The 71760-nt window shown below is 37.4% G+C and overlaps 4 protein-coding genes across 7 annotated transcripts; 3 read left to right on the top strand and 1 right to left on the bottom strand.

Moving 5' to 3' along the window:
* The first annotated feature begins 32036 nt into the window (after positions 1-32036).
* LOC137739440 (uncharacterized oxidoreductase At1g06690, chloroplastic) lies at positions 32037-36071 on the top strand. Its single transcript, XM_068479005.1, has 10 exons — positions 32037-32563; positions 33363-33454; positions 33543-33583; positions 33708-33872; positions 33966-33988; positions 34118-34189; positions 34303-34470; positions 35166-35248; positions 35326-35388; positions 35785-36071. The coding sequence occupies exons 1-10, from the start codon at positions 32362-32364 to the stop codon at positions 35968-35970; spliced, it is 1095 nt and encodes a 364-aa protein (XP_068335106.1). The 5' UTR covers positions 32037-32361; the 3' UTR covers positions 35971-36071.
* A 7171-nt stretch (positions 36072-43242) lies between these two features.
* On the top strand, positions 43243-47694 carry LOC137740097 (transcription factor PIF4-like). 4 transcript variants are annotated; one of them, XM_068479905.1, is made up of 9 exons: positions 43246-43670; positions 44214-44306; positions 44386-45289; positions 45378-45482; positions 45569-45634; positions 45726-45791; positions 45878-46195; positions 46321-46447; positions 47176-47694. In XM_068479905.1, the coding sequence occupies exons 2-9, from the start codon at positions 44236-44238 to the stop codon at positions 47178-47180; spliced, it is 1662 nt and encodes a 553-aa protein (XP_068336006.1). In that variant the 5' UTR covers positions 43246-43670; positions 44214-44235; the 3' UTR covers positions 47181-47694. The 4 variants fall into 4 exon arrangements, with proteins under 4 accessions (XP_068336004.1, XP_068336003.1, XP_068336006.1 ...); XM_068479903.1 differs by lacking the exon at positions 47176-47694 and having other exon boundaries at positions 43243-43625; positions 46321-47165; XM_068479902.1 differs by lacking the exon at positions 47176-47694 and having other exon boundaries at positions 43243-43670; positions 46321-47165.
* A 14096-nt stretch (positions 47695-61790) lies between these two features.
* On the top strand, positions 61791-65500 carry LOC137739950 (polyamine oxidase 2-like). Its single transcript, XM_068479705.1, has 10 exons — positions 61791-62279; positions 62414-62532; positions 62620-62708; positions 62819-62932; positions 63337-63424; positions 63577-63662; positions 63764-63866; positions 64003-64100; positions 64192-64621; positions 64723-65500. Exons 1-10 carry the CDS (start codon positions 62240-62242, stop codon positions 65026-65028), a joined length of 1473 nt encoding a protein of 490 aa, XP_068335806.1. The 5' UTR covers positions 61791-62239; the 3' UTR covers positions 65029-65500.
* Positions 65501-66100: 600 nt separating this feature from the next.
* Positions 66101-69781, bottom strand: LOC137741083 (protein NPG1-like). Its single transcript, XM_068480887.1, has 5 exons — positions 69576-69781; positions 69164-69416; positions 67852-69062; positions 67159-67306; positions 66101-66890 (listed from the first exon to the last, which is right to left on the bottom strand). Exons 1-5 carry the CDS (start codon positions 69726-69728, stop codon positions 66571-66573), a joined length of 2085 nt encoding a protein of 694 aa, XP_068336988.1. The 5' UTR covers positions 69729-69781; the 3' UTR covers positions 66101-66570.
* Positions 69782-71760: the final 1979 nt, after the last annotated feature.

Below are 71760 nucleotides of genomic sequence, written 5' to 3'. Positions count from 1 at the left end.
AAGAAGGGAATTTACATCACACCAAAACCTTGAAGCCTCGAAACTCTAAAGCTCTCAAGCAAATCCCGAAGGATCAAGAAAACACTCTTCGTTCTTCGTCAAATCCTCCTTCAAAGGTCAAGCCCCAACGGCCCTTGAAGAACTTCCACCGACTCAAGATCAAGCCCCGACGGCCCCTTGAAGAAAGTGTTCATCATCCGTTCATCCTAAGATCAAGCCCCAACGGCCCTTTGGATCAACAACCTCAAAAAATCCACACATCCAATCGTTCTTCAAGATTAAGCCCAAAAGCCCTTGAAGATCCGCTCATTCATCAACCTTCAAGATCAAGCCCAAAAGCCCTTGAAGAAATCCATACATCCAGTCTTCAAGATCAAGCCCAAAAGCCCTCGAAGATCCGTTCATCAACTGTTCATCCCTAGATCAAGCCCCGACGGCCCTTTGGATCAACAGCTCATCCACAAACCTTCACCCTACGAAGATAGAATCAGAGGATCAAATTACAAAGAGATTGTAACCCCAAAATCAATACAAACAGAAAATATATTTTGTACACGTATTCTTGTCTCTTGTTTCAGGAATTTTTCGTGTTTACAAATTTGGCACGCCCAGTGGGACAATCTCTACCTCTCATCTCTGTCTCCGTTCAAGATATTCAAGCACAGTCCATGGCTTCAAACAAAGAACAAGTCATGACTATCGGCACTACCTCCATTGAAAAACAGCTGGTTCAGATGAAGGAAACAATTGCAAGGCTGATAAAGACTGCAGAGGAGAAAAACTTGCAAACCGCCGGACTCATCAACCGTCTGGAGGCGCAACATAGTGTCATAGTGAAACCAAGCTCTCTTCCAACTAAGAGGACCGAAGAAGGCTTCAACCCAAATGCCTACGAACTCATGTCAAAGGCTAGGCATGACTTTGCTTCCTCTTCAAATCTTGGAAAGAAGGTTTCAAACACCGTCAACGACAAAGATCGCGACCTCACCAAAACTCAAAAGAAGTTGAAGGAGCATGATCATGGAGTTGACAACAACAAGGCTGGACTTGGCTTCACACCAAATGCACCCATGAAGATTTCAAGCAAAGTGAAGAAAGCTAGCGCTCAACACATCAGCGTGAGCATTGAACAAGACCAAGAAGAGCCTAAACCCTCCCCTCGGACGTCGGTCTTCAATAGGATGAGCCATTCAAGCTCCAGAACTTCAGTGCTTAATCGCATTGGTGGTCAAGACCGAACCTCTGTCTTCAAGAGGCTTAACGCGCCGACATCCCAAAGCTCTGTTTTTGAAAGGTTGTTAAAGCCTAAGAAACAAAGCAACACAGCTATCTCTCCTTTGCGACGATCAGCTTCAGAAATATTTGAAGATAATGGTAAGCCTTTTGGAAAGAGGAGGACAACCCCAAAGGGAGAAAAGCTCGATGGGTTAGGAGAAAAAGATGACGCTCGAAGCTTGATTCCTTCAAGGATGGAGCGCCAAGCAATCCTAGAGGTTGACACAAAAGGACCACTGAAGGTAAGGAGGCGCATCATCGTCCACACTGGCAAATCTTCATGCCAACAAACTCAAGAGAACGGCACTGAAGAGGAGATCCAAGATGTTTTCTACATCACGGTTCAAGAAGGTAAAGAAGACGAAAGCCCGAGGAAATACTCAGAGTCCCTACTCTCCGACCCTGATCCAAGCGGCAGTACAACCATGCAAGTCATGACCACTGGAGCAACTTCAATCGAGGAGCAGCTAGCTCAGATGAATGAAGCAATCGCAAAGCTCACACGGACTGTGGAAGAGAAGGACTTGCAGATTGCCGCACTTGTCAACCAACTAGATTCGCTGCCCGACGTGAAAGTCGACCCAAATATTGGCCTATTAAATAAAGAAGACGACGAAGAAGAGGAGCCACCAGTGGAGAAAGTTGAAGAGAAGCCGAAGCTAGACCAAGCAACGACATCCATAGGATCTCTCTCTATCCAGCAGCTACAGGAGATGATCGCAAGCACTGTCAGGACACAGTACGAAGGAAGCTCGCATGACTCCGCACTGTACTCAAAGCCTTACTCCAAGAAGATTGATGCTTTGAAGATGCCAAGGGGTTATCAGCCCCCAAAATTCATGCAGTTCGATGGAAAAGGCAACCCGAAGCAACATGTTGCCCATTTCGTTGAAACTTGCAACAATGCTGGGACAGAGGGAGACTACCTCGTCAAACAGTTCGTGCGTTCGCTGAAAAGTAACGCTTTTGACTGGTACACCGACCTCGAACCCGAGTCTATCAACAGTTGGGACCAGCTAGAAAGGGAATTCCTCAACCGTTTCTACAGCACTCGTCGTACTGTAAGCATGCTAGAGCTGACCAGTACGAAACAGTGGAGAGATGAACCTGTCATCAACTACATAAATAGATGGCGCTCTTTAAGTCTGAATTGTAAAGATCGGCTTTCTGAAACCTCTGCCATTGAGATGTGCGTTCAAGGCATGCAGTGGGGACTACACTACATCCTTCAAGGCATCAAACCACGAACATTTGAGGAGTTAGCCACCCGCGCCCATGATATGGAGTTAAGCATCACCCGTCATGGGAAGAAAGAACAGATCGCCGACTACAAGAATGACAAAGTTTTGGGGCCAAAGGTGGATAAGGCTGCATGGAAACCCACCAAGGAAGCAATGACGGTCAACACAACTCCAGTCAAAACCCATACACGAGGCAAGGCGATTCAAACCGAAGCTTTTCGTGATCAAGAGATACGTAGACGCACTTTGAAGGAGCTTGAGGAGAAGACTTATCCATTCCCCGACTCTGACGTGGTTGCCATGTTAGATGACTTGCTGGAAAAAAAGGTGATCAACCTACCTGAGTGTAAACGGCCGGAAGAGATGAACCGTACTGACAGTCCAAGGTACTGTAAATTCCACCGCTTCATTGGTCATCCGACGGAAAAGTGCTTTGTGCTAAAAGATCTCATCATGAAGTTGGCTCAGAAATGGATCATCGAGCTAGATCTTAATGATGTGGTGAAGTCAGACTATACCACCATCACTTCTGGCTCTTTGAACTCAAAATCTTCACCTCAACCGCTGGGGGCATGCTCCAAAACCATGTCAGTCAAGTCAAGTGAAGTTGAAGGATGGACTTATGTCACTCCAAAGAAAATGCACAAGAAACATAGGTCTCCTCCACAAGTTCACCAATCGGAAAGGGGGCAAAGCAGCTACCGTCAACCTTCAAAGCTACATGAAAATGTTGAGGATGATGAAATTATGACACAAAGATCGTCCGTTGCCATTACGATGCGCGATTTCTTCCCAGAAGACTTCTTCAATCACTCAGTCAAGACTCCTTGCCATAAAGATTGCAAGGAATGCCTCTCTAAGATCGTTTGACAAATTCCAAGGCGCTCCTCGTTCGCACGAGCCTAAAAGGCGACAATCAAAAGCTCCTGGTCTGCACGAGCATAAAAGGCGACACCAAAAGCTCCTTGCCTGCATGAGCTGAAATTGCAAACGGCACCAAAAGCTCCTGGCCCGCAAGAGCATAAACTGTGTACGGCAAAATCATCATAAAAAAAAAAAACCATCACTCATTTGAACTACGTTGTGACTTGATCTCTTCTTTGGAAGAGTACGTAGGCAACTTGAAACTTCAAAACTTCAAGTACAGTCACATCAAAATAAATAAATAAATGTTTCATTAAAGAAAGTCAATTTTATTACAAAAGAAAAGAAAAGAAAAAAAAAATACATATGTTACTATGTATTAGAAAAAATATATATATTCTCTATCCAAAAAAAAAAAAAAAAAAAAAAAATTATACATGTTAAAGTGGGTTTGCCTACACTTAAGACCCAGGCCAACTCAAAGAAACAGAAGTTGAAGTCCACAAAAAGGAGCAGTCCAAATCCAAGCCCAAGCCAGCGAGCCTAGCAACAAATTCGGGCCCAGCTCTCAAAGCCCATCCTCACTCGGCTCCAAGCCTTCGTCTCCGTCTCTCTTTCTCAGACCCAATCCAGGATTCAGGTTATCGGTTTTCCCAAACCGCGCCGCAGTCCTCCCTCCTCCTCCACGAGGACGCCTTTATCGCCGTACCCAAACACCCGCCTTTCTTCACCATGATGCAGCAACCATCAGGAGGATTGGTACCACAACAGATTTCGTCCGATCCGCAGCAGCAGTACCAGCAGCAGCCGCCGCAGCAGTGGATGATGATGCCGCCACATCTGAGGACGACCCTGACGCAACCCGACCCACTATGCCCGACCTGAGCATGTCGGTGGCCGGCGGTCTACGGAAGAAGGGGGCTTGGCGTGCGTCCATGGTTGCTTCTGGACTCGAATGGGCAAGCCCAGGTGGTAGAGGTCGGCAAGCACGCCATCATGCGGCGTACAGGTCTACCCGCTCGGGACCTTCGGATCCTGGACCCGCTTCTTTCATACCCGTCTACGGTTCTGGGTCGAGAGCGAGCTATCGTGATCAACTTGGAGCATATCAAGGCCATCATCACCGCCCAGGAGGTCCTGCTGCTCAATTCCCGAGACCCTTCTGTGCCTCTGTAACGTGGTGGAAGACATCGCTCTCTGGAACCCGTCGACGAAGAAGTACAGAATCTTGCCGTCTCTGCCCTCGGATCGAAAGCGCGATTCGAACATGTGCTTATGTGGCGCGAAGATATATGATCTTGGATACGACGCTATACAGGATGACTATAAATTGGTGAGGATTTCTCAGTTTATCGGATTGGATTACCTATCGTTTCAGTCCGAGGTGAGGGTTTATAGCCCGAGAAGCAACGAGTGGAAGCGACTCGAAGACATGCCTTATGTACTCTGTTACACACGAGAAATGGGAATTCCTGTTGGGAAGTTGGCATTGTACACGGCACTTGGAGAAGTTCGCCCCTCAGCGTGTTTGCCTGTAACAATTGATGTTGGGACAAACAATGAGAAGATGCTGGATAATGAGTTTTACATTGGACTCAGACAAAAGAGGACAAGGGGAAAGGAGTACGAGGATCTTTTAGAAGAGTTCATGAGTACTGTCAAGCAGAACCCTCGAAAAAGTTCTTGTACAATTCGAAGATTTTGCAAACCACAATGCTTTCGAGCTGCTGGCCAAATATAGACCATCTCATCTCGTCTTCAATGATGACATACAGGGGACGGCATCTGTAGTTCTTGCAGGAGTTGTGGCAGCACTAAAGTTAATCGGTGGTTCCCTGTCTGAGCATAGGTTTTTGTTCCTTGGCGCTGGATAAGCTGGTACCGGTATAGCAGAACTAATGGCTCTTGAGATCTCGAAAAGGACAAAAGTTCCTGTGGAAGAGGCCCGTAAGAAGATCTGGCTTGTTGATTCAAAGGGATTGATTGTTATCTCTCGTAAAGACTCTCCTTCAACGCACACTGCAGCCCTTCCTTCCTCTCATATTGCTGCAACAATCGCCGACGTCAGACAGAAACCCAAACGGAGGTAGAAGCCGTGCCATGTCTCCAGCCGTCGTCTCCAGTTGTCTTGCAGAAAGAGCCCATGCACTCTGTGACTTGAAGGAGATGGATTTGGTGATGCAGTGTCGCACAAAGCTAGAAGAGACCGAAGAAAGCCGAGAATTTGAGGAAAGCAGAGAGGACGACGGACATGGTTAAAGAGGAAAGAGAAATGGCTGGTAGTGCTTGACGTAGTTCTCCATGCCGTTTACATGCTCAGCATCTTCGACATCTACTTCAAGTCCTTCATTATCCACAGCATGGATCCCGTCACCTTTCGCTTCTCAAGTCACCTTCTCCTCTCGCCAACAACAGCTCATCACCACTACCGCCGCCGCATCGTCGGGTTTAGCTTCGGAGAGTCAGCAGAGAGAACTTTTGGAGACCATCATCTCCAATCTTCCATTGAAGAAGAGCTCCAGACCTTTGACCGCGACCCGATTCTTCTTCGGGCTTTTGCGAACCGCCCGCATACTCCCGTGAACTCCTCCGCCACGCCTATCAGCTGTTTGATTTTGCGGACAAGTACAGGGGTAAATATGACAGCAGCGCTCAATCTTTTTTTGGGGATTTGAAGAAAATGTTGGTTGGACCGACTGGTTTGCACCATCAAGATCAGAAATTGATATTCAAAGACAAGGAAAGGGCTTCGAAGTCCATCTCCGAAATCAGCATGGAAGTAGACAGGTTTGTTGGCCAGGTGTCGGCTCTTGAATCAATTATCAGTAAAGGTAAAAATGTTGCAGAGCAAGATGTGCTTGTTCTGATTGAGCAATTGATGAACCAGTTGCTTAAATTAGACGGGATCATGGGAGACGGAGAAGGCGATGTGCAATGGTTGTTGTTAATGGCTGTGCTCAGTGATGGTAATGATGGAGCTTTGGATTCCAGAGGTTCATCTTCCATGGTAGAACAAGAAGAATAGCTTCTTCCTCTGTCTCCTAGCCGCTACCAATAACCTCAAGCTCGTCACTCTAGCCGTCTTGATCAAAATCAACCAAAGAAAACAGTCCCCACAAACAGGTCCCCTCCATCAGATGCTTCTTTGGTGACCACAGCTAAAAAGGGAAATCCTTTAAGAAGAAGTGATAGAAACCCAGACACGGCTGTGCTCCATCTTCAAGCTCTGGCTGCTTCTGCACCTCCGTCATGGTTGCTGCCTTTGAATGTGATCAACAAAACCAAAGTTTGTCAACTCACACCCAAAGATCTCATCCGTCTGCTTGCCTCTGCTGCTGCCTTTGAAGGTGATTGACAAAAGCAAAGTTTGTCAACTCACACCCAAAGATCTCATCCGTCTGCTTGCCTCTGCTGCTGCCTTTGAATGTGATTGACAAAATCAAAGTTTGTCAACTCACACCCAAAGATCTCCTCCGTCTTCTCTCGGACTCGGCCTGGGTTTTCACCCACAAACTCAGCCTTGCAGATCACCATATAAAAGAAAAAAAAATGATGAAATCTGGGTGGACAGCACCATTCAAAAAAAAAAAAAAAAAAAAAAAAAACATATATATATATATAATAAAAACAATGATGGTGCTTCTGGAACCATGTGCAAAAAGAAAAAAAAAAAAAAATATATATATATATATATATATATATATAATAAAAAGAAAGAAAAAAACAATGATAGTGCTTCTGGCACCATCTGAAATATATATATATATAAACGAATGGTGGATCAGTGCCACCGAAAGCAAAGAAAAGTAAATAAATAAATAAATAAATAAATAAATAAATAATAAAATAAAATAAAAAGGAATGATGATGGACGGTGATGTATATGTTTTATCTGTATTTAGCACAATACACTGAATAAAATAAAACATGTCCATTAATCTCCAAGAAATTACAAGTGTGTACAAAAAAAAAAAAAAAAAAAAAGATGGAGCTTTCACAAAGGATGTTCACGTGAAGCCCCATTACTTGGCAAAACTCTAGAAGCGGAAGGCATCGGAGCAGAAGGCATCGGAGCGGGAGGCATTGAAGCTAGAGCATTCCAGGCCTCAATACTTGGCCAAACGCTGGAAGACCCAGGAAAAAGGTGCCTCTGGAGGAAAGACGAAAACCTTTGACGATCACTTTGAATCCGACCTTCAGATTCTTGCAGCTCATCAAGCTTCCTCTTCATGCCCGTCGAATAGTTGTTTGCAAGCACGTGCAAACTTCTATTCTCATACTTCAGCTGCTTGATCTCTTGCTTGAGACTTTCCACCTCTGCCATCAACGATTCAACCTGACGGGAGCGAGCAAGTAGGCGTTGGCCCATGTTGGACACAGAGCCTGCACACTGAACGCTGAGAGCGAGGGACTCTTGAACGGCCAACTCATCGGACCGTCCTGACAGCAGCCTACTATCTTTTGGAGTGAGGAGGTTCCTAGCTACTATTGTAGCTGTTGTGGCGTCCTGCATCACGGAGTCTTCACCTGTAAGAGGACCGTTAGAAGATAAAAAAGAAGGGCGCCATACATTACCTTGACCGGGTGCAACCGGATCGCTGCTGAGACTCAAATCTAAGCAAAGGTTCGATGAGTTAGTCATTTTTTCAAAGGTGTTCAGAGAGAATGGGTGGATGAAGATAATTCTCAAAAGGCCGGAGACGATTTTCAAGAATGGGCAATTTTCAGAGTGTGTATGTTGGAGTGATCAATACCTCTGTAAAAAGCCAAGCGACACGACCGCCGATTCAAAAAATCCGGATTTTCCTGCGTGAAGTTCGGCGACGCGTTCGCTGCTTTTCAGAAAATGCGTTCAACTTTGTCAAAAGATATCTGACAAAGTCGAGAACACGTGGAGGCCATCATCGCAACTACACGTCTTTAGCCGACAAGCGCAAAGTTCGGCGACGCTTTCTCTGCTTTTCAGAAAACGCGTGCAACTTTGTCAAAAGTGGCGCTCGTTCAGAAATCGAAGAGGCGTCGTTCAGAAATCGAAGAGGCGTCGTTCAGATATCGAAGAGACGTTTGTCGACAAGGGTAAAAGAACAGTACCACCACTTGCTATTAAGAAATCCCTATATACGTCGACCTTCATCTCTTATGGCAAGGCAGACCTGAAGAAAATGCCCAATTCTTCCTCACATCTGAGGGCGCACTCCCAGCAAAGCCTCTCGAAATACACAATTCTTCTTCTTCCTTTGAGAAAACCTATTCAACCTTTGAAGATACCAGATGCCTGGAGTACAGATGACCCAGGAGGAAACGATAGATTGAAGCATGTGCTGATTCATTCACCGCTTCTTCAAAAGCAAATGTATCTCATATCATCAAGGGCGAAAGCAAAGGTATCTCATATCATGTTTTTTCCCTATCTTTTCCTTTGCCCTTGTTCTCACCTGCCAAGACAAGGACAGAGAAAGCAATATGTCGGAACCTCCACTCAAATCAATTGCCACCAAGAAGTGAAGCACCATTTAAATGCAAATGTTGCATTCAACTCCTGCATCGGAGGACAAATACTACAAGAGAAGATGCTAAACCTGCATAAGGAAATACCACTTCTGCAAAGGGGAGCAAGTAAGGCAAGTGAAAATGATACATCGAAGCATGTGGAGACAAGCATAACAAATATATGTGCTGATTCATTTGTTGCTTCTTCGAAAGCAAAGGTATCTCATATCATGCTTTTTCCCTGTCTTTTCCTTTGTCTTTGTTATTACTCGCATGGCAAAGTGAAAGAGAGCAGTCAGCGGCACTTGGAGTCAGTCTTCCGATCTGGAATCGACTACCTGGAATCTATTCCTGATTGCTTACCTAGTATTGCTCTCGAGTAGTCATCTTCAACGGTTGATACACTGCCAGAGAAGGGACAAGGAAACTTCAATCTTTCCAACCCTCTTCAATACGAATTGGAAAGATTGAACAAAGAAACAGGTCAGCACCTCCACCTTGTACTTGCCTGCCATATCCTGAAACCGCTCGTAGACCTTCGGGGGGAGACCAAAAGAATCCTGCTGCCCAGTTCAAGAGTAGCACAAAGGAAAATCAACGAGCGGAGGAGACCAGAAGAATCCTCCAGCCCAGTTCAAGATCAAGCCTCAATGGCCCTTGAAGAAATCACAAGTCCGATTCAAAATCAAGTGTTCACCACCCTTGAATCAAATTCAACTCCAGATAAAAGGAGTAAGTTCAGACCTTCGGAGGAGACCAAAAAAATCTTCCAGCCCAGTTCAAGATTAAGCTTGTGGAAAATCAACGATTGGAGGAAACCAGAAAATCTTCCAGTCGAACTCAAGATCAAGCCTCGATGGCCCTTGAAGAAATTTCCAGCTCAATTCAAGATCAAGCCTCGACGGCCCTTGGGTTGACATCTACATTAAGAGACTTCAAAACGCATCTTCTACAAGTGACAAGCACATGTCAACGACGCGCTTTGAAGTGGGGGCATTTGTAGACATCGAAATTTCGATGAAATGAATGTTAACCAATAATTAAAATTTCAACGCTCACGTATCACATAAATTTTACATGTAGCGTGTGACTCAACGAAAAATAGAAATAAATTGGAAAGGTCATCAAATAGGACACGTGTCAATATCTGGCAGAAACGATTTATTTCATCTGATTATTTAAATCCAAAAAATCAAGTTTTGGAATTCTATAAATAGGAGGTCAAGGCATTCATTTCAAAGGGAGAAAAAAGGAAGAAAGAAAGGAAGGAGAGAAAGAAAGAAGGGAATTTACATCACACCAAAACCTTGAAGCCTCGAAACTCTAAAGCTCTCAAGCAAATCCCGAAGGATCAAGAAAACACTCTTCGTTCTTCGTCAAATCCTCCTTCAAAGGTCAAGCCCCAACGGCCCTTGAAGAACTTCCACCGACTCAAGATCAAGCCCCGACGGCCCCTTGAAGAAAGTGTTCATCATCCGTTCATCCTAAGATCAAGCCCCAACGGCCCTTTGGATCAACAACCTCAAAAAATCCACACATCCAATCGTTCTTCAAGATTAAGCCCAAAAGCCCTTGAAGATCCGCTCATTCATCAACCTTCAAGATCAAGCCCAAAAGCCCTTGAAGAAATCCATACATCCAGTCTTCAAGATCAAGCCCAAAAGCCCTCGGAGATCCGTTCATCAACTGTTCATCCCTAGATCAAGCCCCGACGGCCCTTTGGATCAACAGCTCATCCACAAACCTTCACCCTACGAAGATAGAATCAGAGGATCAAATTACAAAGAGATTGTAACCCCAAAATCAATACAAACAAAAAATATATTTTGTACACGTATTCTTGTCTCTTGTTTCAGGAATTTTTCGTGTTTACAGACACTGCACCAAATGTTTCATTAAGTTAGTCTAGATTAGTCTAGTCTAAGCCATTCCAGCTTAGTTCTTGAAGCTAGTCCAGTCCGAGATAGTCTGGTGCAACAAACGCACTCTTAGGGTAATGCTAGGAAGATAAAATTTGTAAATTAAATTTTGCAAACTAAGTACTATGGAAGTTGTATGATTAGATTTGGATTATAACTTAAGCAACGATAAATGTACTTATTTCTATTGGTGACACATCATTTAATTTGTAAATTTTGTCTATAAATTTAGTCTTTCTATCATTACCAAATCAACAAATATGCTTATGTAGAGAACCATGAACATGAATAGAAAATGTTAATATTGATTTTGGTTTATTTTTTATTTTTATTTATAAGTATTTATGTCTTCTCCTAATTCACTCAATTGACTCTTTTAATCTTCTTCTTTTCTTTTTTTTTCTTTTTTTTGGATATTTGATAATTCTAAAGATGAAATTTGTGATTAAGTTTTATTGGAATTTTTTATTTAATTTGATTTGTGATTTTTGTAAGTTAAGACTTTGTTATTGTTGTTATATGCAGGGGAGTTCAAAGTAAAGAGGAGTATGCACATATTAGGCTTATGTATCACAATCTGATTGTTTATATATTTTGTATGATTTTTAATTGGACTATCTACTAAATCTTTTGTATGTAAATAGTACTATATAAAATTTTATACGGTTTTCAATCCCGCAGCATCACGCGGGAGCATTGTTTGCTAGTATTATCTTATTTATTATATGCATTATATTACTAACTAAATAGCGAATTTTAAATAAAAATGAGATTAAATAGACTACTATTATGGTAGTGTGTGTGTGAAATTTTTTATTTTTGTTTTTTAAATTAAAGGAGGGAGAGGAAGAGAGTGAGAGGAAACATGATAGTGAGAAGAGAGGTAGAGAGGGAGAGAGGTTTTTTTTAAAAATTTTTAAATTTTTAAATTAGAGATGTTGAAATTACATATAGGTGATGTTTAAACAAAAAACAGCTGCCCTTAATTTTTTTGTTGTGATCGAAGAATAAATAGTATTTTCATCCTCTTTTAATTGACAAAGAGAGTTACATTAATATTTAGTTTAGATATAAATACTTAATTAAATAGCGGATTTTAAACAAAACAAGATTAAATAGACTACTATTATTAATATAATGCAATATATAAATATATAATGGTATAATCGGGAAAACCGTTATCCGATGAAAAATTCATTATCTGACGTGTTCGGTTACCCAAAAAATACATTTAGAGGTTCCATGGTTTTGAGTTTGATGAAAATAAACGAGTTCGCATATAGGGATATTATATTCGAACCCGATCTGCCCCCATTGTTATCTCTAACCGGATAATATCTTTATGGATAACAACTTGTTTTGTCAATTCCAAATTTCAATCCATCCATCCTGTCGACGATTTGTTGGTTGCTGGTTGTCGACCTCTAGTACAATGAAAGAAACACTACAGAGCCCAGAGGCATATCAGTAAGGAGAATCTTGAGTGAACACTTTGATATGTACGATAACTTAATGTTATAACACGTTATTGATTATTGATATATGTTGTTTATACTATTAGTATTATCGATTCTTTGATTACATACATGTTAATATTTTTATTAATAAAAGTGTAGGTGTAAGTAAATGATAATATGGCAACATTTTATTTGATGGTCAAATAAGACATATGGTCAGACTGTCTGAACCAAAATTTTCTTTTAAATGTAAACATATATCATTGAGGTCAAAAGAATTATGGGAAGATTTTTCACGTTGTATGGCCAACCTTAATGTCGATCAATAAGATTACCTATTGTGATATAGTGCACTTTTGAGGACCATTTGGTGAGCGTAAGAGCAATGTTGGGGGGGGGGGGGGGGGGGGGGGGGGGTTGATAACAATTGGTCAACTGGTCTTCCACTTTTGTTTCTTTCTTGAGCATGTGCAATTTGATCAACATTGATGTTAGATACCAAAGACAAACCAAAGCACATGATATCTTTTTAAAACTTCGACAGAATAACTATAACTGAGCTAGCTAGACAAGCACTACATAAAGTACGTGGCGTTCTCAGTGACTTGATCGTGATTCCAGTTACAAGGTGATTGATGACACAGTCTGCATAATGTTCATGGATCATGTATATTATGTACTTTTTTTATGTAGATTCTCATGATATGAAACAGATAAACTAACACAATATATCCTATAAAACAATATGTAAATTTTTTGTGAGAACAATTACATGGCGAGACGATTTTGATTTTGCTTATTAGATTTGTACATGTGACATTAGAATGACGATATAAAGAATAAATAATTTGGATCATGACCGAAGACATTGTGGAGTAGACCTAAATGAATGATTAGTGTCTTATTAACTTATTAACTGCTTAGCACTCGAACACTATCAATATATATGTGTGTGTATGTGTATATATAAATACATATATATGTGATGATCCTAGTCGTTACGTGAATATGCAGTTTTATATATGTAAATCAAGTTCCTAATAAATCATGCATGAACATGTTTAATATACAGTCATGATTGGCCTGCGGCCTGCTTGATTCGCAGAACATGCATGTGTGGTACATATGATTTCGTAGATTGTATTTAAATGCTATTGATTACGTATGGTTATCAATAAAAGGAACAAAGATATCAAATGTACAAATAGAAATAACTTGCAGATACTCCAGGTTGTCTGGACGTGCATGAGGAAAGAGCTCGAGGGAGTGTGCATGGATTGCTGATTCCATGCGTGGAATGTGCAGTGCAGCCACCTTCCATGAGTTGAGCTCACGTACGTGTGGTCCCTCACCTTCACTCTGCCTTTTAGGCAAAATGTGTGGAGCTAAAGCTTAATGTATATATATAAATGATATTGCAGACCTCCCTTCCTCTCCTTTTCAGTACTCATGGTGCATATTCTCTGACTTATCTATCTGCCTCCTCATAAATCTCAAGAGGTAACGTGTATATAATACATCACACATATCATCTTTTTTTTAAGTTTATGTTTCAAATGAATTGAAAGGAAAAAGTACTGGGATAAAAAGTTTCTGAAATAGGCTAATGTTCTAGTTCTTTTCTATTAGTGAACCGTCCTCGTGTGTATAAAGATTAGAGCATAATAATAGAACATGCGAGCGGATACACACACACACACATGACACACCTCATTGTTCACTCTGAATGTGATTAACAACTAATCTTTCATAATAAACATGTTATAATCTATACCATTCGTTTGTTAAATCACTTATTAAAAAAAACCAGTCAAATTAGAAATAATTTAGTTATCCATATTAGCAAACAAATAAACAATTTTGATAACAACTTAAGATCTTCGTAATGAACTATCTATTTTTTTTTTAATACATACTAAAACAAGAAAAACTTAGCAATTTCCTCTTCTTTTTTTTTCTTTCAGTTTTGATGCCATATTTAAATTGTTGATTGAGATTAAAAGGGATTGTTTGGTTCACATAGTTTGGAGATTATGAAGTGATATGTTTTCAAACTAAAAGTTTTAGGAAGATGGATTCAAACTTGAGACCTCTTTCAATATTGAGAAGAGAAGTTTTAAAACTCAAACTTAAATTTGGTAAATGCATGATAAAGTGGAGTGATGTTGGACAAAGACATTAATGACGCGTGTGTGTACACGTACACAAACGATACTATATTTCGAGCTAATAAGAATCTCTCACATACATGTTATCTCGTCTTATCACATTGTTGAGAGTACATTCCACATTGGATGCTCACATATTCCGCCATAGTAGATACTAGGGCTAGCTATTCACATGTTAGATCTAAGAGTCACACGTGCTCTCACATCACCCAATATAAAGCGAATACGTGGTACTCTCAGTCTCACATGCTAAGCCGTATTGGATGCTCACATTTTAACGTGTATCATGTCCATTTCTATTTTACTAGTCTATAAATAAGGAAGGGGCTTCAGTTTCACGAATTATATCCATCGTTTACTCTTTTTTATTCCAATGGTGATCGTTACCAGCAATAGGAAGCCTGGCTTTCCCAAGATAGGCATGGATGAGGACCAAGTCCCAACTCCCTCTTTCTATACAGAAAATGATGGGGACGACGATGATGACGACGACGACGGAGATGTGGCACCAGCAGCATAGTTACTAGTGTTGTGGATGGGGATCAGTGGCATAAGGTTTGATATACTTCATCAACTTGAGTCTTGAGCTGAAGAGAAAAATTTATAAATATAGTAAGAATATCTGTGGCTTGTATATTAAGCACCAGAGGTATCTGAGTTAGAAGTACTATTGGTTGTCCGTGGTGCTCTTCCCCTATATCATCCTAATCAAGGACAGCTTCTTCATTACTGATGTGATCATCATGTACGTACCGATGTAATATTGGCATATTGCACTTTTGTAATTTGTGATATCTACTTAATTATTATGAGTACCTAATAAGATCTCTCTCTCTCCTCCCCACACACCACCACCACCCCCCCCCCCCCCCCCCCCCGAAATAAGATCTCGATTTGCATTTCTTACATGGACTTGATTTTGCATGTAGTTAATAAAGATCTTGATGTATGTAAGCTCAATTCAACCCCATATCCATCACTTGAACTATACTTATAATGTAATAGATAGTGCTGATTTTCGATACATAGGATTTGATCAGAAACAAGCTTTTCTATTCTAATCCAAAAAATTTCGGAATAAAAATTGCTTTCCAATTTCGGAATATTTAGAGTATTAAGAGTTTTGAAAATCGGTATGATCTCAGAATTTTTGAAACATATTACAAAATTCCTACATTTTTCATGTTTTTCAAACTTAATTTTGTGGTCATGCAATCCAGTGTTTTCCCTTAATTTTTAGTACGTATTTTGTATATTTTTCATTACTAATTTGGCCTAATTGGATTATTAGTCCTTGTAGTAATAGGGTAGTTGAAAGATAGCCCATGTGGTAAAAAAAAAACTAGGATTTAAGCCCATGTGGTGAAGTTTGTTAGGATTTATGCCCAAAATTGAAAATTACGTCAACTTTTTATTAATTATTAGCACTTGAGCCACACATATTAGGCTAAAACAGAACTCTCCTTACACATATTAGGCTAAAACGAAACTCTCCGTTAATTGTTAACATGTGGGGCTGGCTCACGTGCTAATGTTTAACAGAAAGTTAACATAATTTATAATTTTGGACATAAATCCTAATAAACTTCACCATGGGGGCTTAAATCCTTTTCTTTTCTTTTCTTTTCTTTTTTTTTTTTTTTACCACAGGGGCTATCTTCTAATTATTATGTCACCACGAGAACTATTAATCCAATTAAGCCTATTAATTTTGTAGTATTTAAGTATGTTTATTTTATGAATATATATAACTAAGATAATGCTACGGAGATCAAACTTTTAAACCAAATTTGCAATTGAATAGGAACTAAGTACATTAATCAATACTTAAGTAATAATCCAATTATCAATAGCCATGTTATTTGATTTGCAAATTTGGTCTTCCTAGCATTACCATGGAACTATGTTTATGAGTGTATAAAACATAAATACATGTCTGTTTGTAATATACAGGTACAATAGTGCACACCTAAATTTATACTCGTCAAATTCTACTCTTTATTTTGTATATATATGTTTATGATTAAATATAAGAAATAAAAATTAAGGGGAATCCAAAATTAGTTACAAATGGACACGATAAAAATATAAAATTTGACTACAAGATACATACAACTAGTAAATAACTAAAATTAAAGGGAATCCAAAATTGGGGCTTAGTTTGAAATTTTCAGAATCACTAGCTAGATGCATTTTGATTCAATCTAATTTTTTTCGGAATGATTAGATTTAAGACTTTTTCGATTGAGAAATTACTCATGTCGAAGTCGGACTTTCCAAACCAAAATGGTCAACATTATAACAAAAGTTCAATGACTACTAAACCTTCTTATGAAAGAAAATTGAAACACAAAAATTTCAATCCATAAATTAGGTTTGTTAGGAACGTTTTCTATTAGTATATATGAAACTTCTCATAGGAGCAAGTGATCCTTTATTACAGTGATGAAAATGTGTTGAGCTCTTGCATGATGACGTGAATTCAAACCTCATCGGTTGCTAATCTAACAAAATCTATCGTTTAACAACAAAAAAAAAGGTCATTTTGGTTCCGATCCCTAATCAACCTAGTTGTTATAATGAAACCTTATTTGTTTAAATAGTTTGATCAAGGTCCCTAGCATCATTTAAGGGATTTAACTACTGCTTTTATGCATTCAATATCCCACAAATTATGAAATTTAAACAAATCCAAATAATATTGTTACAATAAAAATTACTTAAAAATTAATAATAGAGTAATTTGTTTGCACATAGTTCTAGCAAAAAAAAATTGTACCCACTTAGTTATTAATATAGTGCAAGAAATAACTATTGATATATTTTAAAACATAAAATAAACACATATAATTAGCATGGGTGCGTTCATAAAAAAATATTGGTACAAATTAAATTAAAAATATTGGTACATATTAAAATTCAAAACTAAGGGTACAAATTTAACAGAAAATATGGGTACATATTAAAATTCAAAATTATGGATAAAAATTAAAACTAAAAAGAATATTGGTATAAATTAAAAAAAAAATGATACAAATTATAAATAGAAATATATGAAAAAAAAAAACACTAAAAAGATTATATTTGAAAATGATTAATAAATTTTTATTTTTAAAGACATATAATGACTTGGAAATAATTTAATATTCAAATAATGACATAAAGAAAAGTCAAGGGACCTTGATGGAAAGGATCTGGTGATCCTTTTTCCTAGGGATCCTGGGGATCCTGGGGTTCCTGTGATTGTGACTGTTCATAGTATATCGTGCGGTCAGTTTTCTTTAGGTAGTTTTTATATTTAATTTTAAAATTTAAATTTAAAATGATTTCTGATTGCACGATATACAATGAACGATCACGATCACGGAATCCCCAGGAAAATGATCCGAAGAGGATCCTTGTCGGACCTTGATGACTAAAAATAAATAAGAAATAAGGTTTCACTTAATGAGAAGGAGAAATGAGGAATGGAAACTTAATTTATCCCAAAAAAAAAAAAAAAAAAATTCTCATAGTAGGATGTTTCTTCTTTCCAAGAGGATGAACATCGGGTCAAGAAAATCGTACTTACAATCAATTTTATACTACTTTAATCTCATTTATTGAAGGTATAAAGAAAAAAAATTATTTATTGGAAAGGTTGAGCCCTTGCATGACGGCGTGGGTTTAAACTTCGTCGATGGCTAATCTAACACCTAATCTAATAAGATTTATCGTTTGACAAAAAAAAAAAAAAGGTCTGATTTTTTTTTTTTGTTAATGAAAATATTGATTATTTAGGATATAAAATCACTCTTAGAGTGTAACATCCCGTCCCGAAACTAACGAGACGTACATTTAAAATGACAATTTTACCCCCTAGTTCGTTATTTTACGGGTAGTTTTGTGAAGTGTGGTGTTGTAGGACCACACACACACTCACACATCACCCTCACTTTCCCGGGATTCCCTCCCTCATTCCCTCACTCTGTCTCTTCTCTCTTCTCTCTTCTCTCTTCTCTCAGTCTCTCTCTCTCTCTCTCTTCCTCCCCGAGCCATTTTCTTCTTCTTCTTCCTCTACACACGGACACACATACAAACCTAATCAAATCTTCACCAAACAAGAAACCAAGACCACCATCGTGTTCGTGGAGCTGAGAGGAGTTCAAAGGTGCCATTTTCAGGTAAGGAAAACACCATTTTCACGTCGATATCACGAGGTCCGATTTGAACACTGTTCATGCAAACCTAAACTAGCTTGTTTTTGGAATTTCTAAGCTTGTAGTTGTGCTTGTGAGGTCCCAAGGAGCCTCGGAGTAGTTCGTTGGGTGAATTTGGACGTCGGGAAGGCTAGGTTCGAAGTTGGCCGAACTTTGAAGTCGTGGACAGGTATGATCTAGCAATTTTTAGGCCTTAAAACTAGTCTAACGTGATTCTACTAGTCCTAAGCTTCATTTTGGTATAAAGAACGTGAAAAATGGTTGAAAAACGAAGGAGAAAACAAAGTTAGAATTTTACCCAGTTTTCCGGCGCCGTCGCCGGCGCCGGCGTCTCGCCGGAGAAGAAAGGAGAATATTCCGTTAAGTCTAACGGAATATTCCTAACGGCAGTGACAGAATCCGGTTAGATTTGACGGAATATTCCGTCAGTTAACGGAATATTCCTGACGGCGTCAACTGACGCCGTCAGTGTGCAGTGCACGTGGGCCGCGCGTGGGGGCGCGTAGGTCCGTGCGTGTTCAGGCGCGTGGGGGCGCGTGCGTGGTCCAAAAATTTTTCTAAAAATATGGGCGTGATCCTGAGGTTGTGTAGGTCACGTTGGTATATTCATATGTCCAATTTGAGCAATGTATGAGAAGTTATTACGAGAAGTTGCTTAGGTGCTTTTAAATTAATGTTTTCGTAACTTTGTCGCGTATAGGTGATTCGTTTTCCGAGGACGAGCGTACGCACTCGAGGCAGGGGGGCTACGACCCTTCTAATTATCAGTGAGTGGGCTTTTGTTTTCCGTATATACCTATATACAGTTATATTCCCAGAAATTAAATAGAAAATGTTATTTGTTTTATGCCATGCATTATATGAATGTTGTTTACGCATCATTGCATGTATTATTGGTGATATACATACATATATACATGTGTATTTGGTGCGGTGGATGCACAGGTAAGTGCCAGGTAAGCGGTATTCAGGTGGTTATGCATTCCTGTTTATTATGCAATAGTAGTTTGAGATGCTTAGAGAGCTCATAATCTGCACCCCCGGTGTTAGTGCTCCCGTCCAGGGCCAGGGCACAGCCTTCACGTGTATGTTCACCAGCACCGCATGCTCGTCTTGGATCCAAGTTAGGTGCAAGCCTGTCGTAGAGATCACATTAGGTGGTTCCGACTTGTAGGTGACCCGCGATTTATCGCCAGCTTCACGTGATCGTAGCACTAGAGCATACATATATATTACACCCAGCTTGTCGTACAGACCACGTTAGGTGGTTCCGACTCGTGTGCAGATTCAGTGATTGAGTTGAGCGTGGAGCTCTAGGTGCAGCGGTACATGTCACGTTAGGTGACTCCCGGCTGCCAGTTTATATGTTGTTGATGTGATTTACGCTTGAGCATTTATATTTGATTATGAGATTCTGTCATGGCATATTCTCGAGCATAAATGGCATATCATGGAGCATGATTGACATACCTATAAATACGTATATATGTTCATTTTCTGGGAAGTATACAGGTTTTACGGCGAGGGGTTAGAATGTGTTTTGCTAAAGAGTTTTCAAAGAACTTTGTTTTTGCCCACTCACGCTTTTGTTTTTGCGCCCCTCCAGGTTCTAGTGGTCTAGAAGGTTCGGTGGTTTTCCCCAGAGGGCGTCCCGGCAATTTCTGACAGACACTCACCATTGTAGGGTCACCTTCGGGTGTACATATGTCGTATCTTTTCCTTTTGGACTGTTGTAGACTTGCTCTGAATTGTGTCTCACATACACTAGTACTTTGTATGTTATTAGGTTTTTAATTATTCGTACTTTTATGTTACCTTCTTAATTAGCTTCCGCACGCGCACATGGTTACGTCACCTTCGTGTGACGGCCAGCACGCCCTGATCTCGGTCGGGGTGTGTCATAGAGCTTCAATTTCAGATTTAATTGTTTGGCTTCGTACCCAATATTTGAGACTTAAACCCTAAAATCCAATCACTTAACCGATATAATAGCTCGTTTGGAAATGTTTTTCAAATGATTGAAAACGCTTTTGGTAAAAGTAGTTTTGGGTTCCAAAAGCACTTGAAGTGTATTTTAGAAGAAACACCAGTTATGTGCTTCTTACAAACACCAGGATTCACTTACATTTTTACTAAGAATTAGTTCCAAAAACACTTTCATTAAAAGTATTTTCAATCATTTTAAAAGGAATTCCAAACATACAATAAGACTAGCATCTTAATTTAAAGCTATAACATGTATGGATGTTGATTCTACACCCTAAAACATAACAACGTTAATAAATAGGACCAAATCTGCATAGACGAGTTATTTTCCTTTTCTTTTAAAACGTAGCTAAGTCACTTGATGTAAAACTATATTCTAATGTGACTAGATTGGATGGCGCAAACTGTGGATTTCCCGTTTGCTGTGCCGTAGCTTTTCCGTTGTAGAAATTGATTAGAAATGAGATTTTTTCAGCAAGTTCCGTGTTCTATGACATGGAGGTATAGGCCCTCAGAGCGTGGATGGACTGTTGATTCCACGTATGGAATGTGTAGTGCAGACACTTGCCATGAGCTTAGCCAACGTGTAAAAACCAACATCCCACTATGACAAATGAATGGAGGGAGCCCAACCATGTCATCACTCAAGATCAGAAAAAACTAAAGGGATAGCAGAACGCACCATAAGAAAATATCAGGTCTCTGTCAGAGAGATATGGTATTATTCCTTTGTTTCCTTATTATAAATATACAAGCAGAGATGTATACTTTATACTATACTACTGCAGTCTCCAGCATAAAATATAAAGGTCTACCTGCAGTACATGACTTATTTAGTTTCTTGGTCATTTTCTTGGGTAAGCAGTTCCATTGTTGGTCATTAAGCGATTTAATATTTATTTATAAACACAGACACACACATATATAAATATATATCATTTGCTATGGAGACTTGGAATTCTTCCAAGTTGGTTGTTGAGGAGGACCTGATGAAGACTCAGCTCTATGTTCACAAAAAATATAATTAGGATGATTACGACGACGACGACGACGACGATGATGATGCAGGCGCTGTTGCCCCGGCCGCATAGTTAAATGTATGCATTGAGACAGCTTGAGGCACTTCCTCAAGATTGTGAGCTTGGCAACTATGGGGTACAGGATGGTGTGGTACTTCTACTTTTCTCAACAGGTGGTTGAGCAATGCTGGGTTTTGGCAAATGGTCCGTGCCAGTTCTCAAAGATATATCGTTTTTGTTTGATTGGGAAGGTTTCATATATATAGTATTGCAACAAACATTCAATAGAAAAAAGTATATAGATTACGTCTGCTTGATCTTGCTTTTCCCTGTGACTTAATCTATGATCTGGAGTCGTTACAAAAAAAAAAAAAAAAAAAAAAAAAAAAAAAAAATTATCACCATTTTTCAGTTGTAATGTACAAAGGCAAATGAGCTTTAATATCTTTCGTCATTTAAATGGGGACGCCAGACGCGTATTAATGTATGGTATACTGTTGGAAAGCTCATGCGACACAAAATCTTATTAGCACAAAACCACAAGATACCGTACCAAAAGCATCAAAATAGGCATGAAAATCTATGCAAAAACCTAGTTTTCTCAACCTTGCTAGGGTTTTCAAAAGCATCAGAACAGGCATGAAAATCTATGCAAAAACCCAGTTTTCTCAACTTTGCTAGGGTTTTCAGTTTTGTCCCAGACTAGCTTGTTCAGTTCAGATATAGCATGAAAGATCATTACCTAATTTAAAGGATAAGTGCAGAGGCTTATATGCTTGGATATGTTAATTTTTATTTCTTCTAAACTTTGCGAGCGATGGATTCAAACTTGATTGTACAAAGAAAGTACAATAGTTTTTGCGGTCTAAAATTTCAGGAAGATTTTTGGGCGGTGTGGAGTATCTCTGATCTGTTTCCATTCTCTTCTGCATGGAATGGGCCTCGCATAATCACATCTTCCTAGTTTTTCTTTCCAATTTTCTCGTGGAGTTGGCTCAATAATTCTTTGGGCACCTTGAAAATCTTTTAGTGGTTTATGGGCTTGAATTGAGGAGCCTACAGGCTGAAGGGCCCAATTGGTATTCCAAATGGTGTGGGTAAATAAGAGATAATTCAGGACTAATGGATTTGGGCTATAAATAAAATTTGCATTTCGAAACATATTTTTAATACAATAAATTTATACTAAAAAAAAAGATAATAAATTAGTGTTGAACTTGCTATCCACGATATTTAAATCTAAAATCCGTTACTTATAAGTGGAGGAATACGACTAAATCATAATACTAAGTAGCAAGAATACACTACAAAACATTAGAGAAATTTAAAATACGTTTTTAACTAAGGCATTACTAAACGTTGGGATGCTCTATCTAATGTTGAATTGCTTTTCTAACCAAGGACATGTTACTAGTGGATTTAGGCTACATGCATCGGCCACACCTCCGTTTGCCAGAAATCGAGCACAAGAGCGATGGGCCGCCCTTCTAGTCCATCGGAAAACTAGCAAGTTTGCTCCCTATTGCTGGGCAGGTTGCATAGCCTTTTTCAAAAAAAAAAAATAATAATCAGGCCAAAACGACATCGTTTTGAACTTGGGAAAATTTGAAATGCAAAACATTAAGATCCTCTGTCTAATGTTGTATTTCATATGTAATCAAAGACTATTTGAGTTTGCATCTACAAGGGCTAAAAGGGTTATCTGTTTAAATATACTTTTTTTGCCCTTTAATTTTTGTTTAAAAGCGCTTTCACTAAAATTTGCTAGTAGAAGCATGTCAAATTAATTAAAAGCATGTGCTTCTTTCATAAAGCATGTCTAACATATAAACACCTAGACTTTTCTGTCAAACATAACCAGAAATGTTAATAATCTCAAGCGCTATTTTGTAACGACCCGTCTCCAAATATTACGGTTTTTATAATTTTTAAATGTGAAATTACGAAAAATGCCCTTCGAGGCAAATGCGTTGACTTTTGTTGACCGTCTTGTCGTGTCATGTAAGATTTGTTCCTTGGAGTATTCTTGTAGTACTCAGCGTTACGGACGAGTGGGCATAAGCAGAATTGAATTTGGAGCTAAAATGATGATTTTACAGAACTACGAAGTTGAGGGCAAAATGGTCATTTGACCATCATCTCGAAGGCTCCAGATTTGCTGGAGTGGTGAGATGGTGCCACATGTGTGGCTAGGATGTAGAAATGAGAGAAGAAAGTAGGGGGGACGGCCAATTAGAGAGCAGAGAAAGAAAATAGGTGAGGAGCAGTCAACAACTTTTCACGGCTAGCCACCACTTGTAAACATCCTCACAGAATCCCTCCTGTGATTCCCACCCCAAACCCGATGAGTTTTGGCCACATTTGTGGTGCATAGTACCCACGGGTTCGAAAACTCTTTGTCGGCGATCTACCATTTCTAAAGCTTATTTCTTCCACCACTACCACTAAAGGACTTCCTTAAACCCCAGGAATAAGCCCTAAACAAGATGGGGGTGTCGGAGTTCGATTTGAGGACGAATAAATGAATACCCATTTCTAAGGTTCCGGCGAATCGAGGGTGATTTGAGGTGTTTTCTGGCCGAATTGGAGTTCGGCCCAGGTATGAAAGTTGTTCCTCTCATTGAGCTCTACTTTCCTATAAAAGTTTGGTAATTTTTAAAGTAAGTCGAAAAATTGGGTTTCCGTTCGCCAGAAACAACCACATGCGGTGGCGTATAGCCTTCAGGGTCACCGCCCTGTGGTGGTTCGTGCAGTAGCGCGTGGGGGGAAACTCGAGATCCCTCCTTAGGTTTTTCCACATGCTCAATCCGAATTCATCGTCTGTTTTCCCAAATTCTAACGTTTTAGCAGAGTTTTACTAAATGGTTCCTAATTCTGGTTAGGTGCATCGGTGGAAAGTGACTCAATCCTCGCTAGCTCGAGTGGTTCCCAGACAACAAAATATCTGTGAGTGGACCCCTTCTCCACTTGGATGGTTTTATAAAATGTTAGGTTTGCATGCATTGCATATTTTATGAAATTAGTAGGTTTTCTATTATGTCTTGTGAATTCTATATTCATGATTTTGAAATAATTATGATATATCGAAATTACGTTTTACTAAAGGATATAAATTATTGGATTCTCGTATATGAATTTTTATGGCTTTCGAATATGATTTATTTTACGGATTTATGATTGTGCGATATCATGGATTGATGAGATGAGACTTTGAGCTTTTGAGTTTCAGATTTGAGATGAGATTTTGAGATATGTTTTCGGTACTTATCTAATGGGTTATCATACAACACATCCACACAACAAGGGTATGTAGACGTCTATGGCCATATGACACAATTGAGGATATCCATGTATATATTTCTTCTCCGGCGTAACCTGGAGTCGTACAACTTCACCTTCGGGTGATGGGGCCTAATATATTTCTTCACTAGCGTAATCTAGTGTCGTACAGCTTCACCTTCGGATGATGGACATGTACTGCCTTTGGGTGAATGAGGAGTTCATGATATTGATTATATACCCCCAGCTTCACTAGCCGGGGGCTAGTGTTGGTGTGTGATGTTATATGTTTTTTCTCTGGCGTAACCCATAGTTGTACAACTTCACCTTCAGATGATGGGGCTTACCAGGTTTCTTCACTAGCGTAACCCAGTGTCATACATCTTTACCTTTGGGTGATGGACAGGTATTGTCTTCAGGCAACTATGATACCCCTATAGAGTACAATATTGATGAATTTATGGATTTACCTTCAGGAGATGATAACACTGTTATTGAGCATGGTTTTACTCGTACTTGTTTTACGAAGGATGTCGTGGCATGCTAGAGTTTTCTGAAAACTTACTATATGTAGTATTGTATATGTTTTCAAAACATGGGGTTAGTATGTTCATAAACGAAATGGTTTTTATTATTATTATTAGTACTATTATTATAAACTTTGGTCCACTCACTCTTTTGGTTTTGCACCCCCTCAGGATTTAGATTTAAGGCACACGATCCCGGCGTCAGGGCACATTCGCTCAAGCATCTTTAAGTCTCCTTTGTGTAGTACACATTCCTCGGTTCGTACCTTTCTATAATGCTTTTTTCACTTTATTCTTGGTTAGTTGTATACTTTGAACAAGTTCCTGCACTAGTATTTCTCTTTCTAATTACATATTTGATATGTATGCATGTTTTTAATGGCTTCATCACCCTTGGGTGTCGGTCAGCATGTGCCTACCTTGATATTTGGAGGGTATCAAGGTTGGGGCAAGTGACAACCCGTCCCGCCAATTTAATTCGGGAATTACATTTAGTGATAGGCCAAAAGTGTCGTTGTTACCTTTTATGTTAATAACCATTCTAACAATTCTCAATTGACAATTTTCCACTAAAATTTAATCTTGTTTATTTTATGGCTGCATCTAACTTCTCGTTAGACTTCCTACGTACCCTACGAAGGGATCAAGACATTCGTAGTTCACAATTTCCTTTTTAATCCAACTTTTATACCTGGGCGGAAGTCCAATTCGGCTTGGAAACATCTCAATTCTCCCTTGAATCGCTGGAAACCTTTGAATTGGGTGTTCTTGATTTGACTCTAAAACAAACTTCGATGCCTCGTCCAATGATTGGGCCTTGCTCCTGGGGTTGAGGGGAGTCTATTGGTGGTGGGGATTGATGATAGTCGTTGTCAAAATCACCAGAAAATGAAGAAAACCTCCTGGACAACCATGGGTTTATGGCTTCAATTTGTAAAATTGGGTAAGAAATTGAGAAATCCAACACCTCAGGAATGTTGGGCTCACCAAGAGCTTCCTATAGACACCATAATCACCTCCAACAGACATCAGACGGAGGAGATGGAACCGGGTCAATGAACTAGGTCGGGTGGAGAAACCACGTTGGCCGATTCTCTCATTCTCCCTTCCCTTTTTTCCCTCATTTCCTTTTCTTCCCATTGGTCCTCCCTTCTCCCCTCTTTCCAGATTGGTCACCCTTCCCCCTTCTTGTCAGATCCTGGCCCGGACCCCCACCACATCCCGGGCCCAACTCCACCGGAGCACGATGTTGTCCGCTTTGGGCCCCTACCACACCCTCACGGTTTTGTTTCTAGGAACTCACAAGAAAACTTCCCAGTGGGTCACCCCTCATGGAATTGCTCTCACGCGAACTCGCTTAACTTCGAAGTTCCGATGGAACCCGAAGCCAGTGAGTTCCCAAAAGGCCTAGTGCTAGATATAGATAGAAATATACATATAAGGCTTACAAGATCCACTTCTCTGGGTGATGTGGGATGTTACACTTCTTCTCTCCCGCATCTCTCATTTTCCTCATCTCTCACGTTGCCATTTGGCAGCTTCCAGACTCCTCTTCCTCTTCTTTTAAAAAAAAATATATATTCTAAAACCTCTAATTTCTTCATTTCAATTCCGATTCACAAATGGTTTTTGCCTACGCTTTCGTATGATTGAGCTCTATTCAAATACGTCCAGAAATACGATAAAATACATGAAGATAAAATATGTCCTTGTAAAATTACGTTTAGTCAACTAGGGCATTTTCATCTTTTCCACTTATCGATAAATTTTTTGACATAAATTATAATAAATTCTAGAAACAAAATTCTAAAATTTCTCTAATCAATTTTTTATAACCATAAATCTATTTATTCTCGATTTACTCCACATAATCATATATTTTAAATTTCCAGGGTATTACATTCGACCCCCATTGAAATAAATCTTGTCCCTGAGATTTCAATTACATAATAAGGATAAGGTATTTCAAACCAATCTGCAGTACCGTTAACATTGAACGAAATCAAGATCTTATTCTATGATTTCATTCATATCCTTACATGAACCAAACTAACCATATTAATCACATAGCCATATTCATCATTGGTAAAACAATGACCCCTATTATAATAAATCTCGTTCTCGAGATTTCCAACCATCGAATAACAAAAAGGGATTTAGAACTAATCCCACCGTTCTATTTATAGTGAATAAAATCATACCCTCAGTCTACGATTTTATTCAAGCGCAAAATAAGTAATTCAACTTATCAATTATCAAAATTTTCACTCATACACTCAGATTTCCAACCACATTAATTGGTGGAAAAAGAAAGTATCAAATTTCTAGCCACACACATTGGTAAATTAATATTCCAAACATCAAGCCATAATCCTCATTGGCTAAGTAAATACCAGATTATCAAACCACATCTACCATTAGCTAGATAAATACAAGCATAAGAACCACAATCATGGGTAAAACTACTTACCATCATTGGCTACACATAACTGTTACCTCGATCCTTCCTCAAAATTTTTGGCCACAATCGCTGGCGATACCAGACATCAGAAAATTTTGCCATATTCATTTTTATTTTTTTTAGCAAAACAATTATCATATATTCCCATCGTAGCCATCATCAGCCAAATAAATATCAGAATTTCAAGCCATAATCATTAGTGGCTAAGTAATATTATAATTTCAAGTCAAACCAGCAGAATTGGCAACCCAAATGTCAGAAATTCCAGCAAAAATCATTGGAACTTCTAATCACAATCACTGTATAAAAAAAATGAGGGATTTAAAACCAACCCCACAATTTCCTTTTATATTAAACGAACTCAAACTCTCATTCTATTATTCATGTCCACCAATAATTCAATAAATGAAGAAATCTCCATCGTTTTTCCACCATTCCAATGAACAATTCATAACTTTGATTTATGATTTCTTTCCCGTTCGATAAATTTCATCTTGATTTTCGTAAATATTAAAATTTTCAGCCATAGATATCATTGGCAAAACAATGATTTCATCATCTTTTTCTTTTATCCCAATACGTGACTAGCAACTGGAAAAGATTGTAATATACTTGGTCGATACACATCACATTGATAACTTATTCTCACATCCCACACATGGAGCTTTTCTCCCGAAAACACTGGGTCTTTGTGCCCATTCAATTATTTCTCCACATTTCGCCTAAATCAACATTCACGGGGCCACTTTGCCCAATCAAACATCCACGTGCCATTTTGTCCAATCAAACATTCCTCCCATTTCACGGGGCATCACGCCCAAATCGATATCCACGAGTCTTTTCGTCCAAATCAACATTCCTCAATTTCATAGGTATAATACGACTTTTCCATCTACTTGTCACAATTCCACAATCATCTTACATTCAAATTTTTCATAATGCATAACACAAAATCAACCCAATTCAAGATTAATCTGAAACTTTAAATCAAACATTCATTCTTAAAGTTACACATAAAATATGACATTTTAAAATCTTCTACTCCTACTCAATTCAATTCACTTCATAGTGATTCACAATATAGGCATTACACATAAATTCACCATTAGTCAAAGAACTTATGAAATAATACAATATCAATGCAATTCACAATTCACATCCATGAGCACCAATAATATCTCACATTGTAAGGTAAGATCATTCGCTCTGATACCATTTGTGAGAACCCGCCCCGCCAATTCGGAAATTACATTTAGTGATAGGCCAAAAGTGTCATTGTTACCTTTTATGTTAATAAACATTCTAACAATTCTCAATTGACGATTTTCCACTAAAATTTAATCTCGTTTATTTTATGGCTACATCTAACTTCTCGTTAGACTGCCTACGTACCCTACGAAGCGATCAAGCCATTCGTAGTTCACAATTTCCTTTTTAATCCATTTCTGATAATATCCAAATGATAGAGATATCCAACATTAGTTTTAATAATCGAAACACATCAATTGCATACTAGATACATATTTAGAATATCAAAATTTGTATAAAAAGGCAGCATCGGTCCACTGGCCACACGCCACCATAGGTGGCGGTTTCCGGCGAACAGAAACTCAGTTTTTCGATGAACTCCAAAAATTACCAAATTTTATAGGCAAATAGAGTTCAATGAGAGGAACAACTTTCATACCTAGGCCAAAGTCCAATTCGTCCTGGAAACACCTCAATTTGCCCTCAAACCGCGGGAATCCCTTGAATTAAGTGTTCTTGATTTGACTCCAAAACGAACTCTGATGCCTCATCCAATGATTGGGCCTTGCTCCTGGGGTTGAGGGGAGTCTATTAGTGGTAGGGATCAATGATAATCGTTGTCGGAATCACCAGAAAATGAAGAGAATCGCCATGACAACCGTGGGTTTGTGGCTTCGATTTGTAAAATTGGGTAAGAAATTGAGAAATCCAACACCTCAGGGATGTTAAGCTCGCCGAGAGCTTCCCATAGACACCAGAATCACCTCCAACAAACATCGAACGAATGAGATAGGACCGGGTCAAGGAACCGGGTTGGGTAGAGAAACCAGGTTGGCTGGTTCTCACCTTCTCCCTTTCCTCATTTCCCTCATTTCCTTTTCTTCACATTGGTCCTCCCCTCTCCCCCCCTTTCCAGATTGGTCACCCTTCCCCCTTCTTCTCTCCCGCATCTCTCCTTTTCCTTCTCTCTCATGCTGTCATCTAGCAGCTTCCAGACTTATCTTCCTCTTCTTCTTCTTCTTCTTTTTTTTTTTAAATATTTTTTTTTCTAAAACCTCTAATTTCTTCGTTTCAATTCCGATTCACAAATGGTTTTCGCCTATGCTTTCATAGGATCAAGCTCTATCCAAATACGTCAAGAAATACGATAAAATACATGAGGATAAAATATGTCCTCGTCAAATTACGTTTAGTCAACTAGGGTATTTTCGTCTTTTCCACTTATCAATAAATTTTTCGACGTAAGTTATAATAAATTCCGGAAACAAAATTCTAAAATTTCTCTAATCAAATTTTTATAACCATAAATCTATTTATTCTCGATTTACTCCACATAATCATATATTTTAAATTTTCAGGGTATTACAGGGCGTATCAAGATATTTCTTATTTTCTTTAATGTTGTACATTATATTTTGTTTCTCGTTTTAAGAACTAACGACATTTTATGTATTTGATTAACCAAGTAAAATTCATGAATCGACTTATTTTTCTCACAAATAGATTGTACATTGTTCAATGTACTACATTATTCTATTTTATGAACATTTAGCCAAGCAAAAATTCTCTTTAAATAAACAAAAGTTATAGCAACACAATACATAATATATACAATAATGGCTTCCCATCTCAAAGATGTAAAGAATCAACAATGACGAATAAAAAACGTAAAGTATTGTGCGAGTACATTACAAATAACCAAGTAGCCCTAAAAAAACTATTGTAACAATGAGTTATTAATTTATATATTAAGTGAGACCTATATGAATTTTTTATAATGTATTATCTTAAAATTTTAGCCATTTATTAATTTAACACGTTATCTTTAAGTTGAAACCAGTCATATATATTACTTAACCGAGGTTATTTATCCAAGTTCTACCGTAGTTTGGAATCTCTCATCCAAAATCCAAACACACAAAGGGATGTTGCAGCATTGCAACTGAGTCTAACTGTTGATCGTGAACTAGGATTCTCTTCCCTCATCTTTTCCTCACCTTCCATCCCCTTCTCTCACATTTTTTATTTTGCCTTTCTCTTTCTATAAAAAATTAAAATAAGATGTTAACGTGACTTAACCATGATTGTTCAAATAAGAAGGAAGGGAAGGAGATGAAAAAAAAGAGGAGAGAATCCTACTCCGTTGATCATAACTTGCTTATGGATCAAACAGTACTGAATCTTGTAGTTCACACAGGTACCGTTTGGTACGTGGGACGGGACGGAACAGAGTGAGACAAGGCGTTCCATCCCACGTTTGGTGCGCCTAAAACGGGTGGAACGAGCTGTTCCACGGGATGAGTTTTGGGTGAATTTTCGTTCCACCTCACCCCCCTGGAACGACTCGTTCCACATCCGTGGAACACAAAATTATAACCTCTTCGTCTCCTTCTTCTTCCTCCTTGTTTCCATCCGAGGGCATCTTTGCTCCCACTCCGTTCCGTTCCGTCCTGTCACGTCCCATTTCGTTCCGTCCCGTCCCGTCTGCATATCAAACGATACCACAGAGAATCCTGACCCAAGTTGTCTTCTTTTGGCCAGGCGGTCGACAAAGTTGTCAAAAATTTAGGACCCGGCTTCTCTGCCCTCCCAGTTCCCATACACTCTCATCCCCTCCTATTTTGTACGTTCACGGTTAAGTCACGTCAACATTTTATATTTAATTTTTATAGAGATAATAAGACAAAAAATAGTGATATAAAATATTGACATGATTTAACCGTGACCGCACAAATAGAAAAGAATAAGAGTGTATAGGAATTGAGAGGGCAGAGAAACCAGGTCCAAAAATTTAAGCAGATCTCAGTTAAAGTTATCACTTCACTTGATAGTCGCGCTGGGACTGATGGCTCATGCAATTCCAGCCGTCCTTTTTTCGTGTGAAAAATCAACACGAACGTGTACATTGTGAGGACCAAGTCTCTCTTCACTATTCCCACCCCACAACATTCACCTGTCCCAACTCTTCAATCGTCAATTCTTCACCCAACAACACAAACTACTTCTGTCACAACTTATTAATTTCCCACAAATCTTTGCCTCCGACCCTCCAAGTTGCTCTGGAGTTTGGAGTTCTTAAATTTCAGAAACCTCACTTTCAGATTACTCTTTTTTCCACTTTCTGGGAAATTTGACTTGTTTGTAATCATAAATTTGTTCGAATTCGAAAACCCATTTGTTGTTTTAGATTGGTTTTGTGTTTCTTCAATTGGGTAGTTCCTGGGAAACATGGCTATGCATGTTAGCAGTGCATGTTTTTCTGCTTTGAGTGAGAGGAGAGTTCCTAGGGTTAGAGCTGTTGCTTCTGAGAGTGTGACCACAGAGGATGATAAGGTGCAATTGGGTGGCTCTGATTTGAAGGTGACAAGGCTTGGGATTGGAGCTTGGTCATGGGGTGACACCAGTTATTGGAATAACTTCCAATGGGATGGTAAGTTGCTGAAATTCCACTTAAACATTACTGAAATTATTAAATAACTGAAAATTCGTTTTCAAATTGGTGCTTTATCATGTTACTAGATATTATTAATTCTTATTAAAATATATTTTGAAAAATAGTGAACGTAACCAGCCACCGTCTTTGTTTTTTTTTGTTTTTATTGTTTTTTATTTTTTGAAATCTCAACGGTGGAAGAGTAATTTGGGTATTATAAAAGCTTCACGTTTTTGGTATTTCTTTATATTTATTCTTTATATATATATATATAATTGTGGCTGTACTAGTTGCAGATGAGTTTTGCTGAAATTTTGTGCCTTTATTGTCTTTGTACATTAACTTTTAGCATCCCAGAAGTGGGTGTACGGTGTAACCATGTAGGCTAGTGTGGATGTGTTCCCTCTATGCATACGAGTTTAGATTAGTTTAAAGTAAAATATCACTTGAATAAAAAAAAAAACTTTTAGCATATGAATGAGTGTCTTTAATTTAGCTTCACTCTTTGCACCTTCAATAACAATGTGAAGTGTGAGCCATCATGGCTTTAGATTGAACGTGAGAAGTGAGTTGTATTTGCATGGTTCATCTTTATGCTAAAGCAATGGAAACTTTTGCTGGTGGATTGATGGGGTTTTAGGTTTGGCCATAAAATCCAAATAGTTGTATGAATTATTGTATGATTTGTATCCATTAAAGCAGTTTTCTTTTTTAGATTGGTTTCAATATTTATAAGGGGAAATTAGAAATTACTCAAATGTGTTTATGATGGCAATATGCTTGGAGAAAACCGCAGACAGGAAAATGAAAGCGGCTAAAGCGGCTTTCGATGTCAGTGTTGATGGCGGAATAACCTTCTTTGATACTGCTGAAGTGTACGGCTCCAGGGTGAGAAAAGCGTCTTATAGTTCTTCTGTTCCTCTCAAATACATTTCCCTAAACTTTGTTGCAAATCCATCGTTATCTATTCTCGCAGGCTTCTTTTGGTGCTGTAAATTCTGAAACTCTACTAGGAAGGTACATTGTAGGAATCTTCCGTAGTGGATCATTCAAATTTCAAGTCAACAGAGAGTACAGATAATCACGTCGGTTTCTGTATTTTGAGAATATTAGTAGACAACTGATTCCGAATTTTGCACAGATTTATCAAGGAAAGGAAACAAAAGGATCCAGGAGTAGAAGTTGTTGTTGCGACCAAATTTGCAGCTTTGCCGTGGAGGCTGGGCCGTCAAAGTGTCCTGGCCGCCCTTAAGGATTCCCTCAATCGCCTTGAACTTTCTTCGGTAGAACTGTATCAACTCCATTGGTATGTCCCTTATGAGGCTTTGCTCTTTGTGTAAATACTTGTTTGTGCTAAGGTAACTGCAAAATCTGATCAAGTGTTTGTGTTATTTTTCAGGCCTGGAATATGGGGAAATAAAGGTTGTTCATAAGCAACTCCATTTTTTCATTAAATAAATCTGTCTATCTAATATAATTAGGAGGTTATAACCGTTACGTATAATATTTTAATTTTGTTTCTGAAGAGGCTTATTTGGAAAATTAATTCAGGGTATCTCGATGGTCTTGGAGATGCTGTTGAGCAGGGCCTTGTGAAGGCCGTCGGTGTTTCCAACTACAGCGGTAGAAATCAGTATCTTTATCTATTTATATTGTTGGTTAAAATTAGCAGTTCAAACCATTTCTATCATAGATGCTCTTAACCAGAACATGATGCATAAAGTTCGTCATTTCAGAAAAGCGATTGCGTGAGGCACACACGAAACTGCAAAAGAGAGGTATCCCACTAGCATCAAATCAAGTGAATTACAGCCTCATATACAGGGCACCAGAGGAGAACGGAGTTAAGTCTACCTGTGATGAACTTGGGATCACTTTGATTGCCTATTCGCCTATTGCTCAAGGTGAAGTTGGAACCTTGTGTTTTCTTACCATATTCGCATCGTCACTCATATATGTTAGCTTATGAATTAACAAAAGAATTTCTAGAAGATATAATATCTTCTTATTTTACAGTATTCAAGACCTCTCTGCGTGAACTTAATCCTTGGTATCACCTTCCAACTATATGCCAAAATGAAACAGTGAAGCACATAACATTCTGTATATCTTGCGCATTAATGTGCTTTATCTTTTCAACATCTTGCTTGTATTTTTCTTTTTGTTGAATTCAACTGTTGTTGGATAGTTGGCGAATGGCGGTCTTGCATGGTAAAGTTTTAAGGTGAAATATCTTAGCAATAGGAGGTGTTGTCTATTTGTTGTTCTACACTTGCCCTCATATTTTCACCGAACCAATAAATACCTTACAAAAAATTCCGAACATCTTTTTTTGGTTAAGAAATTAGACAGTTTTTAACGATACAAAAGGGATGTAGTTATTCTAAAACAAACAAAAAAAATAGGGATTCTTGATAAAAATGTCTGTTCAGATATTATATTAGTACTTGTAATCTCTTCACAACCCCCGTTACAACGAATATGGCCTTTAAACGCAGATCTTACTAGATTGGTTGTCACAGCAGTCGCGTTTTGTCTGTCTGATCCAGGGGTGAAGGAGATGAGAAGATTGACATTTCTACTATTTATACATATGCAGGTGCTCTTACAGGAAAGTATACACCTGAAAATCCCCCAAGTGGCCCCCGAGGACAGATTTATACTCCTGAATTTCTTACAAAGGTCATAGTCAATACCATGAATGCCGCTACACATTAAGTTCCAATTTTTTTTTGCTAAAATAATGCTGTTATCTGCAGCTCCAACCTCTGCTGAACCGGATCAAGGAAATAGGAGAAAAGTACAGTAAAACAAACACACAGGTTTGTTGCTCTTTAAATTTAACTAGCTTTTATCTTTTTCAATTAGAAGCCCTAAAGTTTTCATTTCTGTGTGAAGCATGGCTGAAAAATTATCCCCAAAAGATCTGTATTTTAGTAGTTAATTCATTTTCGACCCTTGAACACGAGTGTCAAACTCTTCATAGATACCGTTGCAACTTCCTGTTCATGCTGAAAGCAGCTCTTTGTTTCACTGTTTTATATACATGTGGTCCAACTCTTGGTAGTTTCATGTTCTCCATATAAGATCATAAAACCACGTTGATATATCAGGCAAGAATTCTGAAAGTGTAGAAATAGGTGTTGGGGTACTAAAATGTGTAAATATAGTTTGTTCTTGTTGCTGGGATTTAATGCGAGTCGGGTTCCTGTTAACAGGTAGTCCTAAACTGGCTGATAGCCCAGGACAACGTTGTGCCAATCCCGGGAGCCAAAAACGGAGAACAGGCTGCAGAATTTGCAGGTGCCCTTGGATGGAGGCTCAACAGTGAAGAAGTAACCGAATTGCGCGCTTTGGCTACAGAGATAAAACCTGTTACTGGTTTCCCTGTTGAAAAATTATAAATTCTTATACAAGCATCTAGGCTGTAAATTCTTCTATACAAGAAATATATATACACATCGTCACATCTAATGCAAGTTTGACATATCTAATTTAAGAGTGACTGCAGGCTGACCATTGATGTAACTAGTAATCTTAGTCATACACTCATTGTGGTCTTAGAACAAGATCATAAGTGTTTGTTCAGATGGACACGATCCGGGCGGAGAACTAACATCTAACGACAGTTCTCTGTTTTCCGTCTTCCGATCCAAGTAGTTATGACTTACAAGGAAGAAAATAATGTTGTTTAACTTAACAATAAGTTGAAACACTATCATATAAATACTTAGATAAAGACATTTGCTTGTAAATGGAAAAATAAATCCAAGATCTCAAACATAGAACTTGGACGATGAGGAAAAAAAAGCATAAAGGTACAGTATGCATTAACTAGCCTTTCTCTTAAGTACGATTCTCTTCCTTCTAAATTCTTCTCATCTTCAATTTATTTTTATTTGAACGATCATGATTAAATTAAGTTAACATTTTGTGAACTTCTTCACAAAGAAAAAAAAAAAAAAAAAAAAAACTGAGAGAGTGGAGGAGGAGAAGAGAGAGAATCCTAATTCCTTCTAACTTGATATTAAAGTAGCAGCTAAATGATAGGCCTGCTACTCCTGTACTGAAAACATCATAGCCTGCAGGTTCATGGATGGACAGCAGCAGGCCTCTCAGAACAAAGTGACATGAATGTTAAGTTCATATACTTTGGATCCTTAATCGCTGGAGTCAGAAAATAATTGGCTTCTTGCGTACAAGTCGGACAATAATAGTCTCTATGAGATCATTACTCATTACTTGTAAGAGAGCATTACTTCTTGCATTCCACACAGTTTTACGTATGTTCAAGTGCTTTCTTTTTGTAAGTTGGATGAGTGACTCCTTATATGTAAAAATGAATGACTCTTTACGTTTAAGAAGCTAAACTGTGTTTCATTAGTAGCATGTTTTTTACGTACTTAAAAATGGGAAGCAATGAATTAGGGCCAAGAAAGAAGGAAGGGTAAGGAAATCAATTAGTCCCTCCAGTTGATCTGATTCCTAAAATTCTACGTAGTGCATTGCAGATGGTAGTCAATAATCGAAGTTATTTTAATTTCTGTTTTCTGTAAGTAAACATGACATGTGTCTACCTCCTTCGTGAGCTCGTACGTAGTAGCCTTGTGCATAAACTTACATACACAAAATTCTAGCCAACAAGCACTACCTACAAATGAAAGCTAACATTAGCTGCAAGATTTTGCTTCAAAATCCAACAGTTTTCTCCAAAGACTTGGACCTTGCCTTTAGCTGAGGTTTTTAAAGTGGAAATCTTTTCAAGATATTGATCACGATTGCCTTTTGTCCTTGTGTTGATTCACATGAACATATAAAACATGATCTGTTAGCAGATTCGACTGGCCACCATCCTCCAAAAAATTTTGGCTTGGATCAATAGGTCTGCTACCTCCAATATTTATGGCAATTGTTGGCTTCCACGGTAGAAAAACTTTGGTGCAATTAGAGATATATTTTTGATTCCTCGTCACTCTATATCACTTATTATGTATGTACTTATGACAATTCACGTGATGAGTGATTTAGAAAATGACTAACAAATCTAAATTCTTGATTACATATATTGGGGGTGGGGGTGCTTGTATAGACAAACTTCAACCATCTTTAATTTTATTATTTTCAGTACACATTTTCTCCTCTTACACAGATATTGAACTATGCAAACCAATATCATATTTTTTTTTTATAATTCTCATCACTTGATTACATTCAAGAGTTGGCCTTCTACCAGACCTATATATCGATTGATGTTGTAGAACAGTGGATGTCCACTCAAAGAATAAAATAATGGGCCCTACCACTGTTTGCCGAAGCTTGCCTCATACGACTCCTATTTTCTATAAAATACAAAGTCCACACAACATCAAAGCAATAAGTTCACGAAGAGGAAGAGAGAAAAGAGAGGAAGAGGAAAGGAGATAACAAAGAGAATTATTTTGTACTCCTATTATTCTAAATTATAATGAAAGCACCACTACTGCTGCACACACCGTCAATTTTACAACACGTTATCAGCACGAGAAGCTCTCATGTCAGTGGAAAGTACAACGCCATAAATCCGGTGAAGCACTATTTACCTCTCACCTCTGTCAGCTAAAATCTCACAGAATAAAAGGTATGTCCATTTTCCGTCTCTCCAACCGCGCCAGAAGCACCCCACCAAATTACGGTGAGAATTGAAATTTACAACGAACTACAGTCGTCACGAGATGAGAAAACTCATACTTGACAACTGGTTTCCAGAGATCCAAAAGAATCTCATCAAATTTAGAAACCCAGAACGCGCTGTTTTCAACGGATCTCAAGGACTCCCATGAAACCTCAGTTGTCTGAGATGGTGATGGCAGGACTGACTCCACACAGGCCTCCCTCTCTTGTGCCTCCATTAACCTTGCTGTCATCTATGTCTTTGTATGGAGGTTCTTGCTTCGCGATACCATGTTCCCTGGGTCATGCAAGAACAATGCAAGTCTCTGGTAGCCTTTTGGATTGAATTGAATTGAATTTAGGCAACCTCTACAACAACCCAACTGGCCCTACGTTTCAAGACTGACAGAAAAGGAAGAAAAATAATAGAAAAGGGGGATTGATGGAATGGTAAGGCACATGTGAAAAAAAAAATTTGAAAATGTGTGGTGTTGACTGCACCCTAAGAAAAAAAAAATAATAATAAAATATAAAGGGATTTGAATGGTCCATGGCACCATTTGGTCAAAAATAATAAAAAAACAAAAAAAAACAAATATAAAGGTTTCTGTTGGTGCATGGCATCATGTTGCAAAAATAAGAAAAGTAATAATAAAAAGATTTGAATAAGTGCTGACAAAAGAAAGAAAAATAATAAATAAAAGAAGGTATGATACTTCTTGTTATTTATGTGAATTGGTGTTAGTTTAAAACCCTTTCACAAATTCTATTTACTTTAAAGCAATTTATTTATCATGGACGGTATTACCGCCTACTGCTTTAAGTTTTGATTTATGTGAATAGTGATGAATTAAAGCCCTTGTCACAAGTTTTATTTATTTATATGCAATTTATTCACTATGGCTGGAATTATCGCCTATTGCTTTAATTTATTTTACTTATCTTTTGTTACGATGAGTATAAAAAGGACCCGAAGTTCCTTGATCAGATCAGAACCTGCAGTTTCTTGATCCTTATCATATAAAAATGATTGGACTTGAAGTTCCATCATACAAAAAGATTGGACATGAAGTCCCTTGATCCTCAGATCAGGTAATGAAGTTCCTTAATGAGTACAGTAAGTTTGAAGTACTGCAGTGCCTCAACTTAACTGTAATAAAGGCCAGAAAAGTCTCAATCCACACCAAAAGTTCCTTATATCCATACTCAAAATGGTTTAGCAAAAGCATTTATTAAGCGAATGAAATTGACAGTTCTTACATGAGTACATGGTATTTTGCATGATTCAGTATTAGTTCGGTTGAGACCTGTTGCCAACCATCAATACTTCTCAGTACAACTCGTGTTTGGGCACCAGCCAAACATTATACATTTACGAGTTTTTGGTTGTGTTATCTATGTGCCTATTGCACTACCACAACGTACTAAAATGAGGCATCATCGCGGATTAGGCATTGATGTTGAACACCATCTATCATTCAATATTTAAAACCCTTGACTGGGGATATGTTTACCGCGTGGTTTGCGGACTATCATTACAATTTTCTCACCGTTAGGGGGAGAAAATGACATCATTCCAGAAGAACGATGAGAAAATATCATTCTAGAAGAATGATGAGAAAAGACCGTTCCAGAATAACGAAGAGAATTTGTCTTATTTTGATTCACGAAACAATCAATGAGAAAAATGAAGTGAGAATGATTAATGATGCAACGAAAGTGATGAAATCACATTTACTTGCTGCAAATATGCCTACAAGAATTGATGTTCTTGTTGAAAATAATAATACTGCAGTAAATGATTTATCTGTTGCATGCCTGAAGCGTGACAGACCTTTAGACTCAAAAGGTTCAGTCATTCAAAAGAAGAAGAATATGATACTACTGAACTATTGCATTCTCGTAGCATAGCTGTTACATGCCAAAAACATGACAGTTGCCGCATGGATACACATCCCAGAAAGGACAATCCGCGAACATGGGAATGTTGATGTCTCATGCATGAAGCATGATAGACGTATAGGTTCCAATGACTCAACTCCCAAAATGGAGATTAAAATTCAAGCTCTATAATGCTTAAGAGGAGGTTATGATCTGCATTCTCTAAATTATGACTATCCTAGAAGAGATAGTGTAATACCCTTGAAGAGGTAATAGATATCCAAAGAAATGAAAAGCTTTTATGCATGCGCATGCAAATGAGAATATGAGATCACATATTGATGACAACCAATGGTAGTGTTGGTTTTTACAAGTAGCTACTAAATTCATCAATGAGATGTGTTGATATTGAGCCTTGTTCTTTTTCCGTCAACAAAATTATTGGCCAAAATGGAGAAAGGCAATTCCATTACAATTTCGTAAGAACGTGGAAAAATAGACATATACACTTGAATATAATACAAATAGCCAAAAGATGTTAAACCTAGAAGGTTACATATGGGCATTTGTAACACCATGAAATACACTCACATGATATAACACAAGGTTGTAAACGAGTTCATATGAATGGAGAATTATATACGAAGGGTTGTACATCACCCACATCATATCTCCATAAGTAAATCCCTCAAGAATACATGAGAGCAAATTGCTCTGTATAAATTCCAAAGGAAAATGTGTTATAAAGTGTAGAAAATCCCTGAAGGATTCAAATTGCTTGAAGAAAGCCCTGAAAAGGTAAAACATAAATTATGTACTCAATATCAATGGATGATATAAATTGCCTTAGTGAGTACTATCACTATGATATTGTTGCAACATACTAAAATCTCTTTCAAGAGTCAATGACATTAGATTGGAACTCCTGAAGAGTTTAGAAAAATTATAAAGTGTTGAGAGAAATATTGTCTCGAACTGCAAATCGAACAATCTATTAACACGAATTTTATCCATGATGTTTATGATATTAAAGAATCATATGGATTGAAGATTATGAGTTGAATACTCAAATGATTTAGACACTAAGAATGATCATTTATCTTTGCGAGGGTAAAGATAAATTGATATTTGGTCCAGAAGTACAACATCTTAGTGAAGTATATGTTTTATTGTATTTAGCACAATATATTGAATGAAATAAAGTTTATCTATTTATATCTCAGAGAAATTACAAACATGTACATACACATGAGTTAAAACAAACAGGATAGAGCCTTCACAAAGGTTGCTCATGTGATGCCTTAGTATTCGAAAGTACCCCAGAAAGAGGAGGCATCGGAGGTTGGTTATTTGGAGTCTCTATACTTGGTAAAACTCTAGATTACGAAGACAATATGTGCCATTAGAATAAAGCCTTGAACTTCTGATTGTCACTTTGAGTCCGACTTTCGGATTTTAGCAGCTGGTCAAGCTTTTTTTTCATGCTCGTTGAGTAATTATTTATAAGCATGTGTAACACTTTATTCTTGTGCTTAAGCCCTCTGATCTCTTGTTTAATACTTGCCACCTTAGCTATCAATGATTCAACTTGGCGAGTTCGAACAAATAGGCATTGACCCATATTGGAAACAGAGGCAACACACTAAACGCTGAAAGCTAAGGAGTCTTGAACGACTGACTCATCAAACAGTTTTGAAAGGATTCTGTTATCCTTTGGAGTGAGAAGATTCCTAGCTACCAATATAGCGGTTATGTTATTCTTCATCACACAGTCCCCAACCGTAAAAGGACCATTAGAAGATAAGAAGGACAGACACCATATATTATCATGATGCTGCTCGTCTGTATCACTCCTAAGACTCAAATCTAAGCAAATGTTAGATGGGCAAGCCATTTTCAGAAATGATGAAAGAAAAATAAGATCAGATAAAATCTCAAAAGTGTAAGAAGGGGAAATTTCTACCTGTTGCAGTTTTCCGAGCATACATTTTGAGCACAATTGATGCCTCTATAAAAAGAAGAGGCAACATAACCACTTGTTTGGAGATTGAAAATGCACCATTCTCCGAATTTCAAAAGCCGGATTTCCTGGATCAAAGTTCATTAACATTTCTCAGACGCAATCTCAGCTTTTTAGATATCACGTGCAACTTTGTCAAAGATTTTTGACAAAGTTGAAAACGTGTAAATCTTACTGTTCTAGTTACACCACAGTTGCTAACAAAAGTAAAGGCACAGCACCACTACTTGTTATTGGGAAATCTCTATATATGTCGACCTCCGTTCTCCATAACAAGGCAGACCTGTAAGAATACCTAACTTTTCCTCATCTTCGAGAATGCATCTTCAACAAAGCATCTCGAAATACTCAGTTTTCTTCCTCTCCGAGAATACCTCTTCAAACAAGTCACACCATAGTAAGAGTATCTCATATCATCAGGGGGAGCATCCAAAAACAGATCAAGATTTTAATGAGTCAATCAAAGACTTGTGGCCATTCAGGAGGAATGTTGTAGAACAGTGGATGTCCACTTAAAGAATAAAATAATGGGTCATTCTACTATTTGCCGAAGCTTGCCTTATACGACTCATATTTTCTATAAAATACAAACTCCACAACGTCAAAGCAATAAGTTCACGAAGAGGAAGAGAGAAAAGAGAGGAAGAGGAGACAAGATAACAGAGAAAGTTATTTTGTACTTCTATTATTCTAAATTATAATGAAAGCACCACTGCTGCTCTGTAGACGTATTCCAGTCACACTAACTGTAGAAGAACCTCATAAATTTTATGTCTTATTTTATTTATTCCACTGTACACACCGTCGATTTTACAACAATTGACTATTTCTTTTTCCAACTCTTAAACGGAACTCAAAGCTGAAACTGATAAAAAAATATAAATTAATATAAATTAAAAAAAAAAGAGAAAAAAGTTGACTTCATAGCTTTTCTTTTTTCTTACTTCTACCTTCCGTGGAGATAAGAACAAGATAAGTGCAGATTTGCAATTGCATCACCCAGCAATCTAAAAATTTGCCAATCTAGGCCAAGCTGTCAACAGAAACTTTACCTCTGACAATCTTGTCCTTCATCATTGTCCAATAAAATACCACTGCCAATGCACACGTGGTACCACCCTCTCACATTATCAGATCACAGATCAATTGCCCTTCAAGTTGTAGATTTTGGCTGCCTTAAAATAACCAATCCCAGTCTTCCATTTTCCACACCATCCTGCATTGTACAAGCAACTGACCTAGCCACAAGTTTTCAGCATAGCACAAGTGGGTAACTGCCACGTGGCGTGATGGTATGGGTTTCTGTAGAAATATGTAGCTCTGTGTCACTAGCCAATCCTTGCTCTCACTGACAACAAGCCGTGTCTTAACTCTAACTGCTGTAAAAATCTCATTAATTTGGTCGGTTTCCCAGTTTCTTGTCGCCCTCCAAGCTCACCTCACAACCACAAAGAGAGGGGGAGAGAGAAAATGAAGTGCTTTTAACAACAGCAGTTTAGAGCTTATACTGTAAGCCTTCAGTTTCCAGTTCAGTAGGCGTGCTTTTGATCAGGGGTGCTTTTCTATTCAGTTTTCTGCTTTGGGTTTTCTTTTATTTCTCATTTCCCTTCTGGGTTTCTATTGCTGTATGCAATAAAAGAATTCCTTTTTGCTTTTTGGGTTTCTACTTTTGTGGAAAAGCAAAAAAAATTTCATGTCATAATCTTCTTTATTCTTTCTTATCTTATTTTTCTTAATAATATTTTCCTTTAAGTGGTGAATGATGTCTCTATTTCCAACTGCAACTTTCCTGTTGAAATTTCTCCATCTTTTGCGTGTTTTTATGGTAGGGATTATTATATTCTAAATTTTTAATGATTTTGTATGTTAATCAATACTTTAATGATGAAGAGTTCTGAATTTTTTAATCCACAAACTTTATGTGGTCTGGTAAACATGATATTAAATTTTGTAGTTATATATTTGGGGTTCTTAGGATTGGTTCCATTTTTAGCATGCAGCATTTTTTAAAGTTTTTGAGATATCACAACTTCGAATTATAGTAGTATTAATCATTTGCAATCATCTCTAAATCTGTCTTCTTTCTTTGTTTTGCAGCAATTTCTGTCTGCTCAGAGACATGAATTCTTGCATTCCCGAGTGGAACTTTGAGTCTGATCTCCCCTTGACCAACCAGAAGAAATCAATAGGGTCTGTATTCTCTTTACTTATTCTCAAAGTTTTCGCCTTCCATGTTGAGCTATCTTGATAGGGGGGAAATATTTTACAGGCCAGACCATGAACTTGTAGAGCTCTTGTGGAGAAATGGGCAAGTAGTTTTGAACAGCCAAACGCATCGAAAACCAAGTTTTAATCCGAATGATCAATCGAGACAAGTTCAGAAACATGATCAGCAATCAATAAGGTCTGGGGGGTTGTATGGGAATTCAAGTAATCCGATTCAAGATGATGACACCGTTTCCCTTATCCACTACCCGCTTGAGGATTCTTTCGACAAAGAGTTTTGTTCCCATTTTTTCTCTGAATTCCCTTCCTGTGATCCAATTGAGCTTGACAAACCAATCAAACAGTTTGAGGGAGAGAAGGTTGTGAAGTTTGATGCTTCTGACACCGCGCGTCTTGTTTCCAACTCACCGCGGCCTAATGGCAAGTCCTCTGCTGGTGTGGAATACGCTGCAAATCCAATGCCTCCTCCAAGATATCAATACATTAATTCAACTGATCAGCAGAACCAAAATCAAGGAGGCGTGGGGAAAATAGTTAATTTTTCGCAATTTGCAACCCCGGGAAGGGTTTCAGCAGGATCTTCTAGAGGACAGTTAGGAGGGAAAGAGTCCGGAAATTTAGCTCAAGCGGAGGTTAGGGAGTGTTCTGTGATGACAGTTGGTTCGAGTTACGTTGGTAGCAACCAAGTTCTAAATGACCTTGATGTGAGCAGGGCTTCAAGCAATTGTGATGGAACTACTGGTTTATCGGCTGGACATTTCTACGACAACGTTCATAAGATAATGCCTCAGAGCGAGACAGGGAAAACTGATACACTTGATCCAACGCTTACTTCGTCTTCTGGCGGTTCTGGTAGTAGTTTTGGCAGAGGAGGAAACCAGTCTAATGTTGTCAATAGCAACAAGAGAAAGGGTAGAGAGGCAGCGGACTCGGAGTGCCAAAGTGAGGTAAAAACTTAATTGAAACCCTCTTTCCAACACATGACTTGTAATAATGATTTTCGCCGTGATTAATACGATTTTACTTATGTTTTAGGCTGCTGAACTTGAATCAGCTTCAGCTGCGAGAAGTAAGTCAGCGCATCGATCAGGATCGACCAGGAGGAGTCGTGCTGCTGAAGTCCATAACCTCTCAGAAAGGGTAGAATTTTTTAAGTTTCCTAGCATTACAAAGTTTCGGAATTTGTCACTTTTTGTTTCTTTCTAATAACTTGTCCATTTGTGCAGAAACGGAGAGATCGGATTAACGAGAAAATGAAAGCATTGCAAGAGCTTATACCTCATTCTAACAAGGTGAATTTACTTTCTTACAACCCCTTTAATTGTTTCTTAATTATTATCTAATTATAAATATCTCTTACTGATTTGATCCTTAATTTTTCAGACAGATAAAGCATCAATGTTAGATGAGGCAATTGAGTACTTGAAGTCACTTCAGATGCAACTGCAGGTACAACATCCCTTCTTAAAACCGAAATTGGTCCTATATTGTTTGTACGTAGCTCAAGCTACTAATAATTTTTTTTGTTGATTCAGGTAATGTGGATGGGAAGCGGGATGGCACCAATGATGTTTCCGGGCGTGCAGCACTATATTTCCCGAATGGGAATGGGAATGGGAATGGGAATGGGAATGGGACCGCCGGCCTTGCCTTCTATGCAAAATCCGATGCATTTACCTAGGCACCCGCTCGTTGATCAGTGCATGAATGTGGCTCCAGCAGCAAACCAGACTGTAATGTGCCAACCACCGGTCTTGAATCCCATTGATTACCACAACCAGATGCAAAATCCCTCTTTTCAGGAACAATACGTGCGTCTCATGAACTTCCATCACATGCAGACTATGTCTCAGGTTTGTTTTCTTAGTCTTGGAGTAAATTATTAGTCATCCGTGTCTTGTTAGACACAAAAATTTATTATCGTTAATTATCTAACTCAAACGATTTTCATTTCTATCATATCGAAATTTTTGGGTAGCCAATGAATATGTTCAGATTTGGCTCCCAACCTCTACAACAGAATAAGATGATGGCACCAAATGGTTTCAGCAGTGGACCTTTCGGTGGAGGAGCTGCAACTAATGACCCTTTAAGTGGAAAAATGAGTAAGTCACTTGAAAGCACTTAACGTATAATCACTTTTTATACAAGAAGCATGCATAACTTTTTTTCAAACTTAAAGGGAATAATTTGTTTAAATAAGTTCTGTGAACCCTAGCAAGTGGCTGTCAAAATCAGGGGCTATGTGGTGAATTCGGTTGAATTTTTTGTGTTCATTTACCACCTTATCTTCATTGCCATCTCTCAAGAAAGTGAATGGTCACAAACTTGTTACTACTCTCTAAAGGGGTTGGCCGCATATATTCTTGTTGCGCAGTTAGCAGCTCATATCTGTTGAAGAATGTAAGAATCTCACGTCGGAGACTTGACAAAATAAATTTCAATATATAATTAATGGTTTCACACTAACTGTACAGAGACTTTAAAAAAAAAAACAAAAACTTTACACACCCAGGCGATGTTTTCTATTTGCTTTCCCGTCAGCTAAACAATCGGACCAGACAGATGCAGGCCGATTGACCGCCTTACCCGTCATTGAAACACAAGTCGGAGACGTATCGGCCTATATTCCAACCAATGTGATCTCCATTACCGATGGACAAATCTGTTCAGAAACACATGGGCGCGTCTCACTGAATTGAATTCTTCTTCTAGCTCTTCTTTTTTACTGATAATATGTTCAAAGTAGTTTGGTTGGTTGAATCATTGATGCCATAAGTGTCACTGTCATACTAATTTCAGTGGACACACTGCTTTTTTCTGATGTTAACAGGTTAATGAGAGAGGATGCATACTTATCTCATCTCTATATATGGTCCCCCGGCCCTAGCTGGCTTATAAAACAAGATCATATAATTGCTGGCAGAAGTTGTTGAATTATATTGGAACATTTTTTGCTCACGCGGATCGCATGATCTTACCATTTAGATAATTCGAAGAGTCACTTCTCGTATGCGTATGCCAATGAACAACTATTGCAAGAGTTCAAACATCTCAATCCGGCATTGAACTGGTTCTGAAACCTTACAAGCGGACACAAGACTAGTTGTGTAGCTTTCTGAGTTGAGTTTTTTACTCTGGGAAGAAAGGAAGATAGTATTTCATGCATATTATTGCTGCGCATTGATGTTCCTCTTGTAAAAGGATGCCTCAAATTTTAATGGAAACTGATATATGTTTCTTCAAGTGTTTTCTTTGTTTGCGCGGTTATGCTTATGCTTTGCCTGTGAGGAGCTTGTCTGTCACTGCAGATATATGGAGAAACTGGAAAACTCAAATGAATAAATAAATAAAGTTGAATGATCACATAAGCTTTTCTTTTTTCTTACCTTTAAATTTTGTTTTTCGGTAAATTCAATGTTGTACTTACAGTTCGAACACATGCTAATTATGGTATGTTTCAAGAGACTTGTTGCTCAACTCATAAAGAGCATTCAACATTTGCACTCCGAAATCCTGAGTTCGATTCTTTCTTGTGAAATTATTGCATGTCGTTTTCAAAGTTGAGCATGAATAACCTATCTCAAGCTTTATATATCTTGGTCTCTTAGTCAATTACAGCGGTCTTGGAATAAAAATACAACCAAAGCCAACTTGTGATACCCTTTAATTATTTGACTCGACTATAACACGACTAACGTTTAGACTTTGTAATTCAATTTATGATCAAAATGATTATTTTAACCTTCATAGTTGGAAGATTTACCAAAGTGCCATTTTGATTTTAAGTTATGGTTTCTGGATACTCATGTGGAACCAAAATTTATAATAGAAAAATAAAATAAATAAAAACAAAATGAAAGGAGAGAGCTAGATGCTCTAGAAAGGAGGGTAAAAAGCTGGAGAAAAAAATACAAAAAAGAGAGAAAAGGAAGGAAAGCTGGAGAATTCGGGGCCCTATTTTCCTCTTGGGGGTGCTATTCCATCCTTCTTGGGGGTCAGCCCTCTCTCTCATCTTTAGCTTTCTTTCCTTAGAGCCTTTGATTCTGGCCTCCGAAGCACCAACGAACTGCCCTGGTGCGGTCGGATGAGGGTGCTCCATAGAGCTAGATTTAAGTTAATTGTAATTAGTGGAGACTTAATTTAGAGATTGAGGATGCATTGAAGCAACCAAGGTAAATTCTTGAATCTTTGTGGCTGCTGGAGCTCTAATTCATGTTGCATGTTGGTTGAGTTGTCACCATAACGTATACTTTTATTTAGTGGAACCTAAAGACAGAAATTTGAGCAGATTGAGTTATACTACTTAATAAGATGTATTCATGCGAAAAGTAATTTAATTGAAATTGTGATGGTACAATTCAAAGCTATGGTTGGATGTTGATGAAGTCAGTAATAGGTCAGGGATTAAGAAAATAATAAATAATTGGTGAAATCTAAATAGTTTGATCCCCATGTAAACAATTTAACCTAAAAGTTAAATACAACCATAAAATAAAAAGAATTTAATTGGTACTATGCATTTCAATTCACAATTACTGTGACACAACTACTTCTGGTTGATATTGGCTACATTTTTATCTGTAAACTTCCATGTTACATAGTCATCAAACTCCAGGATCATGCACATGGCTTGCACGACTTATCCTTTTATTGCATTATTTGACTTGGGATCCAAGTTAATTGCCTTTTATGTTTGAGATATTTGAATTGGACACTTGTCATAGGGTCAATTATACAACTTTGTGCTTCTGCATTTTTAGCATTTTGAATTCAAGTCAACAGCCACCACAAAGTTATTGTCTCCTTAGTGGAATGGCCAGAAATGCGGTTGCATAACGCCTACACCTAGGCCCTAATTGAGGCCGGTCACTGCCTATTGTCTATAAGCTATCTAGGTCGATTTTTAGAACATTAGCACAAAGTAGCATATATTTAGTACTTTGAAAAAATATGTTAAGTGTAGTTGCCTACTTAAATGGATAACAATCGTCGTATTATTTATGCGATGTAGGCCTCGCATGCATCGATGGCCGATTAACTTACGCTTTGGTACATCTTATATATGGTGGGTCCACTTTGGCTCATGCAATGCCATCAATCACTTGCACTCATCAGCAACGGGAAACTACGGACATCTGCAGCCTAAACGCCTATTAGGATTTAAGGATTAGGGTTCTCGTACTTAGACTAACTAGTGCAGTTCTAGTTAGAAGTACAATATTATATAACAATTACTTACATGTGGACGTGTCAATTTGCCTCCCATCATCATTATAATCTATAAAATAATTGATCAAAAATCCATTCCCCTTTCCAGCAAGGAAGGATTTCTGCTTTCTCCGACATGCATGGGATAATAGCATTATATTCCACCAAGTGGGTGCGGTTCATTGTCATCTTTTCAAGTTCCTGAAAAGCTCACTTGGAAGAAAATGAAAATGAGAAGTTGAGAACTAACGTACACTAATCAGAGAGTAGAATGAAATGTAAACCTAAACGTAGTACACTTACTAATCGCATCTTGCATAAATAGAAAATTTGTGTGAAAGTCGCTTATATGAGCCAGTTTTATTTCCATCAAAGTTAGATATAATCGTCTATATGATCAACAAACGTAGTACATGTAAATGTTAACTGCTATGATTTAGTTTTTTTTTTAGTATGCAACCGTATACTATATGACGTCATCTATGATTAGTTGATTCTTGACTACACATCTCATACTTCATATTCATGTCATATTCCGAAGTTTAGTACAACCTTTTCAAATTTTGTTCTCACTTCCCCCAACTTGTACCCTATTTTATGTCTTTTGTCCATTGATGTAATTCACATGCAAATATGAAATAGCAATGCCTCACCACCACCACAACAACCACTGTCATCATCCCATGACTCCTATTGCCTCCCAATTGTTACATTGTACCGATGGGGCCTCCACCAGAAGATCTGGCCATATAAACAGATAACCACAAGAGCTGGTACAGGAACCATTTGAAGCTAGTGGCAAAGGTCAGCTTCTCTTATTTACTAATATCTCTCTCAGTCGTCCCCACTGCATATCTTTTTCTTGATGTTGGAAAGGTGGACGAAGACTGATCGGCATCACTGATTGGTCCCATTTCTAGCAAAACTTGCCCGGCCAACTTTCACGAACATTTTTTTCCCCAACTTGTCTTATCCAAGTTGGATCGACATAAAAATTAATATCCAGTAGTCATGTGCATGGCATTAATCATCACCATCGTTATACCCCACTTCATAGATTTTAACAACCATGTTTAAATCGTCATGAATCAATTTGTTTTCCCTATCAATCATTGGTGTTCTTTACCATGACAAAATGAAGTTTTTTGTTTGTTACTTAAGATTACTATTTCAATTTGAATAGTTATATGTGTAGACATATATATTTTGTACCTAAGATCAATTAATAATTATATAATCACAAAAATTAATGTCATGGAATCCACCACCCTAATAGTATGTCGGTAAGTTTTGTTTATAATGTAGAATAAATGACTGAATTGAAGAGACGTAAAGCTTGGAAACAACAAAATCCAACATTTGCAAAATTGGGCTCCGAGCTCTAACTTGGGCATCATAATACAATAGAACGAGAAGAAGAGTCAAACAAATTGAGACCTTTTTTTAGTGCACATCAGAAGTACACATTTAAGTTATACGTCTAAATAAAGGCCGTTAGATCATTTAACCTTAGAGAATCTATTGACTGTTGTTCAAATGTATAACTTTAATGTGCACTAGAAAAAATTCATTAAGTTACCTGACTTGCATTTGCAAACAAAATGTTTTTGTGTGGTTTTAAAAATAGCAAATCCCACATTGGGCCTGCATAAGAAGGTGCTCAACTAGCCCATTAACTGCTGGCACAATAACATTGTGTCAATGGTGGAGTCTCTCCAGATTTCCTTCAAAACTGCAGCCTTAATTTGGTTACATGCTCTTATTTATTTATTTTTTAAGCAAGATTAAATGGTTTCCTTAGTCATAGCATTAGAGGTTAAGGGTCTTTTTTTTCTCCAAAAAAAAAAGTAGTTAAGGCCCGTTTGGTATCCTACTAAAAAAATTCATCCTTTTTAAAAATATTTCTTAAAACCATTTTTAAGAACAATTTTCAATAAGACTCAAAATTTATTTGGTATAAAATTCAAAATTGTTTTTATATTCACATTTTTTTTAAAGAAAAAAAAATGCACCCATCAATTCATTGGTGGCACTGACGGAAGTAAGAAAGAGAGGATCTGGCTTGAGGGTAGAAAGAGGACAGAGAGGATGTGGTGTTAGAGTAGAGAGAGATGAAAGAGAAGAGATAGGGACAGAGGAGGAAGAGAGAAGAGAACTGAGAAGAGAGAGAGAGAGAGAGAGAGAGAGAGAGAGGACAGTGTTGAGTTTGAAAACTGAAAAACTAACTTTTTCTGTTTTTAATATAGGCTGTTTTTCAAATTGGTTTTGAGTTCAATTTCTAAAAATAGTTTTACCAAACAAATATTCTTAGCTTGAAACTGAAAAACTGTTTTTAAGTTAAAAAACTGAATACAAATTGAATACCAAACATGCCTTCAGTTTCTTTGGTTCTTTGCTTTCGTTGATGGAAATTTGATGTCATTGGAAATTTGGTGATGTTACCTTGGAAATCAATGTCTCTGGACACATTGTTGGAACGGCTAGCCCAGCCAATTGGACTGGGCCTAAGTCCACTTCGAATGCCACATTAAAAGCCTAATAGAGACTTGGGAAGCCCATTCATTTTTCCAATGGTGCATGCCAATTATTTTCATGTGCAAGTCACATGACTTAAATTGATGGTAATTTGAATTGAATAGCTTCTATTCTTATAGTAAAGATGAAATCTGCAGTTTTTAATGAGTTTAAGGACTTAGTTTATAGATAAAAAATTTACTCGAAATATAATTAAAGGATCAAATCGACAGTTTACTCTATTTTATCTATCTTAAATTTTTACCATTCAACTTTAGCAAGGAGCTTGTAGCTTGTAATTTTACCAATATGCAGTTTACTCTATTTGAAGATGGTGTTTTACTGCATAGTGAAAACAATCACACCTATGCACTCTGGTGCGCATTCCTCTCCTCCCTAACAACTAACTATTTAATCTATTAACCCTATCAATCTACTACAATAAGAGGTTAAAAATATCTTCCATGCATCCAAAGTTCAAGATTTGATTTTCCTCCTCTCAAAATCACTTGTAGAAAAATGTTCTCATAGAGAACAGCGACCATGAGATTATGAGGATCATATGTGAAACTTAAACTAAAATCCTCACACAATCCAACGTCATAAAAAGATTTACCATGAATTGATTTCTTAAATCAAATTTTTACTATAAGTTAAGACAACTCATTTTAATGCGTGCTAATGCCTTTTGTGAATGTTTTTGTTTCCTTAACAAATATGCCAAAAAGAGAAATGCTTGTGTGGGATTCAAACTAACAAGTAATCTTCACAAATATATTAGAAGATGTTGTGTATTAACTTATAAACGTAGCCCGATGCTCCAATGGAGTTGGGTGGACCGCGACAAACCGGGTGTTACTTTTTGTGATTGTGTAATTTTTTAGCGTTAACCTAGCTAGTTGATGCAATGTTTAGCATCAACAGTTATCGTGCCCTTTAGATTGTTCTTCCTTTAAAAAGAATCCTATGAACTTTACAAGATAAAGTTTTCTTAGAGGCTTTTTCAACCCTTAACGAATAGGATGCTTACAAAAAAGGTTGCCTTATTATCTGACCCCTTCTCATATCATCTGGCTCCTTGTAGGGCATATTATACGTACACAGTGCATGCAGGGAACGTGCATGTGGGTCATGCATGACCTTTCAGTTCCACGTTTCTCATATCATCTTGTGAGAACGAAAACTACATTTAGGGGTGTGTGAAGGGCAATGACCTTATCATTTAGGGGTGGACTGTCCATTGAGTTAGGTTAGGTGATAAAAACAAGAAGGACGAGAGGATATGAAAAACGTGTGGTTAATATGGAACATTAGATTGGTATCCAAAAATAGGTTGGAAACCAAAGCGCATAAATCCAAGTCATGACTACCACTACGAATCGAAATTGCACAGATATATAACTCAACACATCTAGTCAGTAATCACGATGAATTTGTAGACAAATGGGCATATATATATGAGAAATAATCAATATTCAACAATCCCACTAATAGTGAAGCTGAACAAAAGCTAATACATGGGCAAGTGGTAGCGAAGTCCACCAAATCAAGAGTAGAAAAGTTAGAGAAAATGATAAATTTAAAAAGAAAATTTTGGGGGAAGGATTAAAATGAAAGATTACTCTAAGATAAGTGATGGAATACTTAAATATGAGCATAACTTGACTAAGGGCTGTTTTGGTATTACTATGCTTTGAAAAAAAGCTGATTCTGCTGTGCTGTGAGAATAAGCAGCTGTGAAATAAAGCAGCAGAGTGTTTAGTAAACTTTTTTGTAAAAGTGCTTTTGAAAAAAAAAAAAACAGTATTATAGTGTTTGGTAAACTTTTATGTAAAACAGATGTGAAAAAAAGCCGATTTTTCAAAGCTGGGTTTTGCAGCTTCTTGTTTTTGGCTTTTTTCACCCAAAACTGTGAAAAAAAGCTGAAGTTGAATGTTTACCAAACACAAAAACAGCTCCCAGCTTTTTTTGATACCAGCTTTTTTCAGAATCACCTCAGTACCAAACTAGGTCTAAGTCACCTTCATTTTCTTTATATTTTTCTATGTTCCTTGATGTTTGAAAATTGAAGCTCCTTAAGTATGGTTACTCGTCAATATAATCCTGATTTTAAGCAAAACATAGGGTTGGAGGACCTAACTTTTTTAAACTTTAATTAGCTTAAAAAAGGCAGGCTCATATTTCTTGGTTTTAATAGGACTCTTTACGAGCGTTGTTTCTATCTATCATCTCATGACTATTGACAATGAATCAAATCAGATGGTTTTATTTCTCAATCTTTCTGACTTGCTCCTATGGAACTAAGGTCGAAAAGATTGAAAGTTATCCACAATCACTGATAAAGAGTTCCTTAAAAAGTTAAGGATTAATAATCTTTTCTTAGAAATTGAATGAATTTGATCTTATACATGATACGCGGGAACACCAAATAATTTTTTATGAAGAAAAACAACAAAAGAAAAGATTGAGGCCTGGTTTGGTACTGAGGTGATTCTGAAAAAAACTGGTATCAAAAAAAGCTGGGAGCTGTTTTTGTGTTTGGTAAACATTCAGCTTCAGTTTTTCTTCACAGTTTTGGGTGAAAAAAAGCCAAAAACAAGAAGCTGCAAAACCCAGCTTTGAAAAACCGACTTTTTTTCACATCTGTTTTACATAAAAGTTTACCAAACACTATAACAATGCTTCTTCTTTTTTTCAAAAGTACTTTTACAAAAAAATTTACCAAACACTCTACTACTTTATTTCACAGCACAGCAAAAATATTTTTTTTTTTAAAATACAGTAATACCAAACCAGCCTTGAGTTACGGGTTCAAAAGCCTGAATAAACTCCATTTGGGGAGAAAGAAAAACAAAACAAACGTCAGCAAATGAAAGGATGCACGTGTCCCCAAGCCACCGACTTATGTCCCAAAGCCTCTGGCTTGACAAAATCCTCAAGCGGAGGAGTGGAAAGTAGGATACTTACGTGACCTTTGGTTTACACCCCCATAGAAAGATAATTTTGCGACAACAAATTAAACACGAATTATTTATGTATTTTCAACACGTGGTTGGTCAAGTGCCCCCATGCATAATCCTCATGAATGTGAACGTCCCTTTCCCCTTGACATTTCAACCTCTGCACAGAAATGGCGTTTGAGCCTTTGGGGGCTTTGAAAAAAACGTGGTCGGTGCTGACCGGCCTGAGTAATGAAAGAGCAATATTGAATGGATTAATCTAATTTAATCATTGTTTATTTAGTTATGTAAAAGTTTGTGGCTGATAATCCTTGTGCAAAGCATTGGTAAGTAGGATCACCAAGAAATCATATGAGCTGAAACATTTGGTACGTAATTAGGTAAGGAAAATCATTTGGCATTTGCTCCAATTCTGCAAAATTAGGCTGCTAGTAATTAAAACTACATTGAAAAGATCTAACCCTTTGTATGTTACTCCTTTCGGTTTTTTTTTTTTTTTTTTTTTTTTTTTTTTTTTTTTTTTTTTTTTTGGTTTTTTAATCCTCAAAAGGAAGGCGTGTATGTTTCAAATTCAAAAGTATTATTTTATTATTGGATTATGAACTTTCTATCTCTTCTAATTTTTCTTATTAACCAAAGGACTTTTTGTATTAATGAAAATCTAACTAAAATGAGTCACTTAGTACTACAATTTAGTGGTATTCATCTTCACTTGCAAGTGAGAGGTTTTAGGTTCAATTCTCGCCAAAGACGAATTTGAACAATATTATTGGTAGTCCAGGCTTAGCCTACCCATCACCTTCTTAGTATAGATAATATTATTTTTCTAAAAAAAATTAAAAAAAATCTAACCAGAAGTTATGGGTTTATGAGCAATGCACATATGCTAAATAGTTAAGAGAACTTATTGATATTGTGAAAATTTTAGTAATTGACATAGATAGCCCTGATAAAAAAAATTATACGAAATATCCCTAATATATAATAAGCGAAGGGAAGTGTTATTGCCATTAAAAAAATCACATTCTACACTCCTTACAAACGTATTTTTCTTTTCTAATATAGAAAGTTTGGAATGTAGAATGAGATTTTTGGAGTGATAATAATGATTCTCTAAGCGAAAAATATATTAGAAAAATGACGACATGATAAGAATTATGGAAAAGTAGTTGACATGGCTCTTCCCTTAATAAATAGTTTAGATATGGATAGATGATATGCGAGTCATATGTCTAGTTACAATAAAAAAAATTTAGCCAGTACTGTTAGAAATGCCCCACGTATTTTAGCTAGTACTGCTTGAGCTAGCCTCATGTATAGTATAACTCCTCTTGTCGGTTGCCCTCCAACCATCTCTTAAATCTCAACCTTTTCGGTAAATTCTATTAAACCTTGATGAAAAATGTTAAAGATATCATATTTTGAGATAATATATTATATAATACATGTGACGATTGATTTAGGATTTAGGGTTTAGAATTGCATCCATCAACCTACACACTGCATAAGCATTTGTCATGCCTAATCACCCTCCATTAGCAACTTGGTTTCTCTTCGATTATTGCTATATTGCTTTCTTTATTTTTTCCACCCTATAAATATATATAATTGTTGGGATTGACAATTGGCTGCAAGTCCTCAATCACTAGTTGTAGTTACGTGGAAGGAGACTCCATGTATGTAGAACATGAGAAATGCTAAGAAGGCTCTCAAAGTGAAACTTTCTGATACGTCACAACTTAAAGTTAATTTTTATGTCAACATTATAAAACATTGTGTCAAAGATATAAGATAAATATAGAGTTTATGAAAAGTCACTTTTGAGAGTCTCCCTTACATTTTTTCGTAGAATATTGATGTAGTCCTGTAGAAAGAGTCATCTCTGTTTCATCAGTAAAAGTTAAATGAATATCATATATTTTTTACCACTTAAAAACGATGATGAACTTAAAAAACGATCATGAACTTGATGGGTGGTAGGATAGTTGGATTTGGGGCTCCTTTTGTTTCTGAAAAGGCACTCATCTGATGCCGACTGCTGAGGCAGGGAAAATTTACTAAAAAGGGAGGCCGACAGCTACCGGTTTCGGTTACGTTTCATTTTCTCTATGGATAGCCTTAGGGAGTGGTCCAACTTGGTGGTTTTCATAATAATAATAAGCGGGGCCTATAATTAAAGAGTCGTCACTCATGATACATAAAAAGGTTTGGCGATCAAATACCTTTTTTTATTTTTTTATTTTTTTTTATTTTTTTATTTTAAATAAGGATTTGACTCCTCAAGGGTTAGGAGGAACTCTAGATACTACGTGATCAATTTATAGAATTTTGTGTTTATAATTGAGATCGTTCATATCATAAATTATTGGATAAACTGTCAAATGACCTCTTGAACTATTACTCCAATTGAAATTGACCTGTGAACTATTTTTTTGGTAAATTAACCCCTTGAACTATTTGAAATCAGTCAATTGACCCCTTGTTAGTAGATTTCATCTACTATTTCGTCAAATTCAAGGGAAAATTAGTTTTTCCTTCATTAATTCTTACTTGTCAACTATAACCACCAATAAAATTATGACATGTGAAAACAAAATAATGTGTTGGTTTTTTTTTTTTAATACTTTCTCATTATGCTATATGTTTCTGGATTATTTTGTATCCATGTGTCAAAATTTTATTGGTAGTTATAGCTGATAAGTAACAATTGATCAAGAAAGGACTAATTTTCCCTTGAATTTGACAAAATTGATTTCACATTCTAATGACAAGGGGTTAATTGATTGATTTTAAATAGTTTAGTGGGTTAATTTACTAAAAAAAATAGTTTAGGAGCTCAATTTCAACTGGGATTATAGTTTAGGGGTCAAACGGCAATTTACCCTAAATTATTATATAAATATCATCTTTGTAAAAAATCAATTAAACTAAGATTTTTGTCATCGAACTATATGGAAATAGATAGACGGATTCAGTAAAAGCATTACAAACGGTCTATCTATTTGTTACAATTATTGATGAAATGATCTTAGTTTTAATGCATTTTTTGCAAAGATGTTCTTTATATAATGATTTATAATATCAACAATCTCGATCATAAAATGAAATTCTGTAAAGAAGCCACAAAAGTATTTTGAGGAGGAACTCCTCCTCAACTTTAAGAAGCCAGGTTTTTTTTTCTTTCTTCTTCTTAATGCATGGTTTGGTGATCAATTATATATCCTCTCTACATGTCTTTGTTATTGACTAACAAACCCTAATAATTAATTAATTGGTATTACTTCCAACCTTTATTTCATTTCATCATTCAAAGTATATGATCCGATTTGATAACAACTTTTACCTCATATCATTCTTGATCTTTAGAACATACAAACCTTTAGTTCATTTCATCATTTTAGAACATACAAACTTTTATAACGCTTAAAAAACTATACAACACTAACGTAATATATATCTGCATGATCAAGGTGATGTAAAAACGTAATTTCTCTAGTATTTTTCGTTTTCAAGTTACGATCCACGTGAATTTAAAAATAGTAATTAGATATGACTTTTCATTTCAACATCGACATTTATTTAATCTTTTAATTTTACATTATTCATTTAACTCTAGTTTATTGTTATTGGAAGACCTGATAAGCGAAAATAGTGGCAATGAAAGTCCTATGTGTGACACTATAATTAAAAATGACTGGCTAGATTATCTTAAAAGTTAGAAAATAATTAATAAGAATTTGAGACGTCATTATCGTAAGATCTAAAGATTCCACTCACATCAATATTAATATTTATGAATTAGTTGGTTTCACCAGTTTCCATGTTTGACGGTTGAAATAAAACATCAGATGATGCTTGGGATGACCACATTTATTTTTATATAAATATCACCAAATAGGAAGAGGAGTGGAATGTCAATATCACGAGTGTATTTGTCTGCAAACATGTTATATTGTAGAAATTTTGCATGCAACATATTTTTACATTGCGTGACTATTGTGTCTATTCCGGAATTCCCACAAGTTTACACTTCTCAGTCTGAGGAAGATTTGTCCTTGTGTGTGCAAGTTTCGAAGGTACTTTTTTAAATGGAGGCAGATTGTTTACCCTTTTGTTTGGGTGCTCTTCTCATTCCTTCTTATTTGTGCAGTCACGGTTAAGTCACGTTAACATTTTATATTCATATTATTTTTTGTCTTATTATTTTTATAAAAAAATTAATATAAAATATTAACGTGGCTTAACCGTGACCACATAAAATATGAAAAGATGAGAAGAACACCAAAAAGAAGGGCAGACAATCTGCTTCCTTTTCAAATGAGCCAAACTACCTCTCAAAGTTCAGGTTGTTTCGATGATGCGAGTGTGTGACAAAATGATAAAGATTCAATTGAGATGGAAAAGCATCTGATTAGCCCTTTATAATACTACTCCTGTTCTCTTATTATTCAATATTAACCCAACTCCTATCATTCTCTTAAAAGATGCGCGCAAATAATTAATTTGACACGTAAATATAACCTTATTTACACAAAGCCCACAAAAGTGGTACATTAATACGAATGCAAATCCTCGTCGAATCCTCTTTATGAGAATTCTAAAAATTCGTGAATCATATCCGTTTATCGTATATCGTGCAGTCATAAATTATTTTAAATATTTTTATATAAAATTGAATACAAATAATACCTGACAAAAACTAACCGCACGATGTACGATGAACGAACAAGATTTACGGATTCCAATATCTTCACCAAAAGTATCCAGAGAGGATCCTGTTGGCATTAATACATCTCTTAAATATGGATTTATTGTTTACCCAAGTTGGTTGTAGCTGTGTGTTTTATGATTTATCATATACCCTTAAGTTTGAATCTCATTTTTTATTTTTTTGATAAATTAAATGCAATTACATAAATTATATCCATTGTAGCACAATTCACTGGACTGAGTTCTACATGAAATATGTTTGTTATCTTTTTTTCTTATGAATGAATATTAATGAAAATGATTTCAAAACTTTTAATCTTAACAAAAAAAACATTTTAATAACTTTATGTAATAGTTAAGACAAAACTCAAATTAAACAGCTTAATAAAACTGGTCCAATAAGACTCATTTTTCTCTCTCTCTCCCTCTTTCCTTTTCCACCTATCGCCACCCCCTCTCTTTGTTTCTCTTTCTCATTTCTCCTCCCATCCACCTCTCTATCTTCTCTCTCCTTTCTCTCCTCCCATCCACCTCTCATCAATTTTCTATCAACTTTGCTAGAACTTCCATCAAAATGAGTAATGTGCTACGCACGTGAGGCTGAATCAAAAGACAAATATGGAAAAGCAAATGAGAAAATTTGTAGCAATTGTCCCTCAACTTTAACTTAATTGAAGAAATGGTTCCTTAACTTTAACCTAATTAGAGTAATGGTACCTAAACTTTAATCAAGTTGTTGCAATGATCATTCCAACACGGCTCATTTTGATGAAATTCTGATGGAGTAGACAAAATTGACCATATCTGCACGTTTTGATGAGTAAAGAGACCAATTATCATGGATTTTTAGTTGAATGACTATTTCAACAATTTTCTCACAAAATAAATAAAAAAGGAAAGTGATGGGAGGAAGGAGTGACATCAGAGATAAGAGAGATATGATATTGATGTGTGAAAAAGAAGAGAGATGATGTTTGTAACAAGGGAAAGAAAAGAGAGAGATGATGGTGATGGGTGAAGAGTGGGAAAGGAAATGATAAAGGAGGGAGAGAGGGAGAGAGAGAGAGGGGTAGAGATGCGCGAGACTTACTTCTTAATTTAGGGGGTGTATTCAATTAAGATTTTGAAGGATTTTAATTCTTTTAATAAATTTAGGGGTATTTAATCAGGATTTTAAGTGATTATCTGAAATTCAAGATGTATTCAATTATAATTTTAAGATAGTTTATTAAAATCTTTAGAAATCTAGGTGTATTCAACTAGGATTTTAAATAAATTTATAACATTCCAAGTGTATTCAATTAGAAATTGATTTTAAAGAATTTGAGAAAATTGAGGAATTAGAGGGAATTAGAGAGATTTCGTAGTGTATTTTAAGCATCCACAAATCTCACCTCTTCCCATGAGATTTCGAGGGAATTGAATCAAAATTTCATAGGAAATCTCTACAAATCAATTAAACTCCATAAAAATCCATTAAAATTTCTCAAATTCTCAATTGAATACACCTTCCTTATTTTAAGTTTTTTTTTCTAATCATATTAAGTTTTTAGTCATTTTCATTAAATAAAATTATTAGATTTTTTTTTTTAAAGAAAAAACTTGGATAAACTTAAGAAAAGAACAAAACAAAAAAAATTAAAAGTTAAGACACATTATTGCTAGTCTATTGTAAGATTAAATCCACTATTTATTTCTTAATATAAATAATCTCGTTTGTTAAAAAAAATAAAAAATAAAAAATAAAAAATAAAAATAAAGAGGGTTGAATACCGTACACGGCACAACGCTTCACTTTCTTTGCAGTTGTTGCCACATTTAACCCTACTCGGGAAAATCCATTTTTGCGCGAAATTTTGAAATCAAAGTACCTATAATTTCCAAAATATCATCTCCACGCGGCACAATCCTGAAGCGAGTACACATCCAGCTACCCCAGCGAGTACAGAAAACTTTTATCTCCTTAACCTGTTGGGGCTGGCCTAGCTGTCTATATATACCCCTGGCAACCATGACGGTGGGAACCAAATCTCTCTCTCTCTCTCTTTCTCTCTTTCTCTAGAATTCACGTTTCGTTTTCACCAATTTCTCACAAAACCCCCTAAATTCCAGTTTGCACCCAAATCCGCGGCCAAAAGTCCCGACTTTCACCTCCCCCCGATCTCTCCAGTGTTCGATTGCGCTCGATATCTCGCCGGAAATCGGAATCCGGAATCCGATCGGCGATCGCAGCTTTTTGAGAAATCGTTGGGTAACAAGAAAGTCGCATGAGCTGGTTGGGAGAGCTCGGTTTTTCAAATAGGACATTGAATTCCAATTCCAATCACTTCATTACGTGTCTCTTGATCTTCATTCTCCATTACTCCCCTCAATTGCCTCTTACCATTCTTAAATTCGAGAAGAAAGCCCTCGATCCTTTATTATTATTATTATCTAATTTTAATTTTAATCCCAGTTTAAATTTAAATTTTAATTCCAATACCAATTTCGATTTGAATCACCATGGCGTCTGGAAGCAAGAGTAATCCCCAATTGCGAAGAGGTCCGTTCACATTTACCTTTTTAATTTCCATGTGGGGTTTAAAAGTTCGTTTCTTTTAACGGTTTTACTGCTTTGGTAATCCTGGATTTTTTGTAAAATTAATTTTGTTTGGTATTTTTGGCTTGCAAATTCAGCTCTTTGCTCAAATGGTGAGAAGAGGCAGCGATCGGCGCCGTCTCCTTCTGTAATAGTTATAGGCGGCGGCATGGCGGGTGTTTCAGCCGCTCGTGCTCTTCACGATGCTTCAATTCAGGTACCCGGATGGAAATCCCAGCTCAGTGTTTTGCACATTGAAGTTTGCAGTTATGGGTTTGGTTAAATTTTGAATTTTGATGGTCAGGTTGTGCTGTTGGAGTCTCGAGATAGACTTGGCGGTCGAGTTTGCACCGATTACTCATTCGGTTTCCCTATTGATTTGGGTGCATCATGGTAAGCCAAGAATGTGGATTGCCTGCTTGTAATAGGGATTCGATTCGCCTGAATTTTGAATTCGGATGACTGGAATTTAGAAGCCTAAATTTTGTTGTTTGATGCTTCAGGTTGCACGGAGTATGCAAAGAGAATCCATTGGCACCATTGATTGGGAGACTGGGGTTACCCTTATACCGTACGAGTGGAGATAACTCTGTGTTATATGACCATGACTTGGAAAGGTACTAATTTCTTCCTCTAACTGAGACTCCTTTTATGTAGGTGTTGTATTGAAATGAGTGGCTGTATTGAAATGATGTGAATTTTAAATGTTGTTCAATTTGGGGTTGTCGGTGATCATTGCTTTAGTTTTACAGTGCTTGGTTCTTTGTTTTTGGGTCTAAATTGTTTCATCGCTTTATACTCCTACATTCTAGTATATGACCAAGGTATGCCGTCGACAATTTACAGTATTACCAGCAGTCTTCAATGTAATATATATATGGTTGATACGTTCAAGTGTGTTTAAATATTTGTGATGGTAATACATTGCTTTCTCTTTTCTTTGAAGTTGATTTCTTTCTCCCCGGCTGTCATATGCACCGGGATGTCTGACATTATGGAGATATTCGTGTGTTCTTTGCAGCTATGCACTCTTTGATATGGATGGGAATCAAGTTCCTCAAGATTTGGTCACGAAAGTTGGCGAAGTATTTGAGAACATTTTGAAGGAGGCAAGTCATCTGATGTGTATATTTTATTTTTCTAAAGCTATAGAATTGGGTTTTTGAAATGCTCTTATTGTTTCTTTGCTTTTATCTTAAGCCTTAAATAGTGTCTTGCTATTTTGGCCATTCTTTGATATGCTTTTGTTTCCTTAATGCAGACAGACGTGGTAAGACAGGAATTTAGTGAGGACATGCCCATCGCCCGTGCTATCTCAATTGTTTTTGAAAGGAAACCGGAATTAAGGTACATGATATAAAATCATATTTGATTATGTTGTTTCAGTTGTTTATGTCTTGTTGGTCTAGAAATAGTTTATAGAAAGTGTTATGCTTTACGTTGGACAGGTTGGAAGGAGTAGCGCATAAGGTACTGCAGTGGTATTTGTGCAGAATGGAAGGTTGGTTTGCAGCAGATGCTGATACAATTTCACTTAAATGCTGGGATCAGGCAAGTTTCTCATCCATCAGATTACTTATAAACACATTGCCATTCTGAGTCTTAATTCAACTGTAAATTGTTATGTCAGTGTACATTAATCCGAATTTTTGGCGATTTATTTAAAAAATTTGATTCTCTTATATAGGAAGAACTGCTCCCTGGTGGTCATGGTCTGATGGTCAGGGGTTACCTCCCTGTTATTAACACCCTTGCCAAAGGTCTCGACATACGCTTGAGCCACAGGTATGCATATTTTTTTATTCATGTTGTTTTATATATGTTAGGCAATCAGCATGCTGCTTAACTAACAAGCATTGTACATTCCTGTTCTCAGGGTCACAAAAATAACAAGGCGATATAATGGGGTGAAGGTAACAGTCGAGGATGGGAGAACATTTGTTGCGGATGCTGTTGTTGTTGCTGTTCCTCTTGGTGTGCTTAAAGCAAAGAGCATAACGTTTGAGCCAAAGCTACCCGATTGGAAGGAAGCAGCCATTGAAGACCTCGGAGTGGGAATTGAGAATAAAATCGTATTGCACTTTGAAAATGTGTTTTGGCCAAACGTGGAGTTCTTAGGAGTGGTTGCTGACACATCTTATTGCTGCAGCTACTTTCTAAATCTTCACAAGGCAACTGGTCACTCTGTGCTTGTTTATATGCCTGCAGGGCAGCTGGCTAAAGACATAGAGAAAATGTCTGATGAAGAGGCTGCTAATTTTGCTTTTACGCAACTCAAGAAGATCCTTCCAGATGCTTCTACTCCGGTAATTCTTGTTTTCAAAACTCCATATCAGACACTGAAATGCGACTTAGTCTGGTTCAATCTTTGAACCCTAACTTAATTGATCCCTTTCCAACTTTGCAGATTCAGTATCTTGTTTCTCACTGGGGCAGCGATGTTAACACGCTCGGGTCCTATAGCTACGACATGGTAGGCAAACCGCATGATCTGTACGAGAAGCTAAGGGTCCCAGTGGATACCCTATTTTTTGCCGGGGAGGCAACAAGTGTGGACTTCCCAGGCTCAGTGCACGGTGCATTCGCTACTGGAGCAATGGCAGCCGAAGACTGCAGGATGCGAGTTCTTGAGCGTTATGGGGAGTTGGATTTGTTCGAGCCAGTCATGGGCGAGGAGGCCATGTCTATACCGCTTCTTATCTCCCGCCTGTAACTTCCCCGTCGCCATCCTCCGGCTACATGAACCCAAGTCTTGAAGATACGTTCACGTCATATTGGCTCTCATAAATTCGCCATTTCGGTTGGGCCGGCGGTGGCTGGGAAAGGGTGTGGAAAATTACCGTTTTCCCTGTGGATCAAGCTGTGGTGGTTGTGTTTGCGGGTCTCATGTGAGTGGCATATCTGTATTCGCACGATCACTGAATTATTATATTATTATAATTATAAAATATAGCCTAAGAATAGGTAACGGAATATTATAAATAAATTGTGATATTTAGTAGGCCTCCGTTTAATTGGCGGTCTTTTCTGTTGGTTTTAGATAATCCGTTACCCGAATTACAAAGTAAAATTTGAATACTACAACTTATCAACCGCTCAGCGTTGGTTGATTTTCTCATTTGGCTGCTGCTGCAGCTTTTCCTTCCAAATTAATACAAAAAATATATTAAAGTAATTTTAATTAATATTATCATTAATGGTCAAATGTGTGGGTATATCTGATTTGAACTAATTAATAGTATTATTTTGACCGTTTAAATTTATATTTGAGCTGTTAAATATTTTTTTATTACCGTTAAAATTGATTTTGAGCCGTTGGATTTACAAAAAGATGTAGTTGGTCTCGCCACAAGGATCATAACCCAGGAGGCACGACAGCCCGGATGACAACGGCCCACCCGCAGCGAATCTCCCGGTCATGTTTGCTTTTGACGCGCGGGACCACCACTTCCCCCTTCACGTGTTGCTGCAGCTTGCTGGGCCCTCTTCCCACTTGCATTTCTTATCCATCTAGGGTGGATGCAAGCACCAAATACCCACTTCCGAACCCAAATTCCTGTTTTTGTCACCCTCAAAATACGTTCTTTGGACAGCCTAAGATTCTTATATGCAATATCTAACTATTGATTTTTCAAACCAACTCAGTAGTACGCCATGGGAGAAAATTTGTATTTATACTAGTGGAGATGGAGCTGAGGATGGTGACCATAGGACTGTTGGCGTGGTACCTGGTGGCACTACCTGAGAGGTGTTATTAATTCACGTGCTACAATATGCGTTGACAATATAGTTGATATTGTATGAAATTAGAATATAATATTTGATAAAATAAAAAAAATAATACACGTTCTATAAAGTGAATTTGTAACGCTACATAACAGTGTACCGGTTGCGTAACACCTGCCCTCCAAAACTGAGAGAATGAGAAGATACAATTGATACAACTCAAGAAAATGAATATGTGAATTTCATTTAGATAAATACTTTGCTCAGTTAAACCACATGCATTTACATAGCTGAGCAAAAGTATTGCTAAAAACCAGCCCTCCAAAAATGAAAACAAAACAAAGAATAAAAGAAAAAAAATCTCCTATATTTTCACTTCTCCAATGCACAAAAACCAAATGAGCTTCTGCTTCCCTCGCTTTCGTTTCTTCTCGTAATACGCTCTAAAAAATGTTTCCTTTCAACAGATGAATGAGATGAGAGTTAAGCAGATTCCGAGTTCCCCGAGTGGCTCTTTCAGAGGGAGACATCAGTGAACAGAGCCGAAGCTTTCAATAGGATCAGATTCTTCAAGCATGGAAGCTGCCTGGAAGCAGTCTATGGCATCCCCTATTCGTCCATCATCTCTGTGAATTATTCCCAAGTAATACCAAGCCTTTCGATTGCTAGGATCGATCCTTAATGCATCCGAGAGCAAGCTCCTTGCCACAGGCAACGCCGTTGATCCCATCTTTGACAGAAGAGCAGCAATCAAAATCTTGCACGGAACATAACAGGGTTCTAGCAGAAGACAATCGATATAAGTGGCTAGAGCTTCCTGAATTTGTCCCTGTCCTTCAAAGATGACACCTACACATGATGTAACTTAACAGTCAACATAATGCACATCAAATGATCACATTACATTTCTATAAAGGTACACGGCTTCTGTGCCACGTTAGGTCCCCTAGTGTTGGAAGTGTTTGAAAGTTCTGTTTCTGTCACACTATTTAGTTCCTTCATGATTAAAACTCACCCTTGAAAGACACTTTGGAGATTTTCATGCATCACTTTCTAGGAAACAGAATAGAAATGCCTTAGAAATCCATTAATTATAGTACACGAGTTTAGTTCTTACCTTCCGCGTGCAGCGTTTCTGCAGAGTGTTGCTTCAGCTCTCTGGCTTTACTCAAACAAATTTCAGCATCCTTCCAATATGAAAGGCTAGAGTATAAGTCTGATAATCCATGCCAAACTTCAAATTCATTGACTTTATCATTCTCAACCTACATAAAAAGGCGAACAAAAACATAGGAAGGAACAACTTGTTGAGAAAATATTTAAAATGTAATTTTAGATACACAAAATATTGCATCAGAAATGATTTTGAAAATGAAAGAGGAACAAGTAAATGTTAATCGAATGGCAACAACTACTCGTTTCCCAGTTACTAGACAGTGCCACACACCTTGGTATATTTTAAAGATTGTCCATCTTTTAAAGTGCAGAACTAGGCCCCCCTTGTAAATCAAACTCATAACCACTTTTAAGCACCCCTACCCCGGCCCCAACCCAATCGATATCTTCAGATAAAGCAACTTAATCCAGCGTTCACATACCAACCCCCAATATCTGAAAAAAACTACGTGAATGAAACAATCAGATCAAATTTCTAAACTTCCTCCCAAAGTATTGCAGATTCACAATATAATACCACTTTCCCACCACTACAAATAATAGCTTAGGGAGGACTCTTATATTTAGGAGGAATCTGGATAGACTCTATTTTGATACAAAGTGAAGAATGTAAAGCAGTAGTCAGAATGTTAACCTGAAGACTAATTCTGAGAGGCCCAAGGGATTTCCTTTGAGCTTGAACCAAAGCAAGAAGGTTACGATAAGTTTCAATTGCATCCATGGGTAACGATTGGGAGATTTTTAGCTTTGCTTTAAGCCTGAGAAGTGGCCCTTGTTCCCATTTTGCGGTCTCATCTAAAGCAGCATCAGTGACCACATGAGCTTCTGAAAATCGTTGTTGAGCAGACAAAACAAGAGCGAGCAACCTCCAACCTTTTATTAGGCAGCCCCCTGTTTGATCAATGAACTTTTTTGCATAGCGCAAAGCAGTATCTAGATTTCGGTGCTCAGCGTAGTGAACACCCAACTCGAAAGCCAAATCTGAATTGTTCGGCTCCAAATTAATGGCCTCATTTAGTGATTTCAGTGCTTCAGACTGAAGACGAGACCTCTCGAAGTCAGAGGAAGAAACTTTTGCTTGCTTCACCAAACAAAGACCCAACAAGCGAAGTCCCACACCCTTTAAATATTCATCCAACCCCTGAGCATTGCTAATAGCCCTTTGTGCATATCCCACTCCCTCAGCTGCAACATGGGAATCCTCACTGCAGATTTTGGCGGCCAATAACAATGCCATGAGTTCCTCTGGTCGTTCATGTTTGTGCAAAGACTTCCTTAATAGGTTCAAAGCCTCTTGGTTCTGTCCTGCTCCACAATAACAAAGGGCTAAAGAATTCCAACGATCAACACGGTGATATACTCCAGGCATGATTTCTTCAAGTTGCTCGGCTAAAACAAAAGTTTGGTTGCATAAAGATAAAGCAAACATTAGATGTTCCATTAATGATGAATCCCATTTCGTTTTACCTAGGGATAATTTTCTCAAAAGGATCATCAAAAGCAGAATAGCCTCCTCCAGATTATTTTTAGGGACATATGAACCTTCAACCTGAGCACCTAAACTGGGTGGACCAGCCTCTACTCCACTGTACAGCAAAAACACAGCAAGCCCTTTCTGAATTCTTGCACAGCGGTCGTTGTCAAGGTTCCATTGACTAAGTAGGGCACGTCTATAAGCAGATATTGCTTCTTGAGGGTAGCCAGCTTGCTTCCAAAGCTCGGGAAGAAGCTCCACAGATTGGCTGACTGTCTCTTGTAATCTGCCATCTACTTGTGCATCAGGTATGCCCTGATGGAATATTTTTTCCACGGCATCAAGAACATTGTTGCATTCATTAGCAGCTTCTGCAAACACATAAAACAAGATTCCAGTTTACTTTAATTCAAACTTACAAGGTAAAAGATAATGGAAAACTGTCCCATAAATTACTGGAACAATACCAAACCTTTTAATCTCCCAAGCTTTTGTAGAGACTTGGCTTTTAAGTATATGGCATCAAGAACGAGAGTAGCAGCATGCTGTGGGACTGTATGCTGTGAGTCAGAACGAGATCGGCCCTTCTTAGAAGGTGTTTTCTCAGCAAGATTAGGTTGCAATCGCTCTATGGCAGCTTGAAGATCAATGCCATCAAACACACGAAGTGCACCTTCTAGGTTACCTCTTTGATACTCCAGCTTTCCAAGAAGGGCTCTTGCTTCCTGTAGATTATCAGAAATGAGTGTTTTTTTCATCTTGGATAAGTCATAATCAATCATCAAAGCACTACTCTGATTGGTGCTAATAGTCGTACAGAAAGAGAAACAATTATGTAAAAGATGGTTTCTTTTTGACACCTATCGATGATGGCATAAACTAACCTCGAAATTGAGTGATAGCCCATCTCGTAATGAAGATTCTGCCTCCTGAATATTTCCTTCATCAAGCTTGGCCTGAACCTCTGTTGCTTTCATGGAATTCCCATTTGCAGAGAATTCAACCACCATGCCTTCATCATACTCTCCAGACTCCATTGATTGGCTCACGATTATCTGCTCCCTCACCCCTTGTTCACAAATTTCACCTTTGTCCCGGTCTCTAATCCACTCAACACTTAGCTGACAAACATACAAATGCATGGTTCTTATAAGTCAAACAGGAAAATCAATTGAAGTATAAAACATAATTTGTGTAAAAACATCCAGCTACCCTCACACATTCTGCGCATGTGTACTAATTCCATGTGTACATCTACATTAACTTGCATAGCAAAAAAGTCAAAAGCTGTAAACTGTAAACTTTCACTTAATTGAAACAAAACCTTACAATGCATTACAACCTTCACGCCACTCGACCGAGTTAGCATTGCATCCCAGGAAGCAAAAACACAAAAGATAGCAGGAAAATGTGGGGGAAATTGTTCTAGTTAAACTGAAAATTCCACCAAAACTTTGAGGGGAGGGTATTGGAAGCCGAAGAAAAAACTGAATCTTAGGTTTCCCCTATCTAACCTGTAACACATTTCATCTCAGCTAAGCCCAAATGCATATGACTAGAAGCTATTCCATTTCCCAAAATTTCTCAGCAGAGAAACAGATGTTTAAGTACTACATTACTAATATCTATATAATCTACAGTTTTACGTAACGAACAATGCCAAAGGAAAATTACCAATCTACAGATCCAATGCAATCCAATTAAGGTGAGAGAAAAAAGTAAAGTCAAACTATCATTTGGTTGCTAAGAAAATGTAATAATTTGAAAAGAAAAGTGATCAAAAATCATAAATTTACAAGCTTTCATAATCCAGGGCCCAAAAAGCAACATTTTCTGTCAATATCCATTTAGTTGGCACGGACATTTCGAAATTCCAAAAGAACCCCATCTGAAAAACACAACCTTTCACAATTTCATCACATTGCCATTCCATTATATTTCGTTTTCTCTGTCAACTTTCTCACCAACCAAACACCTTTCAAAATCCCCACTTCCTAATAATTGCTCACCTTCCCTGTCGTACCAGATTCAGATCACGGCTCGCTGAAAACGACGGAGCTGAATATCGAATTCCCGCGACGGAACGCGACCAGTGGGGGGAGAATCCACGGAAGCAGTGTGTTTGGTAATTGAGAAAATTCAGGGCGTTTGTGAGGCGGAGAGGATGCGTGTGTGATCTGAGAGAATGTTAAAGTATTATGCATTTAATGGGGTTATCTGCGGCTGCGACATAAAAATAAACGTTCTTCTTCTTCTCCACCTTCTCCTTCTGTCTATATTATTTTATTTCATTCTTGGGGGTAAATCTCAAGTTTAAAATTGGTTTTTATGGAAAACAATGAACAGTGTTAACAATGTATGGTTCCCTAGAATCTTTTATCTAATTTAAATACCACTTGTTATAACGATGTATCGGTATTTTTTTTATTTGATTTTCGTTAAAGGTAAATTTGAACAAAATTATTACAGCAAATGAAAAGTTTAGTCCACTCTCTTACTAGTGATGTTAATAATATCGAATATATTAAAAAAATCCAAGTTATGAGCGGGCACTAATATTATAGGACGAGGATTCAAGCTAAGTTTTATTTTTCTTTTTATATGAAGGGCATTTGGGAAATGGGGAATTGAATTCGGGATTTTGTGTACAAGGATGACTGACACATGATCGAAGTCAAGACGTGCTTGCCATCACATGAGGGTGACGTAGCCCAGTGCACAACAGAAGTGATGATAATAATAAGAAAATGCGACTAAGTAAAAACCAAAACTAAACTTACTTAAACTAGAGATAATATGTAAGTGCGTGAAAGTGATCAAGTATAAGATACATACATATCAAAGCATAGGTAAATGAAAGTGCAATCGAACTAACTAAGTATTAATTGTACAAACAGGGAGAAGATCCTTACAGTTATTTAGTAGATTGTTAGAACCACCGAGAAGTCCTCGTGAGCCACCAAGATGTACAACTACTTAGGACCTGGAGGGGCGCAAAACAGAAGGGTGAGTGGGCAAAAAAAAATGTTTGAAAACACATTTATCTTTTCTGAACATAATAACCCCTCA

The sequence above is a fragment of the Pyrus communis genome, chromosome 7 (genome assembly GCF_963583255.1).
Source record: "Pyrus communis chromosome 7, drPyrComm1.1, whole genome shotgun sequence".
Classification (NCBI taxonomy): Eukaryota; Viridiplantae; Streptophyta; class Magnoliopsida; order Rosales; family Rosaceae; genus Pyrus; species Pyrus communis.
The sequence above is the reverse complement of the archived record's forward strand: the minus strand, read 5'-3'. Positions and strand labels throughout refer to the sequence as shown.

What these genes read in the sequence shown, in the direction of transcription:
- LOC137739440 (XM_068479005.1), top strand. Translation starts at nt 32,362, where the DNA reads ATGGCTATGCATGTTAGCAGTGCATGTTTTTCTGCTTTGAGTGAGAGG. An exon ending in GAATAACTTCCAATGGGATG is followed by an intron (nt 32,564 to 33,362) that starts GTAAGTTGCTGA and finishes AGAAAACCGCAG; the next exon opens with ACAGGAAAATGAAAGCGGCT. An exon ending in CTGAAGTGTACGGCTCCAGG is followed by an intron (nt 33,455 to 33,542) that starts GTGAGAAAAGCG and finishes CTATTCTCGCAG; the next exon opens with GCTTCTTTTGGTGCTGTAAA.
- LOC137740097 (XM_068479903.1), top strand. Translation starts at nt 44,236, where the DNA reads ATGAATTCTTGCATTCCCGAGTGGAACTTTGAGTCTGATCTCCCCTTG. An exon ending in TCCATAACCTCTCAGAAAGG is followed by an intron (nt 45,483 to 45,568) that starts GTAGAATTTTTT and finishes CCATTTGTGCAG; the next exon opens with AAACGGAGAGATCGGATTAA. An exon ending in CACTTCAGATGCAACTGCAG is followed by an intron (nt 45,792 to 45,877) that starts GTACAACATCCC and finishes TTGTTGATTCAG; the next exon opens with GTAATGTGGATGGGAAGCGG.
- LOC137739950 (XM_068479705.1), top strand. Translation starts at nt 62,240, where the DNA reads ATGGCGTCTGGAAGCAAGAGTAATCCCCAATTGCGAAGAG. An exon ending in TATGACCATGACTTGGAAAG is followed by an intron (nt 62,933 to 63,336) that starts GTACTAATTTCT and finishes TGTTCTTTGCAG; the next exon opens with CTATGCACTCTTTGATATGG. An exon ending in CACTTAAATGCTGGGATCAG is followed by an intron (nt 63,867 to 64,002) that starts GCAAGTTTCTCA and finishes TCTCTTATATAG; the next exon opens with GAAGAACTGCTCCCTGGTGG.
- LOC137741083 (XM_068480887.1), bottom strand. Translation starts at nt 69,728, where the DNA reads ATGGAGTCTGGAGAGTATGATGAAGGCATGGTGGTTGAATTCTCTGCA. An exon ending in GGCTATCACTCAATTTCGAG is followed by an intron (nt 69,417 to 69,575) that starts GTTAGTTTATGC and finishes GATAATCTACAG; the next exon opens with GAAGCAAGAGCCCTTCTTGG. An exon ending in CTCTCAGAATTAGTCTTCAG is followed by an intron (nt 67,307 to 67,851) that starts GTTAACATTCTG and finishes CTTTTTATGTAG; the next exon opens with GTTGAGAATGATAAAGTCAA.